This window comes from Pituophis catenifer, unplaced genomic scaffold (assembly GCF_029215685.1).
Source record: "Pituophis catenifer annectens isolate HBS135680 unplaced genomic scaffold, rPitCat1.0.hap2 SCAF_7, whole genome shotgun sequence".
Classification (NCBI taxonomy): domain Eukaryota; kingdom Metazoa; phylum Chordata; class Lepidosauria; order Squamata; family Colubridae; genus Pituophis; species Pituophis catenifer.
The window spans coordinates 77,472,758-77,544,846 of record NW_027256887.1 but is presented as its reverse complement, the minus strand read 5'-3'; the positions used below and the strand labels follow the sequence as shown (position 1 = coordinate 77,544,846).

The following is a 72,089-nucleotide window of genomic DNA, read 5'->3' as shown; positions in this document are numbered from 1 at the left end:
GATTAATAAGTGTTGAAGATTGCTGAGAGCCAGAGAAACTAATATAATGGTATTTCCTAAGCTCCTCCTATTATATCCAGTCTTGAAACATGACTGATGGCCATCAATTCTCTAAGCATCTCGCTTAAGAAAATAATACTTGCAGCAATGTAGTTGGCAAGAACTTTAAGAGTTGAGGGAAAAACCTAGCCTAGACTCTTGGGATCTTTGATCTTCCAGTTTCTCTTATTTGTTTGCTGCAATTTGTGGCTTGCTTGAAGTCAATCCAGGAGCTACAACTAGTACAGAATATGGCTGCCTAATTTTGAACTGAGGCTATATATAATTATGGGCCTGAAAGCACTATAATCTTAGCACCTATGAACTGGCAGGCTCAACTTAAGGGGTTGATGTTTGTTTATAAAGTCATTATAGTTTAGGATTCTAGTATTGAAAATATCACTTTCCTTTATATCGTTCAACTTGTCGGATTCCGAAAGATTTTCTGTATGGAGAATTAGTGCAGGGAAAGCGCCTCAGAGGGAGACCACAGCTGCAATATAAGGATATCTGCAAGAGGGACCTAAAGGCCCTGGGAATGGACATTAACAACTGGGAAAAGTTGACCTTCGATCGTTCAGCTTGGAGGCTAAAGACACAGCATGGCCTTCTCCAATTCGAAGAGACACTTGTTCGGCAGGCTGAGGCAAAGAGGCAGTCCCAGAACCAGCGAAATCTGGGGGCTGGGCAGGGGACAGAATGTATCTGCCCTCAGGGTGGAAGGGATTGCCACTCTCGAATTGGCTTTTTTAGTCACACTAGATGCTGTTTTAGGACCTCTTTCCAGAGCACGATACCATAGTCTCTTGAGACTGAAGGTTGCCAATGATAGCCAACGATGATGTGCAGTCAGATTGCTCGGTGGGCCTTGCTTATGGACATAACCAATAATGGCTCACAGTGTGGTAGCCAGGAGTTGGAATTTTGGAGTAATAGCCCCATTATGATGCCTTTATGTCCAGGCATTTATGAATTAACAAATTGTTGGAAACTTTCTCCTTCCTCTGGAGAAATCCAGGTATTTTTTTCTATCTATTAGGGGAGAGTTCTGAGAGAACATTTTTGTTGTAGTCTAATGGTAACAGAGCAAACCACTAACAAGGGAGCAGCAGCAAATACTGAATTTTGCAAGAGCAAATATCACTGTCAGGTGAACATCCTGGTGTATGTCACTTGATAAGTAAAAACAAAAACACTCTGAAGCTTGCCAGCAGCATCTAAGCCATCTTCTAGGCCAGGCGTATCAAACTCTATTTCACTGAGGGCCGCATCAGGGTTGTGTATTGACGGTGGGAAGTGGAGGTGTGGCCAGAGGGCATGGCCAGATCGACATCACTTGTGTCGCGACAATCTCTTACAGCTCTCTGCCAGCGAAAATGGAGCTCGGGGGGGGCGCGTACAGCCCCCCCCACTCTGTTTTCAGTCACGACGGCCTCCTGCAGCCTCTGCGAGCGAAAGCAGAGTTCACACGGGTGGAGTGGGGTGCACGGAGCCTCCCCGAGCTCTGTTTTCGCTAGTAGAGGCACTGCAGGCCAATCCTTCGCTGCTTCCAGGGTGGCCCCATGGGCCAGATCTAAACACCCCATGGGGCATATCTGGCCCACAGGCCTTGAGTTTGACACCCCTGTTCTAGGCAGTGTGATGGAAGTAGTTTGCTGTGGCCTTTTTTAGTTCTTTTTAGCCAATAGTTCTGGGATTCTTAGGTGATTCTCCCTGGAAGTACTAATTAGGCCTGATCCTGCCTCCACTCTAGTTGCTGTGGCCAGTGCTTGGACATTGAAATATGGTATATTTAATCCAGAATACATATAAGGCAGTGGTGAAATGTAAAATTTGTTACTACCGGTTGTGTGGGCGTGGCTTGGTGGGGTGGTGGTAACGTGACTGGGTGGGCGTGACCAACTTTTTTTTTTTTTTTACTTTTAAAAGCATTTTTTCTACAACCTCTTCAACCGAAGAGGTTGTAAAAAAATGCTTTTAAAAGCCTCTGATGATCAGGCAACTCAGCTGGGATCGTCAGAGGCTTTTAAAAGCATTTTTTTCCCTACAACCTCTTCAGCCAAAGGAAGGATAAATTAATTCCTCCAGAGGTAATACTAATAAACAAAATTCTAGAATGCACAGAAATAGCAAAATTAACAAGTGATCTTAATAATGATGTGAACTCAAAATTCAATGCAGTACGGGAAAGGTGGTACAAATGGTGGAATAATAGAATGAGATCGTAAGGTTACGTTTATTTTCAATAATGGTAGATTCGAATGTACTCGATATGTATATAATGTACAAATGTAATTACATGACACCTCAGATGTTAATAGAGATTTGATGTTTTGTTTTTTTTAAATTTTAAAATCAATAAAGTATATTATAAAAAAAGAAAGAAAGAAAGAAAAAATGCTTTCAAAATTTTAAAAAACAGCCTCTGATGATCGCGCGGTTCAGCTGGGCATGGGGGGGGGCACAGGGATTTTTGCTACCGGTTCTCCGAGCCACCCACCGCCATCACGCTACCGAATCAGGCGATCCGGTCTGAACCAGGAGCATTTCACCCCTGATATAAGGCAAACTGTTGTACTCCAGTCAGTCAATCAGCATCTTTGTTGACTTCCTTTCTCCCTGCCCCACTGTCTTTTCCATTGGCAAGGTTTGGCCATGGCACCTTTCTTGTCTGCTTGGAGAACATCTACAAGAAAATGACTGGGAAAGAATTGAAGTACGAGGCCCTGTTAGGCAAGCCCAGCACTGTTACTTACCGCTATGCTGAACACGTCCTTAAGCAGCAGATGGAGAGTTGTGGCTGGTCATCCCCTCTTCACCAACTCTATGCTATTGGGTAAGCAGTCCTCCTGTTTTAGTTTGGAAAGAGGAAGGTTTTGCCATAGTGCAAAGACCAGTGAGACATATTGTGTTGCTCACTGTTGGATTGGGTTGAGAAAACTATATACATCCAGCCACTGTGTGTAAACCATGGTTTGTGGCTAAGCACAAGGCACAACCTGTCAGGGTGAGAACCTGGTCTCTGTTCCTGCTGCTGATCTTGAACGGCGTATCTGTTTATAAGCAGTAAAGTGCATGGTTAGGGTATGGAGAATTGTCTCAGGTGGAGACAAGTCTACTAATGAGGTTTTTCCCTCATTATTGGCTGTTATTGGCTGTTATTGGAATTGGGGAGTTCTGGTCACAACACAACTGGAAGATAATATGTTGGAGAAGAATGATTTAATGGTTGGCCAAAATCATATATTAACTACTATTTGTCCCGTCCCCACCCTACTGTGTTCTTATATCTTAACTCTACTTATAGGGATAATCCAATGGCTGATATTTATGGTGCCAACCTCTACCACCGCTACCTCCAGAGTCAGGCTGAAGTCAATGTAACTGCTATGGCAGCCGAGAGGGAGAAACATCTGGAGACCCAGAGAGACTGCAGTATCTCAATCAGCTCTGCAAAGAACTGCCACTCTATACTAGTTTGCACCGGGGTCTACAACCCTCATGGAGGCATCCCTACTGGCCCTGAGGACATCCTGAAGATTCTATCCCACGGGCATCGTGATTTCCATTTTGATCCATCCTTGGTGGAAGCTTCTTACGTTGTTCATGATGTGAATGATGCTGTGGAACTTGTATTTCAAAAAGAGAATTGGAAACAAGAATGACCAATCTATTGCCAACAGCATCTGATGTGGGGATGCAAGAAAACGTGGTCTTTTCTTGTTTAACACGTGCCCAAATGAAAGAAAATTCTCCAATCCCCCCCCCTTTTTTTTGGTAGGGATGGTACTAAACAATTTTTCAAAAACCTGAAATTGTCAACCATGTAGTTTAAAATTAATCCCCTTTGCTAACGTTGACTTGGCCAGAGAGGTATAAGGACTTCTTAATTGAATGGATCACTTGGGGATCCCATAGGATTGCACACATCTGTGAGATTTCTTTTTGCCTGAAATACAATCAGCCATTGAATAATCTCACTTTGTGACTTTGTTTCATCCGTTTTATTATTGGGATGGGGAATCCTGTCTAATTACTGTAATCCAGTATCATGAGTGCTGCTACAGGAAGTCCTTGGATTATAACAGTGATTGAGACTGGAATTCCATTGCTAAACATTGCTAAACATATGGTCCCAGCTGCTGTTCTTAAGTGAGGACCACATGGGTTGTTTAGTGAGGAAGTCACATGATTGCGACTTCTGACTTCCTGCCAGTTTCCCCATTGATTTTTCCTGTGGGAAGCCATCAGGGAAGGTTTATAAATCGCAATCACATGACCGCAGGACTCTATTGGTCAGAACCCTGAGGACCTGTCATATGTCCCCCTGATTCAGTGCCACTGCAAGTTTGAACAGTTGTTGACCAGCAGTCATAACCCGATAACCGCCTGTACACTTTTTGGGTTTGCCTTTTTTCCACACAGTTTAATATGACTGCCATATTAAATGTGCATCGTAAGTTCATTTATAATAAATGGGCTGCTTGGAAGCTATGGAACCTCTTGTCCCAGTCGGAATGCTACTTTATGCCCTACAAATTAGAGGATCATAATAGGTAGGTACCATAGTAATTAATTCAGACTTTCTTCATCACTACCTCATTTTACTAGTCCTTAAATATTTATCTCTACTTGCCATAAGGGGACTAAGCCCTCCAAATTGCACTTTTGAAGGTCTTACATGTGTGCTCTTACAGACCTATCATTTCTTACAAAAGGTAAAGTACAAAAATGTGAGAAGTGCATCTTTTATTTAAAAAAAAATAAAATTTATTTAAATAAGTTGGAAAGGAAATTTATCCAGGATCATTTTTTTAAGAGTAGTTTACCTTTTTAAAGAGTATTTTCTATGGACAGATTATTCTATATATAATGACTGCATATAAAACTAATAAAATTGTATGTATATGTACAAAAGTTTATATACATATAATAAGAATAAGAATAAGAATTTTATTTCTATACCGCCCTTCTCCCAAAGGACTCAGGGCGGTGTACAGCCTATTTAAAAACACAAGACAAAACAACGATTAAAAATTTAAAATGATTAAATAGATTTGGCTCAATTTAAAACCCCAGAAATTTAAAATACCCCAATTTAAAATTATTATGTTGATAGCCCGGCCTGGCGGAACAACAGGGTCTTCAGTGCGCAGCGAAACACCCGGAGGTCGGAGATCTTACGTATTTCCGGGGGCAGTTCATTCCACAGGGCTGGGGCTCCCACAGAGAAGGCCCTCCCCCTGGGTGTCGCCAGCCGACATAACTTGGCCGATGGCACCATACCTATGACACCATATATATACATATAGAACACCATATATATACATATATATGTATATACCCCCAATATTAAAAAACACAAACACACACACACAATTAATGTGTATAAGATTTCAGGGTTTTTTTGAATAATGAATGCAAAAGAACCTACCTTTATTATTTTTACAAAAACACTCAATATCCAACACACTTTATAATAGTTATGAGGATAATAATAGCCATGGGAGCATGTTGCTGGTGGAAGATCTGGATATTTTCAGAGTTTGCTTTTACCATCCTTTCTCCATATAGCGTTGATCAGAAATTGGTCATTTAGTTTAAAAAATATTCAAATTTGGGCATGTACACCAATACTTTATTTGCAATAGAAGGAATAAGAAAATAAGAGAAAGTTACACTGCGGAATTCAAGATGACTGCACCAAGTTTTTTTTTTCCGTACTGTGCCTGGCAGTGGTGGGTGTCAAAATTTTTTACTACCGATTCTCTTGGTGTGGCTTGGTGGGCGTGGCATGGCTTGGTGGGCGTGGCTTGGTCATTTGGCAGGGGAAAGATACTGTAAAATCTCCATTCCGACCCCACTCCAGGGGAAGGATACTGCAAAATCCCCATTTCCTCCCGATCAGCTGGGACTTGGGAGGCAGAGAATAGATGGGGGCAGGGCCAGTCAGAATTTTTACTACCGGTTCTCCGAACCATTCAAAATTTCCGCTACCGGTTCTCCAGAACTGGTCAGAACCTGCTGAAACCCACCTCTGGTGCCTGGGACAAAGGAAGTTTGGTGTTCTCTTTTAGTACAGGCCTCCTGTCTGCTCCTGAGACCCCTCACTTGTGTCTTCATCCTCCATTTCCAATTGTTCAGGTATATTGGTATCACTGATTGACTCATCAAACTGGAATCTGATTTACTTCATTGGCAAATCCTGTCATTCACAAGCCTCTACCCCAAAGCAAGTGGGGGATGGAAAGATCACAACGATCTCTTTTAACGAAAATTGAAATTATGAGGTAATAGAGAAAAATACCTTAAGAGGTAGATGCTCTTACCCAATATTAAGGGCTAATGTATAATTTATGGGGTTAATTGTCTCCCAAATAGATCTTCACTTTCTGAGCTTGTGGTAATATTTGTATAAAGAGTCAAGCACCCTTTTAAATCAGGGCTGTGTGCTTACCTCAATCTTCCCTCTAAGCCTCTTGCATCCTGTTAGAAATTTTCTAGATCTAGTCGTGTATGTACCTAGATCACCCTACAAGGAAGGGTATGTAATCTACAAGGAAGGGTATGCAAGTAGTCCTTGAACTACAACCATTCGTTTAGTGACCATTCAAAATTACAAAGGCACTGGAAAAAGTAACAAATAGTCTCACATTTATGATTGGCATGCCAAATTTTGTAACCAGCATGTATTTAAAACAGTTGCAGCATCTCAGGTCATGTGATAACCATTTGCAACCTTCCCCCGTTGCTTCCAACAAGCAAAATAAATGGGGGAAACTGGATTCATTTAATAACTATGATTCCCTGAATTGCAGTGATTCGCTTAATCAAAAAATGAATCAAAAAAGTGTAGGATTGGTCACAATTTATTTAAGAATCACCTTGCTTAGCAACAAAAATTCTGGTCACAATTGAGGTGGTAAGTCAAGGACTACCTGTCTTGTTTTAGAGTAAGGACTTGAAATTATGGGTTTAAACTAGCTGAACACCTGTGCTCTGCTATGAAGCTATGTGATCGGACTTGATAAATCGACACAGCTTGAAAATTAATGAGTAGTTACAATTGGCTTCTCCTCTCCCCTTCTTTCCCTCAGCCTTGCCCCACAGAAACGCCTCCTATCCCCTTTCCTCCCTCAGGCTTGCCCCACAGAAGGCTCCCCTATCCTATCCCCTTCTCCCTCAGCCTTACCCCACAGAAACATGTCCTATCCTATCCCCTTCTCTCCCTCAGGCTTGCTCCACAGAAGGCTCCCCTATCCTATCCCCTTCTCTCCCTCAGGCTTGCCCCACAGAAACATGTCCTATCCTATCCCCTTCTCTCCCTCAGGCTTGCCCCACAGAAACATGTCCTATCCTATCCTCTTATCTCCCTCAGGCTTACCCCACAGAAGCCTATCCTATCCTATCCCCCTTCTCTCCCTCAGCCTTACCCCACAGAAACATCTCCTATCCTACCCCCTTCTCTCCCTCAGGCTTGCCCCACAGAAGCCTCTCCTGTCCTATCCCCTTCTCTCCCTCAGGCTTGCCCCACAGAAGCCTATCCTATCCTATCCCCCTTCTCTCCCTCAGGCTTACCCCACAGAAGGCTCCCCTATCCTATCCCCTTCTCTCCCTCAGGCTTGCCCTACAGAAGCATCCCCTATCCTATCCCCTTCTCTCCCTCAGGCTTGCCCCACAGAAGCCTCTCCTGTCCTATCCCCTTCTCTCCCTCAGGCTTGCCCCACAGAAGCCTATCCTATCCTATCCCCCTTCTCTCCCTCAGCCTTACCCTACAGAAACATCTCCTATCCTATCCCCTTCTCTCCCTCAGCCTTGCCCCACAGAAGCCTCTCCTGTCCTATCCCCTTCTCTCCCTCAGGCTTGCCCCACAGAAGCCTCCCCTATCCTATCCCCTTCTCTCCCTCAGCCTTGCCCCACAGAAGCCTCTCCTGTCCTATCCCCTTCTCTCCCTCAGGCTTGCCCCACAGAAGCCTCCCCTGTCCTATAGCAATAGCAATAGCACTTATATACCGCTTCACAGTGCTTTTACAGCCTTCTCTAAGTGGTTTACAGAATCAGCATATTGCCCCCAACAATCTGGGTCCTCATTTTACTGGCTTCAGAAGGATGGAAGGCTGAGTCAACCTTGAGCCTGGTGAGATTTGATCTCCCAAAGTCCTGGCAGCTGATGATCAGGAGAAGTAGCCTGCAGTACTGCACTCTAACCACTGCGCCACCAAGGCTCCTATCCCCTTCTCTCCCTCAGGCTTGCCCCACAGAAACCTCTCCTGTCCTATCCCGTTCTCTCCAGAGTTATTTTCAGGTTGGGAGGGGGAGTAGAACATCTAACTAATTAGCATCAGAGTATGTTAATAATAATATAAGAAATACTAATGATCTGATGGTCCTTTCTTAGTAAGCACTTAGAAGCCAAGAGGAACATATGTGCCAAATTTCAAGTTTCTAGGCCTTACGGTTCTAGAGATTTCGTGATCGTGGCGTGAGTGGTTTTTGCTTTTATATATCTAGAGTACAGAACAGTAGATTCCAACCCAAATTTCTCAGAATGCAATCCGGGGACAAGATTTCCAGACAAGGTGACCAAAACCTCTCTCTCTGGTCCTGCAATTCTGGGGAGCTGCATCAAGTCCTTTGAGCATAGAAGGTCTGTAAAACATGGCCGGGTGTTGTGTTCGGGTGTTGAACAAAAGGAACCAGTGAAAAGGCAGAAGAGGGGAAAAGAGATGCAAGCTGAACAGAATGGGAAATGGGAATTAGCGATTGGAGAGCAGTGCTTGGGAAGTCAGCGAGATGGGAGCCATTGAGTGTTCAGCAACCATCTTGGCATGTTAATTCTGGCTTGCAAAGCCGCTTAATTTGTCTCAGGAGTGTCATCCATCCACACCCCCTGAAACAGCTATTTGCACTTTTAAAGAGGAATCCAATTGTCTTACTCTCTTTGTCTCCCTCCTGCACCTGCTACCTCCTGACAGATTTTGTGAGGCATAATTGTGGGCTTCGGAGTGTTTTATTTTAAACACTCCCCCTTCTTCAGTCTCTCTCCTCTAAAGAAAGATGGCTTTTGATCATCTGGAGAATAAAATTTTCACCCGCTGCTCTTTCATACACTATTTGGAGAGAGAGAGAGAGAGAGAGAGAGAGAGTGAGTCTGTTTTTACTATCTTTTAACAACATTTTGGCTTAGGATTTCTGTTCTGCTGTCCAGCAGTCCCAATTTTTTTTAAAGTGCGACTGGTATTAGAAGAATAATTATGGATGCATTGTACCAAATAATTTAGTCATAAAAAACCTTCTCATCTTACTGTCCTTTAACATATTATCTATTGGCCAAAAAGTAAGAATCTAGGCCTTGTTTTTTTTCTTTTTAGTTTGCATTAGTTTTTACTGTTATGCATTGTAATATTTAATAAAATGACTATTAAAAGACTGGTAGAAAAGCCCACATATGGGCCATGACATGGTGATGTAAGTTTTTTTTAACCTTGTTTTTTTTGGCAGGTAGCCCTGCCTGATGTCACTTTGCAGCAGATTCTTTCCAGATAAGAATTTTGTACTGAAGCATTTGAACACGCTGCAAATCCACATTGCATTTTGGGGTGTTAGTCTAGCAATACAAAACTGGATTTCTTCGCAGGCCGGATCAGCATTGTAGTTCTCCTCCACAGGCCAGCCAAGGGAGGGAGACGGGGAGATGGGACCGATGCCTCCTGGAGCACATTGCTAGCCAAAACAGGGCACAGGGTTCCAGGCGTGCCCCCCTGGTCGGCCCCCCTGTGCCCTATTATGGCTGGCAAAGTGTTGCAGGAGGCAGTCCAGGCCAAAAAAGAGGAACAGGGGGCCGCATCGGGGGGCCGCACACAGCCCCCCCATGCCGTTTTGGCTGCCAGAGGCACTGTGGGCCGGTCCTTTGCTACTTCCAGGCCAGCCCCGTAGGCCAGATTTAAGCACCCCAGATGCAGCCTGTGGGCCTTGAGTTTGACACCCCTGTTCTACAGAGTCCTGTTAGATCCAAACACAATTGATCTGTAGACTTTTTCTTTCTGCGTCTATTAAGGGGTTACCTAGCCCAATCCCAGAGCAAGAATAATTCTCCTCTCTTTGAAGCTAAACAATCAGAAAGAAGTTTGCTGGAAGCTTTTGTTCTGTTGAAGAGAATTGGCTGTCTGTGGGGAAGAAAATAGAAGCCCCACCTCAGATTGTAGGATGCCAAACTTCTAACTACAGAATCTAATTATATAGCCTGGTATTAAAGTTTGGTTTTATTCTCTTGTGCTCCGGGACAAGTATTTGATTTCTGTCCTCCCTATTAGAAGGGAATTATCTATTGGTCCTTCGTTCATACTTCTAAATCCAGGTTCTTTAATTCTAACACCCATTCATGTTTTTCTTTACCATGGTATCTTCTTAATATACTCTGAATATACTTTAAACATTTCGGATTCCTCTTTTGTGTCTTGCAGAATTGTAGTCCACTAACATACCATAGAATAGGGATCCCCAATCCCTGGGCCCTGGCCTGTTTGGAACCAGGCCACACAACTGGTGGGCGGGTGAGTGCATGCACGCATGAAGCTCCATTTGTGTGAGTGGTGTGGGTGCATGCACGCAGCTTGTACAAATGGAGCTGCACATGTGTGCTCATCCGCTGCTCATGAGGAACCATCGTCTCCCTAACCCCCCCTGCTGACACTGCTGCAGGTTCACAAAGCTAGAAAGGTTGAGGACTGGTGCCACAGAAAGCCTAAATTTCTTCCTGGCTGATTTCCAGATGCTGGGCTTAAGTTTTCTCAAAGGGCCAAGAGGATGCTGCAAAGAATACCAGCTCAGGATCATTGATATGGCATCATACCAGACTGCCCTGGCTAGGTGAGGACAGGGTGAGAAAGACGTCTGCCGAAAGTCACAGGCAGGAGTAAATGTCCTTCTCAGAGAACGCGAGAAGGTGGAAGAAGCCCCTTTTGGACCCTTGGGCTTAAAGTGCGTAAAGTAGAAGGCATCTAATGCAAAAGTCACCCTTCTCCATCTGACACCCCCCACACACACACACACTTTCTCTGGAGATGACATAGGAACTGTAGTCCAATCTTGGAGAGGCAGGTGCAGTGGTGAAATCCAATTTTTTTTTACTACCGGTTCTGTGGGCATGGCTTGGTGGGGGTTATGCAGCTTGGTGGGCGTGGCTTGGTGGGTGTGTTAGGGGAAGGATACTGCAAAATCTCCATTCCCACCCCACTCCTGGGGGAAGGATATTGCAAAACCCCCATTCCCTCCCCACTCCAAGGGGAAGGATATTGCAAAATCTCCATTCCCATCCCACTCTGGAGCCAGCCAGAGGTGGCATTTGCCGGTTCTCCGAACTGCTCATAATTTCCGCTACGGGTTCTCCAGAACCTGTCAGAACCTGCTGGATTTCACCCCTGGGCAGGTGTAGTGGTTTAAGTCATCAGGCTAGCAACCTGGAAGCCCGTGAGTTCTAGTCCTGCCTTAGGCACAAGGCCAGGTGGAAGACCTTGGACCAACCACTCTAGGAAACTCCCTTGTTAAGAAAACTGCAGGGACAAGTTCAGGTAGTCGCCAGGAGTCACAGACTGACCCGAAAGGATGTGTGCGTGCACACATGCGCCCAAAAACCAATACATGGGTGAGGGGGGTGGGGGTGGAATCCATGTTGGACAAAAGTCTGTTCCAACAACCCCTCCTTAATTCCCAAAGTCATGAGAGGGGGGGGCATACTCAGGGTCTCAGACTTCCTTTCCAGCTAGGCAACGTTTTCCTGCCCCCTCCAACAAGTGACTCATGTGCTGCTGTCACAGGCCGCCCACCCAGTTGTTGCCAAGATGAGAGCTAGAAGGGGGGGGGGGCTTTGCTCCCAAGTGTCCTCCTACCTGGCGCCCGCCCCTGCCCGCGTCCCTGGGCGGCTCGGCAGCGGTTTCCTCAGAGCAGAGCCAGCCCTCGCCTCGCTCGCCCAGCCAGGACCCCTCTCTCTCCAGCGGCTCTGCCCCCCCCCCTTTTTTTTCCCTGCCTTCTCTTCCTCCTCCGCGCGGATCCGCTCCGGGTTTCCCCGGATCCCGACGATCCAGGCCGGGTCTCCGCGTTCGCTCAGCCTCGCCCGCCCAGCGCTCGTGCTCCCCGAGACTCGACTGCGCCGGGCAGGGTCGCTGGGTTTTTTGTGTTTTGTTTTTTTTTTTTTGGCGGGAGGGCTGTGGCCCCGTCGGCCGGCCCGTTCGCCTTGGGCAGCGGGGTCAGGCTGACCATGCACCGGGTGGTCTCCAACCAGCGCTCGGTCTCCTCCTCCTCCGGCTCCTTCCAGGCTCCCCCGCCGCCTCCCCCCGCCGCTGCCGGGGATCTGCAGCCGCTCTTTCTGGGCGGCGGCGGCGGCGGCGTTAGCAGCACCAGCAGCTCCAGCGGCGGCACCCGGAGGGGCAGGCGGGGCTCGGTTTCCAATTCGGCCTCGACCCGGACCCGGAGCAGCAGCAGCAGCAGCCGCGGCACCAGCACCAGCAGCAGCGACCGCAGCAGCGAGGAGGACGAGGACGGCGAAGGGGAAGAAGCCAAGCCGCTGGTGCCGGCTCAGGAGCCCGCCTCGCCGGCGGCCGTCGTTGCCATTCCCGCCGCCGCCTCAGCCTCAGTTTGCGCCTCGTCAGGCTTCAGCAGCTCCTCGTCGTCGGGCTGCACCATGACCGCCGGCGAGCTGTACGGGGCTCCTCTGGCCGGGCCGGGGGCGGCGGCGGGCCCGGCGGCCGGGCTGCTGTGGGCGGGGGGCTTCGGCGCCGGCCCGGCGGGGCCGCGTTGGGGCTACCAGGCGCTGTCCTTGGTGCTGCTGCTGGGCCAGGGGGCGCTGCTGGACATCTACCTCATCGCCGTCACCGACTTGTACTGGTGCAGCTGGATCGCCACCGACCTGGTGCTGGCGGCCGGTTGGAGCATCTTCTTCTGCCGCAACAGCCGCGCCCGTCGGCGGGAGCGCCCGTTGGGGGCCGGAGGAGGCCACCCGCCGCCGCCCTTGCACCCGCTGCTGGGTCACGGGCCCTACGGCGGCAGAGGCTGCGGGGCGGGCTCGGGGGCCAAGACGGGGGCCGCTCCGCGAAGCGGCGACTTCGCCTACGCTCACTTGGCCTGGCTGATCTACGCCATCGCCTTCACGCCCAAAGCGGCCCTGATCCTGGGCACGTCCATCCTGGAGCTGGTCGAGCTGCGCCTGCCGCTGGGCGCCACGGGCTTCCGCATCACGCTGGCGCTCTCGGCCCCGCTGCTCTATTGCCTCCTGCGCGCCATCAGCACCGATCCCGGCGGCGGCCAGCTGCTCCTGCCGCCCCAGCCGCCGCCCCAGCACCGCGCCTCCGCCGCCTTCCTGGCCACGTGCTTGGACCTGCTGGACAGCTTCACCCTCCTGGAGCTGCTCCTCCTGCAGCCGGGCCGGCCCGCCTTGCCCCTGCCACCGCCCGTCCGCTACGTGCTGATCGCCGTCTATTTCTTGTGCCTGGCCTCGCCCGTGCTCTGGCTGTACGAGCTGAGCGCGCCGCGGGCCCCCGGCGCCGCCCGCCTGGCCTTGCACTGGCTGCTCCCCGCCGGACTCCTGGACGCGCCTCTGCTGGCCCTGCGCTGCCTCCTGCTGGTGCGCTACCAGCAGCCGCTCTCCATCTTCATGCTCAAGAACCTCTTCTTCCTGGCCTGCCGGGGCTTGGAGGCCATGGAGACCTGCTACCTTCTCCACTCTGCCAGCGGCCAGGGCGGCAAGGGCAAGAGCGTGCCCGTCCTTTCCACGGGCGTTGGGGCTGGCCAGCTCAGTCACTGCATCTCAGAGAACGACATGGGGCCCCATGGCTACGTCAACACATTGGCCGTCACTGCCCAGAGCTGAGGACAAAGGGAAGGGGTTTCAAAGTCAGACTGGGGGAAGAGGGGCTTCTTTCATCCTGCCCATCCATCCTCTGTAAACTGTATTCCTTCTTAATCCAGTTTAGGTGCCCAGCCCTCTCTGGTTATTTTGTGTTTATAGCTGTCCAAGTTATTTAGGCTTCCTTCAGGAGATGGCATCCATTCAGTTGTCCCACCAAATTTACTCCTTCTCCATGACTGTGTTGGTCACTTACTGAATGCAACTGGAAAGCGGGGGTTCTGCTAACCTGTATTTACTTTGTAGTCTTTATACCTTTCTTCCCCCAGATATTTGTGAAGTTTCCTTTTGGTCAAGTCTTAATTATGAGCTCTCCCATACTACCCTTGTCATTGTTCACAAATCCACTCCCTATCTCAGTTGGCTTTCTGAAGACTTGCCACACAAGGACTTCCCTGTAGATACTTGGCTGAAAATGTGAACATTGGCTTATGGTGATTCCCATCAGGGCAAGGATGTCCATGCAGCAGTAGTCAAGATGGGTAGAATGCTTTATGAAACGGATGCCTGGACGGAGAGAACCCATGTAATTTGGATCTCTTGTTGCATTCTTCATGCTATTCTTGCTTCACTCTCTTCTCTACCCAACCATTTATAATCATAGGCATATGTAACTTTTGGAAATGTATGCAGATATCTCTTCTCCAAGGGAATAGGTGCATTCCCATCCCATTCCCAATTAATCCCAGTATTGAATCCACTAGGCCTAATGATGGCAGCAATAAGCTTTTTCATCAAAAACAAAATCATCCCCACATTTAGAGTCCTGAGTTCTAAATATTTTCTTTCTACACCTGACCCCAGGGCCGGATTTTCCTATAGGCTAACTAGGCTTCAGCCTAGGGCCTCAAGATCAAGAGGGGCCTACATTCAAATTGTTAGCAAAATTAAAATTACACTTTCACTATAGGTGAAAGGGCCTCATAAGTGGAATAGCCTAGGGCCTCTTTTCATCTAAATCCGGCCCTGCCTGACCCTATTTATTCTATAGATTCTAACAGATGCTTTATGTGCTGTGCTGTGCTACGGACTCCTTTTTGCTCATCTCCTATGATTTCAATGAGAAGGCGGCAGCTTCTTAGTCTTTATCCTCCAAAGAAAGGGGGAAATGTACATTATTTTCATTTCTTCACCTTGTCAGGTTTCCCACTCACCTGTCCTTGCTGAGGTGCCTCCTGCCATCAATGCCTACAATGAAGGGAGAACTGGGGACAAGCCAACCACTTGTGGCATGCTGTGGAAAGATCATGAAGCTTTGTCTGATATATTCTTCTAAACTGTTCAGATTGTCCATACGTACAGTATCTCAGAGTGTCCCTCCTGCAGCAGTGGCTAAAATCTATTTTGGGTTGAGTCAGACTCTTGGTAACATCATGAATATATCTACGTAGTTCTCTTGGCAACCAAACAAATGCAGCTTCCACATTGCTGCCTTCCTGGTTTTTTTAAACAATTCTCAAGCTAGCCTACCTGCCTGGATTTCCTAATGGACTTAAGTATTGATGGCAATGCTGACTAATGAAAGAAAATGATTATTTTTTTGCTGATGCTATGTTGGAATAGTTCGATGAATAAGGATATGGAGGGGATTTATCCAACTGAAAAAATGGAGGATCCTGATCAGATGGTCCTCTGATATAAACATTATTTCTATGTCAAAATGACATGTCAAGGCATGTGAATTTTAGCTTCTTCTCTACCAAATTTCTACCCATAGATTCTAGGTTTGTGGGGGCGGGGGTGGGAGACTTATGGATGTGAGTTATCACCTGCAGACTGAACAACCTGGGCACGAAAATACCGTCTTGAGAGTTAAGCCATTTTTCTTTTTAAATGTGCCTCTCCTCAGCATTGCTGCTCTAAGGTGCTCTAGTTGTACCAGCTGCTTTGACCAAGGGCAAATCAAGGAGACTTTTTTTTTTTAACAATTGTTTCCTTTTCTACATTCCCTTGGCTAACAGTGTGGAGGAAAAATTCAGCATAAAGATCCCAAACATCTATAAGAATAAATCAGTTAAGATTCACCTCTCCGGAATCTACTGCAGGTTTCTTTTCTTCTTAAGGTGTCCAAGGATTCAGCCACATATGTACTGTAGGCTGATTTTTTTATCTTTTACACAATCATAGTGCCCTTTATTGCTTTAATCTTGTCCTCTCCTCTTGAATGCCAAGGCTCCAAAGTACTCCATAGAGTATCATGATACTCCTGATCATTGTAACCGACTGTCCTGGACCTTGCCTTCCTCAGCATGCCTGCCTTTTAAACCCCTGTCTCTCTCTTGTACCTCCTTTTTAAAAAGTTTTTTTTTTTAAATCACCAACACCTGCTGTTCTCCTTCCTCACAGAGATAGAGTGTCCATTTGGGGAAAGTTCCTGGAATTAGGGTGCTGCCTACACTCTTGTAAGAAGAAAGGTGTTCCCCTTTCCTTTGCTGATGTCTACCTCTGTGCTTGAAACTTATTGCATCTGGAGAGGGGTCTGAATGTCCATCTCTCTTGATTAACAGCTAACTCACCGGTGATAACAGGGTCTCTTAACAACCTCCAACTGAGGCTTTCATGTCTCTTGGGATAAGCCTTGTATGATTTCAATAAATTGGTGCTCTGTTTTGAGGACAGCCTTCATTCAGGTCTATTAAGTTCTACTTGCTAAAAATGTCCATTGAGGCAGGCCAAATGAATTGGGATTAGCCTTTTTGTACCTGATAATCCATGAGTGTGACATAGCTTCTTCATACATTCAAACTAATTTGATAAGGGATTAACTTGCAAAGATCACTAGTGAGAACTTGGATGTCTTGGCAAGAGTCCTAACGTTTCATAATGCAGCCAGGCTTCAACAGGGCTAGATAAAGCTCCAAATTTGGATGAGGCTCCAAAGTGGATTTAGAGTAACCTGTTTTCAGTCACTCATGCTTTTTAAACATTTTCTTGCACACGAAAGGCTTAGAAATGATGGTAGGTGCAGTGATTGGCAAGTAAGAAAATATTCACCTACTCGCTTTTTCTCAATACCTACTTTTTCAGAGAATCAAATTATTGGACATAAGATGGAAGAAATGTAAAGTTACATCTTTCTCCCTATAAACTGGCTTGATCAAGACGACTATTCCACAAAAAGATGTAAAATGCCTATGATGGCGTGTGGGGGAAGCACTGCTTTCTCCTTAATTCAGTAATATTCTTTGCAATTAAGTTATCAATTATGAAAAAATGAATAAAGGACCTGATCCTCCAATGTAGTTTTAAAACTACACTTTACTCTTTTTTCCTCTATAATTTATGAATAAAGGTTTCCATTGGGTGCTTCATTATGTAATCCTATACAACAACTCTTGGGATGTTTGCTAAACCTGTTATTACAGGAATGAAAATGGTTTAACTCTCTCACTAGTGCTTTATTCTGGTCTCAAAGCAGAGCTTTTGAAGAACAGTAGTGTAAAATTTTGGCCAGAGGCCTCCCCTTTAGTATTTCCTTTCTATTTGTCTGGACAATCTTGGTGCTGTGATTGTGATTGTGAAGCTTAAGTACTGTGCACTCTTCCCCCTGCCCTTTCCTAAACTCTCTGATATTTTAAATGGGGATGCTAGTTGCCTACTAAAGAAATACCATGTTTTATCTGCTCTCCCGAATATCATTAGAATACATGCAACTGTTGCCTTTTGAAACAGTTGGGCTAATCTTTTGTAGCATCAATCACTTCATATTTCATAGCACTGGAAATAAGTATTAAACCTTGGCCCATATTGAACCTTTTACAATGATACACACTTATTAACTGAAATAACAATGACTGCAAGTTGTTATGCATTAGTTTAAGTAGGCATTATTGAAATGATAGCTGACTGCAAGCTAGCATTCAAATTTGAACTACAGTTACCTGTAGGAAGTTATGTCCCATACCCTTAGCTTTAAGCAGCAAATTTCCAGTGTATGACAAGGGCAGCTATACAAGCAACAATATCATGGAAAATAAAACAGTTATATAGCCCAGGAAACCTAGCATCCCCATGCACTTAACAGAGTGTTAAGAAAAATAAAATAAAAATTTTGTTCTTAAAATAAAAAGAACGTATTTTGGCTGATATCTGGTTAAATATTTGCAATTCAGGTATGATAAAAATGTATCACTTATCCTCCCAATTTTAAATTAGCAAAACCACAGAATTCAGGCAATTCCAATTCATGTATCAAAATACAATACAATATAGAGACAAGATGCTGACTTATAGTTGGCAATAGGCTGGATATTTATTGGCTCTATTGGTTTTCCTTTTTGCTGGAAGATTTAAAAAACATCTCTTATGGTCTGGATACTTATCAAAACATGCATTGGGAATTTTCAGTTCTTCAAAATTTGAGGAAGTAGCTGGTATGCAGTTTTCCATATGTATATTTCTTCACTATCCACCTGCCATGAAGACTTTGGGCTATGAGAAATCATCTGCATTACTTCTACAACTTGACAAGATAAAATGTTTGCTTTGTGGCATAAGATAACATAGGTACACTTCATGTAGACTTAGCCATTTTGACTGCAATGGATGCATACCTCTCAAAGTCTATCATTTTTCAATGGTACAAATCTTAATTAGAGCTTGTGCTAATCTCCACTGCAGGGAGTAGAAGTTAAAGTTTCATTTGAATCATTTGATCCTAGTTTGAAGGCCACAAAAGAGTTTCAAGTTCTTAACTTTTTATATAGCTACAGAAAAGGTAGATAGGTATTGAGGATGGATGCATTTTAGAAAACTCAGAGGCAGTCAAGTTTAGCTGTTGCAACAGATACACAAGATATTTATAACATTCCACTGGTTGTTTCAGATTTTAACTATGTATAATTACAGGTAGTCCTTGATTTACGACCACAATTGAGCCCAGAATTTCTGTTGCTAAGTAAGACAGTTGTTAAGTGATTTTTGCCTCATTTTACAACCTTTCATGCCACCGTTAAGTGAATCACTGCAGTTGTTAAGTTAGTATTACGGTTATTAAGCGAACCTGGCTTCCCCATTGATTTTGCCTGTCAGGTGGTCACAAAAGGGGATTACATGACCTTGGGAGACAACAACATAAAGTTGAACCAGTTGCTAAGCTTCTGAATTTTGAACGCATGATCATGGGGATGCTGCAAAGGTCGTAACTGTGAAAAACGGTCATGTCACTTTTGTCAATGCTGTCGTAGCTTTGAACGGTCACTAAATGAACCATTGTAAATCGAGAACAACCTGTAGTTTCTGGGCAATGATCATCGGAGCAGATTACATTAAATCAGTAGATCCCAAAGTGGGTGGTATTGCCCCCTGGGGGGCGGTGGGATGACTTAGGGGGGCACTAAGAGGCAAGGGGGGCGACAGAGAAGTGCTGGAGGTGGGCTCGCACAGCGTCGGCCATTCCTCTTCTGGGTTTGCAACCCGAAGCTCAGATTATGACTAGCCGGCCAGTGTGCATGCGTGCACCAGAAACTAAGTTTGTTTCCCGCCGCGCGCATGCCCACTGGGCAGCTCCTCTTACCACACGTGAACTGTTGGATGCTTTCTTATTGCTCTCCTTGCTTGCTATTGGTCGCTGCTTGCCCGAACCACCCGGCCCAGGCCCAGCTGCTTTGCTCCTCGCCTACTTGACTGCCGTCACCTTCCTAATTTTTGGTAAGTTGCAGGTGGGCTGCCATGGGGGGTGAGGGCCTGTGGGGGTGGCATGGCTGGCTGGCTGGCTGCTGCTGGTGGTGCCGTGCCGCTCAGGAAGGAGGAGGGCTGCGGTGGGGGGAGGCCTGGGGAGGGTGGCAGGCCTGGCTGGCCGCTGCTGGTGCTGTGCTGCCCAGAATCAAGGTAGGCTGCCATGGGGGGGGCAGGCCTGGCTGGCTGGCTGGACACGTACTAGCCATCCCAGGAAGGCCTCTGGTGACATCAGGGTTGGCGGCAAAGGTCCTGATTTCACCGAATCCCTCTTTCTTACCGTGGTAAGGGGACGGGCTGTGGTGCAAAACATCAGCGGCTGTTGCGCTGCCGCCTGCACTGCTTGTTTGGAGCTGGTTTGGAAAGGGAAAAAACACAGCCGAATTAGGTGGGACACGCCCCACCAGATCCCTCGAAACGGGTCTCCCTATAGTAGCCTCCCCGCTGAAAAGTGCTTCCTGCTTTTCCTCTATCTGCATGCTGTTACAGGCTCTGCACCCAGGTAGTGGCCGGTGGCCCTGGGTAGTGGCGTCTTGTTGGTCTTGGAGGGTGCAACAGCATACAGGTAGAGAAGCGGGAAGTGCTTTTCACACCCCCAGTTCATTCGCTGCAAGAAAGAGCGGGCTCCGTTTGGGTGGGGTCCTTTTGGGTCACATAGTTCAGCGGGGAGGCTACCGAAGGGAGACCTGTTTGGAGGGATCTGGGTGGGGCATGTCCCGCCTAATTCGGCTGTGTTTTTTCCCTTTCCAAACCAGCTCCAAGCAAGCGGTGCAGGTGGCAGCGGAACAGCTTTTGAAGTTTGTGCACCGCAGCCCGTCCCCTTACAACGGTAAGAGGCATTTGGAGAAATTGGGAGCTTTGCTACAGACCCCGATGTCACCAGAGGCCTTCCCAGGATGGCTAGTATGCAGCCAGTTAGGCCTGCTGCCCCCCTGCTGAGGATCCAGGTGGGCTGCCATGTGTGTGGGGGAGTTGTTGCCACCGTCGTTGCCGCTGCCACCGTCATTGCCGCCACTGTTCCGCCAGGAAAGCCAGGGCCAGTAAGAGTTGGAAGGGACCTTGGAGGTCATCTTACAACCCCCTTCTCACGCAGGACTATACTAGGGATTCGAGCCACCTTTTAATTCTAGACACCTGCAGCCCATTCCTGCCTCCTCAGGTGTTGGAGCGTGTGCTTTTCAAGGAGTCACAAAGGGGGCTGAGAGCAGTCATTCTGACAAGTGTCTTTTAAAATTGCTTGGAAGAGCAATTTTTTCCCCTAACAATAATAGTTTGTATACTGTAGAATAAAACATACACTTGGAAAAAGTACTTGCAAAACTTGGACAGAAGGAAAAGAAAGGCAGGACTGGACTCATTATCAGTAGCTTGTAGTTCATTGTTATCAGTGACTCCCACTGATTCTAAACTCATTTTAAGACTGGGATTAGTGACTACTGAAATTTAAATATTCAACACTGGTCTCAGAAATCTTTGAGAACCTGCAGAGGTGAAGACATTAGGTGGCCATCAGTCATTACCTTAGTGATGAACTCAAAGAGATCAGGAATGACATTGCTTATTTATCAGAAAGTTCAATGAAGTGAATTTGCAGTTGCAAGGAAATGAGATCAATCTTATTAAGGCCAAATTTGTCATCTCTACGTTTATTTCAAAGTTAACTCTATTCAAGCGCAATATAGGCCGTCGCGAGCTATACCAATTTCCAAGCTTGTCCGAGCTAGAAGAGAAAGGTAGGATATAAGATGATGATCTGCAAGGTTTTTGTGACCATTTGGACATGCTACATAAAGATATGTCTGAGCGATATCAGGGTCTTCTTTTGATGGAAATTACAGATGGGTGATAAATCCATTTTCAGATACTGAGGAAGATGGGGTAATGGAGGAACAACTAATAGAGCTGTAAAATGACATTGAGCTGAAGCCAAAGTTTAAGAAATCGTACCAAGAGTTTTGGTTACAGAAGGAAATTTCTGATTGCTATCCTGCACTATGGACAGTGGTTAAAAAGCTCCTTGTTGCATTTGCAACATCATATTTGGTGGAACATGGTTTCAGTGTGGTCACCCAACTTCTCTCCAAGCAAAGTAATCAACTCCAGATTACTGAATGTGGTGATTTAAGACTCCTGCTAAGTGACTTAAAACCAGACATTGGGAAACTGGTATCATTTCATCAAGCCCATCCATCACATTAAGAATTTACTGAACAGTAGTTACTAAATTTTACTGAGTTTACTAAGTTAGTAGTTACTAAGGTTCTTGATAAATGACTATCAGACTTTGAAAACCTGGTATCACTGGATCGTGTTCAACAATTTTGTTGAATTAATAAAAGATTTTTAAATTGGATTTTGAATAAATGTGCAATTAATTGTTAGTTTTGAATTTTACTGTTACTATCTTCCTTAGTGGGTCGTGCAAACCCCTATTCCGAACAATGCTATTTATAGGGGTGGGGGTGGAGGGCACTGAGGATGAATTTGTAGCACCAAGGGGGTGGTGGACTGAAAAAGTTAGGGAACCACTGCATTAAATATATAACAAAGTTTAATGTTTCAAGATAAATTTTGCATCTTTTAACAGCTATTTAAATTTGATATGAAACTTGCTAACAACTACAACTATGTAAAAACTGGTTATGAAATACTGCCCTTACAAAGAAAATGAAGAATACTCTTGTATTCCATCATTTCAGGGCCATTGTAAGAAAAGAATTGTTATATAAAATATTCTAAACTTTGATTAGAATAACATTCTGTTGGTGTGAACTGTCCATTGATATACAGTGTCTCTGAAACACAAAGTACTTGGAGTGTTAATCATTCCATTCATTCTTCCTATTTCTGATATATAGATAATTCAGCCACAATGGTATGTCGATTCATGAGCAACTATGAGTTACCCACAGTTTTTTGGACTTAGCTAACTGACACTTGCTCTTTAAATATTTAGGTAAAAAATGAAACAGGTTTAGCATCTGTTCAGCATTCTGTAACTGCTCATTTCCAAACTTGGTCAAAAGTAGCAAACATGCAAATGCAAAACAAAACAATCTGATTAATACATGACTAAAAATATGGTTACATTTATTTGCAAATTTAAATTAAGCTAGCAACGCTGAAAAATATAGTACACAATTTAATTGTATAATAGAAGCTACACCGGAAAAGACAGAGTGTAAAATTAAAATAACCAGCTTGAACATCAGTGATAAACACTGAAAGATACTGCAGAGTAATTTCCACTAGGCTAGAAGGTCATTAATCGAGAAAAACAACAGTCCTGCTCATTTGCCTTAATATATTGATGTAATTAGCAAGAAAGCAGGTTTCACAATGTATGAAAAGCATAAGGTAATCAAGTTGGGAAATTACTTTTCCTAAATCCTCCACAGTGGCTGCTGTTTAACTTGAGTTTGAACTGAATTAACCCAATGTACTTGGATCTTTTAATAGCTTTTTCAATTCCTATATAGGCAGTTGGGTATTAAAGTTGCAATGTAAGGGTATTCAACAGTATATAGGTAGTCCTCAATTTACAACCATTCGTTTAGTGACTGTTCAAAGCTGCAATAGCACTGAAAAAAGTGACTTACAACCAGGCCCCACACTTAAAATGGTTGCAGCATCCCCCGTCACATGATCAAAATTTGGGCACTTGGCAACTGGCATGTATTTACCATGGTTGCAGCATCCCAAGTCACGTGATTGCCACCTGCACGCGACCTTCCCAGTCAACTTTCATACCAAAGTCAATGGGGGGGGGGGGGAGAGATCTGGATTCACTTAATGGCTGAGATTCCCTTAACAACTGCAGTGATTTGCTTAACCAAAAACAAGGCTGTAAAATAGGGCATGACTCACTTAACAATTGCCCTGCTTGGCAGTGGAAATTCTGATCCCAATTGTGTTGCAAGTCAAGAACCACCTGTATCTAATTCGGAAGAACCTACTGTATGCAAAAGCAAAGAGTTTATCTGGATTCTTGAAGCTAATTTTAAAAACAAGTCTAAATTTTGAATCAAGTGATAGATGTGTACCCTAAATAATTTCTGGCAGAGAAGCCTCCAACTCCCTCTCTCATCTACGCGCTTGTACACTCACACACATACATACACCCTTTTAACAACAATTATTTGCTTCAACTTGTTGTCAGGGCAACTGTCAAGTTTGGAAACCATGCACGTTTTTGTTTGTTTCAGAAGCAACAGACTTTTGCTATGAAATGCTGTCTCTGTGCTGCAAATAACATCCCATGGAGAATCCAAAGGGGTAAAATTGAAACCCACAGCATCCGCACAATTGCGGCTGTTTCTTATATCTAACTTTTTTTTTTTTTTTTTAAATTAAAATTAAATTTATATGCTACCCATCTCCCTGAGTAGGGCAACTCTGGATGGTGTATAGAACATAAAAAGATAAATAGAAAAGCAATTAAAGATTTAAAACTCTGCAAAAAACTGGAACCAAGGAGGTGGATGACATGGGGCTGAGGTCTTCTTACCAGGTCAACCACCTCCAGCAGAAGCACCCCCAGCTGGGGCCCCAGGCCAACCAGTAAAGCCAAGTTTTAATGCCCTTCTGGAAGGCCAAAAGGCCGGGAGTAGTTTTCACCTTCAGTGGTAGAGTACAGGTAGTCCTCAATTTACAAGCACAATTGAGCCCAAAATTTATGAGACATTTGTTAAGTGAGTTTTGCCCCATTTTATGACCTTTCTTGCCATGGTTGTTAAGTGAATCACTGCAGTTGATTAGTTAGTTACCCGGTTACGTGAATCTGGTTTCCCCATCGATTTTGCTTGTCAGAGGGTCGCAGGGCCTGGTGGCTCAGCAGACTGATAGCATTGTGATTAACACCAGCTGTCTGCAATTACTGTAAGTTCGAATCTCACCAGGCTCAAGGTTGACTCAGCCTTCCATCCTTTCTAAGGTAGGTAAATTGAGGACCCAGTTTGTGGGGGCAATAAGCTGACTTTGTATAAATATACAAAATTATGAAGGCCATTGCTTAATGCATTGTAAGCCGCCCTGAGTCTCCGAAGAAGGGAGGCATATAAATCAAATTTTTTTTTTTAAAAAAAGGGGGAATCGCATGACCTTGGGACGCAGCAACGGTCATAAATATGAACCAGATGCCAAGCGTCTGAATTTTGATCACATGATCATGGAGATGTTGCAAAGGTTGTAACTGTGAAAAACGGTCATGTCACTACAACAGTGCTGTTGTAACTTTGAATGGTCACTAAATGAATTGTTGTAAGTTGAGGACTACCTGTATTGCACAGGATCGGGATCACAGTGGAAAAAAGCTCTTCTTTAGCCCACCTGCTCAAATTCCTTAGCAGATGGAGTCTGTAGCAGGTCTCTTCCGCTGGCACAAGTGGGGTGGGCTAGTCACACTGGGCTGAGACAGCTTCTCAGATACCCTGGATCCATGCCATATAAGGCTTTGGTAATAACCCAACACCATGAACTGGACCTGGAAGCAAACAGGTAACAAATGCAGCTTGCCCAAATAGCAGTGTTATACATGCCACCCTACAGGCCCTGAGAACTATTTGTGTCACTGCCTTCTGCATTGGCTGTAGCATCTAAATACTCCTCAAAGTTAGCCCCATGTAGAGAGCACTGTAGTAATCCAACTGAGAGATGACTAGGGCATGACTGACTGTGGCCTCATGATCCAAATAAAGGGGCAACTGGCGTCCAACTTAACGTTGTGTAGAGGCTCTCCTAGACACGTCTGTCACCTGCTGTTCGAGCACAAGTTGCGATTCCAGGAGAACTTCCAGGTTGCGCACCAGGTCTGTCTGGAGTAGTATAACCACATACAGAACTAAAGATGATAAATAACCAGATCCTGCCTTCACAGCCACTCTGTCTTGATAGGATTCAGTGAAGTCTGTTGTCCCCCATCCAAGTCCCTACAGTCTCCAGGCACTAAGGACAGCTACAGCATCACTTGGAGCACCAGGGACATAAGGTACCGTAAGTAGAGCTTTTCTTCCTTGCTAAGTAATAAGATAAATGCAGATAATACTATGAAATTAAATGGCAGAGGTGACAGAAAACCTTTGTATAGGGCAAAACTGGCTAACAAAAATCACTGCTACAAATTGTGACTAGAGTTACAAAAGTGAATACTTATAAAAAGAGACTGGCGATTCTTGCCGATTTGCCTTACAAAACTACAAAATTCAGAGATAATCTGCTATCAGCCACAATGGAGAAAATGGTGCTGGACTAGACAGTCTTTTTCATGTCACCTAAAGTTTTTTTTTTCTATTTTAATACTTGTTACTTTCAGAAGAGCTTTCAGAATATTTGGTAAATTCTCCTGATCTTCTATGGCTATGCCTGTATTCTTAAGAGGCAGTTTATAGCATTATAGCACACTGCTATTTAGCTTAGGTTAGGCGCTGCACACTCCAACAAACAGCCATTAACTTATATACAGTACTACAGTAAAACTCTTGTGTCTGTTTGATACTTTGTGGCCTTCAATTGGGCAAAATGATGCATCATAGAGCAACAATTTTTGAATCAAAGTACTTTAAATGGACCAATTTACAGAATGCGTCCAAAATCTGGGATCTATGACCCCCATGGGAGTTTGACGATTTAGTGCCATACTTTCCTGACTGTACTTTCCAGGAAGCTATGGGTTGCATGGCACAAGGGAAGATGGGAGGGGCACATACTTACCCTATTTCCAGCCTCCCTCTGGCCCCTACGCCCAATTGGCTGGTAGCAAGACCTGAGAGACAAGTGACCACTGGCAGCTTTGAAACCATGGTCAAAATTTTAAACCTCTTAATGGCAGTGGCTAGTAAGGGAAGAATGAGGGAGTAAGTTGGATGCCTGCTGGTAAGGTAGGGTTGGTTGAGGTGAGCCTTCTTCCTCCCTGGAGAGAGGGATCCCTTGGGGACATGCCAGAATGAGAAGGAGGGTGCAGTTTTCTTTGTGGTCCATGACTCCCATAGTTCTCCCTCTCCACAATGAAGTGGCAGGCAGTTCCACATGTCAGCTGAGGGCAGGAGGAGAGGTTCTTTTGAGGGTTGTGAACGGAAGGGAAAGGGGAAAGGCTATATTATATTTGGAATCAGAAAAGACAAAGAAGAGACTGGGATGCCTGGGTAGGACTGGCTCTGGTGTGCCAGTGATAGCTGAGCCCTTGAGCCCCCTTCCTCTCTTTGTTCTCTCTCCCTCTAGCAAAGTGACAGGTTCATGAATCAGCCAAGGAAGAGGAGGGAGGGGTTTCACCAGGGTTCTCAAAGGTCACAAGGGGTGGGGAAACAATGAGGGTCTATATTACATACTGAAAGAAGAATGACCCCATCAGTCATGGGTTGTCTAGTTGTTTCAAAAACAAAACCAATTCTCCCGACCCTCTCCCAAGTGACCTTAGCTGCAGTTTTTCTGGATATCCTGGAAAAGCAACTGCTGCTGAAGACTTTTTAGACTACTTAAGACATCTGCAGTGAGATGCTCAGCAGACCAATATCCTTCCTGTTCTTGGTTCTCTTCTTCCTCTGGTTCAACAGTGCTATTAGAAGGGAAAGAAGGACATCTGGAGATATAACCCTGATCTGACTGTACCGACTGTCTCTGAACTTTGGAAGCCTCATCAAACAACAGCTGTTGCTGCTCATTAACATCTTCTTGGCAAAGGGGCATATCAGAGGGGATGACACTTTGTTGATAGAGGGAATACATCAATCCCTCCAGTTGTTGCCTCACATCAGCTGGCAAGGCCTGGGGATCTGAGGATAAATGCTCTTGAAGAATGACATGATTTCTTCTTGGGATGCTAGCTTCTATCATAGGTACGCTTTCTAGCCAATCTTCATTGGTCAACAGTTTATGACTGAGTATCTCATTTTCTTCTGCAAGGGCAGTTGGCTTGACCACCTGAACAGAAGGTGTCTCAGCGGGAGTGACCAGAGTGTGGAATGCTAGATCTTCTTGTGACAGATGCTGAGGTGTCAATTTATATGCTCCCAAGTCATCTTCATTAACTAGAAGATTGACTAAGCAACAGCTATTGGAGCCAGGTTCCTTTGGAAGCAGCTGCTGCTTAAGAATTCCTTTTCCAGGGAATACTAATTCTTCAATGAGTTCCCCACTCAGAGGTTGTAGATCATCTTCATCTTCATCCTCAGCGCAGACACATTCAGTTTTAAACCAATCTGGATGCTCAGCCTGCCATGTCTGGAATTTCTGCAAAGCTTCCTTCAGCTGTTTGCCACAGGGGCTCTCAGTGTACTTTTCAGGTGAGATGGCTGGAATCTGATGCATTCGCCCTGGCTCAAATTTTTCAAGATCCTGGATTAGGAAGTAAATTTCCTCAAATTTATCCATCAGCTGATATTTGGAGATGACGTGGAAAGGGTCTGGAATGTCACTCTCATTGCTTATGCCCTCAAAGTAACAGATTAAATACAGTCCAAAGCAAGCTGGCTGCTTAAAGTCTGGTAAAATCAGATTCAGTGCTGGAGTGAACATGTCTCCTGTTGGCAGCAGATTATCTTGCTTCAGATGTACACTGGATTCCTCGTGCCCAAGCATAGCCTGCCACTTGGCTCGAGTACCCCGGGAACACAAGATGATGATCTTTGAAGACAGCGCTTCCATTTTCTGTTTCTGCCGAGTAAGCCAGCACACTGCTCCCATCTCAGATATCTGGTGTTCATCTAGCAGGTCTAGGATGACCTCCGTACCACACACGGTGATCATGAACTGAGCAAATTTCAACACAATGTCTACATAGAGCTTGTGATCAGCAGAATACACAATCCAAACTGTACGTGGCTTGAGGGGTGGAGGAGGTTGTAACATAGGGGTGACATCTAGAAAGTCAAAAAGTTAAATATATAAAAAGTGTAATATTATGGTTATTGCCCCCCCCCAATACATGGAAAACAAAAGAGTACAAGAAATAGGATTGTTTCATGTATACATTACTGCACTTAATGTTAAAACAATGTTCAAGATCACTAGCTTCAGTTTAGCCAACTGAATTTTATCTCCAGTACCAGTGATATAGATAGAAGATATTTTATTTCAGAAAATTGCAATCCTTGATGTAGAAATTTATTTCTCCCGGAAAAGAAGTTGTGTCAGAAAGTAGTAGTCCTTGACATTAATATAAACACTGCCCAGCCGATATTCAGCCACAGAAATAAATGAACAGTTAATAACTCTGTAAGAATTGACTTTGTCTCTGTTTGTGTTCATGTGACCAAAAGCACACACGAAACTTTTAAGAAAATAAAAAGTCAATGCTGTCCCCTCTAAGAGCTGAATCTAATCCATGTACCTAGATTATAAATCAATGCTGAGTAATAAAAAAATAAAAGTTCTCTTACCTTGGAGTTCAAAATCACCGTTTTTAGCTGCAGAATTTAATTCTAGGAGGGATAGAAGAACATAGACAATTTAAAAGAACATAATTTTGATCAAAAAAAGTTCAGATACTTTTGAAAAAGAAGGGCTAACAATTCAATGGCCTTCATCTGAGACTCAAGTGCAAGCAAAAAAAAGCAGAATCTTGAATAAGAATTTAAGCTTTCCTTGACAGAACTGGAGGAAAGGTAAATGAAATGCTGAAAAAATGGTGTCAGGTTGACCATGAAATTAAGATGATTGGCTATAATTAACAATGGGTAGGATAAAACATTCCAACTGAATCACTTTATATCAATAGGCTATCTAAATTTCTCCAAAAGGGCTGAAATTGAACTTGAATTTAAGACAACACAGGTGTAACAGAGCTGCTAATTTTTTCTTTCCTCTTCTTCCTTGGCAGTTTTCCCAGTCTCTATCCCAGAAGTCTTCAAACTTGGCAGCTTTAAGACTTGTGGACTTCAACTCCCAGAATTCTCCAGCCAGCATAGCTGGCAATAAACATATCCACAAGTCTTAAAGCTGCCAAGTTTGAAGACCTCTGCTCTATCCTGTTCCTCCCCTATGGAATAGCATGGGTTAACAGGAGGAGACAAAGGACAAAGAAAGGTATACCTGAAAATTAAGCAGAAAATTAAAACTCTGACCTGATTTTTTTCAGAGGTTAGTCTCTTCCCAGCCTGCAGTGCTCGACAAGATTCAGCTTGTCTGCCAAACTGTGAAGGTTTTTTTGGGGAGGGTGAGAAATTTAATGTCTGCTGCCCCTCTGCACAAATTTGGTCCAACTCTACACCATTCCAAGAAAGTTATTCTGAAGACAAAACACCATTAAGTCCCATTTGTAGAATCCATCTTACCTTTTTGTCTTCGAGTAAGGCAGATTGCGGAACCAATAGCTGAACCAATTAACAAAATGCAGATCATGGTGTGGATCCAAGGTAGGCCCACTGAAAATGTATCTGAAAAATAATCATCATAATAAATGATAGTTAGAATCATCAAAGCAGGTAATGCTGTGAAGAACGTCTTGATGTGTAGGAAAGGCCCCATTTTTAACAGTAATGGACCAGGAAATAGTAGAATAATTTATTTCATGGTTCTGCACAGAAGCTATTGTGATATTTAATATTTCAAATTCCAATCTTCAGCTTAGTGCATTCTCAATGTGATATAACAGAGGGCACATGTAAGTGTGGTCAGGCATCACACAACCTGTTACTGTATCCACCAAAACATTAACTTTCAAAAGAAAGTTCCTTTTGATAGGGCTAAAGTAGGGCAAGTTTATGCAAACAAATTTTTCTTGATTCTGCTCAGGGCACTCAACCCTAAATCCACATTTTCTAGTACAAAAGCAACAACAGAATCATGTTTACTCTTTCTAGGAGAAAGTGCAATCTGTACCCCACTATCCTCATAGGGATTTTTCTAAAGGTAAATGTTTTAGGAAAAAAGGGGAGGGGATTTGCTAAATCATCCAGATATTTTATTTCCTTCATGCTCTGAAGTTTAGATATATTTCCATACATGAATTAGGGGAGGATCTCCAGTTCTTAAACTCCTAATCTGTACAAAAATCGACTCTTTTCGAACTACATCAGATCACTTTAAGAGTATATATATGCACCATTCATTCTGGATTGATCAGGAAGACTTAAGGTATCATCAGAAGAACATGGGATTAAAAATGAATGCCTCTCACAGTCTGTAGCACAGCCAGGAAAGAAGGGTTGGATCTGGTGAAAAAAGAAGAGAGAGGATAATTACAGCAACTACTTCAATGCACTATCAGCCACCAGACTTAAAAAGTAAAAACAAAACCTTATGCAGGACTACTTTCTCTTGGCTACATTATATAAATAAAATGTAATATACATTATTAGACAATACAATGTACAATAATAAATATAATGTAATTATATTACTATACAGTATAATGCACTATATTATAATATTCTATTAATATAGTATATTAATATATTGTATAACAATATAAGTAAACTTTTACTTTTTTATTTTTTGTCCCATCAAGTCAGTTTTGAATGCTGGTGATTGCTTGGGATGGGTCTCTGCAGTTTTCTTGGCAAGATTTTGATAGTAGTCTGCCAATGCCTGCTTCTTTCTAGGACTCAGGGAGAGGGACTGGCCAAGGTCACCCAGCTGGCTTTGTGCCCAAGGCAGGACTAGAACTCACAGTCTTCTGATTTCTATCCTGGTGCCTTAACTGCTACATCAAATATGTTCTCAATATCAATAATACAGTATTTATTATTATTATTATTACTATTATTATTGATGATTTATGAATACAAACTGATAAACACACCAAATATAATGGTAGTTGAAAAAAAATGTGGATAATTGATGTGACAATATCAGGGAATTGTAGAACAGAAAGAACTGGAGAAGATCACAAATATCAAGGTCTGAAAAACTGAAATTGAAGGATTATGGTATGAAGTGGCTGTGGTTGTCGCAGAGGTTATTGGCACAACGGATGGCATGCCAAAAAAATCTTAAGATAGCACTTAGAAAATCTGTACACTGACATAACTTTGATTTGTCAATTACAAAAGGCCATCCTGCTTGGATCTGTACATCTACTATGCTGATACATTATGATTATCCTAGGTTCTTGGAAAGGATTTGAGCCTTATGAAAGCCAAGCATAATCTGAAGAACTGGCAAATGTAACTGTAAAAATTCCCAGACTAGTCCTCAGTCCTCACTGAGGTCCAATCCTACTTAGCATCTGGATGCAGACAAAGTCCCGTAGAGTTAATGCTAGATTAACATCTGTCAGTCTGCTTTTAATTAAAAAAAAAGTAAAAAAAAACATTAAAATTGAGTGGGACAGTGATCTGGCAGATGCCAGGAGAAACATCCACAGGCACCCTGATGTTCATGAGCTCTATATTGCTACTCCTAGCTAAGAATCAAGCAGATGTTGTCTGAAGCAAAGAGGAGCATGCAGCTGATTTCCCCTTAATTCAGTTCTGAAATGAAAGGACTCTTTCTCCTTTTGATGTTTCTTCTCCAGTTTTTAGCATTTCAAAGGAACATTTCTTACTTTAAAAGACTACAGATGCCTAAAGAGCTAAAAGGAGGGAGATCTTTAAAATAAGTGAACCAACACTGTCATCTCTGTTGCCGCTTGTTAACAACTCAGGATTCTATCCAGTGGTGAAATCCATTTTTTTTTACTACCGGTTCTGTGGGCGTGGCTTGGTGGGCATGGTGTAGCTTGGTGGGCGTGGCTTGATGGGCCAGGCAGGGGAAGGATACTACAAAATCTCCATTCCCTCCCCACTCCTGGGGGAAGGATATTACAAAATCTCCATTCCCACCCCATTCTGGGGCCAGCCAGAGGTGGTATTTGCCGGTTCTCCGAACTACTCAAAATTTCTGCTACTGGTTCTCCAGAACCTGTCAGAACCTGCTGGATTTCACCCCTGATTCTATCGACTAAGTCACAAGCACCCATATCCTGACGTTTTAGCAGGTGGATTAAAAAGCTAAACAGTGCAGGGCCTACTCAGTATTTGGAAGGGAGGTTATTAGGAAATCCCAACACTGGAGATAAAATGGGCATTGGTCTTACCTTAAATGCCAGATTTCTTGAGGGGGGTGACATTGTCCAGATGAGGGTTGTATCAGTCGGATCTGATGCTGGCTGAGTCATAATTTTTGACCACTCCCCTTGCTCCGCCCCTTTCATGCTCAGTTTTGACGAAGGAAGGCCACCAGAAGTATCTCCAACAGGAACCACCGTTATCAGGAGGAAGTAAATCGGTCCAACGGGACAACTGGAAAAAAACTACTGAACAAGAACAATAAACTGTACAGGCACTGAGACAGAGGGAGGGGCTGGACAATGTCACCCCCCTCAAGAAATCTGGCATTTAAGGTAAGACCAATGCCCAATTTCCTTGATGAGGGTGTGACATTGTCCAGATGAGGGACATACCAAAGATTTGGCTGTCTCAAGGGCGGGATGTCGAAGGGCCTGGAGAGACCCTCGCACGATGCACCTGCTGCAAAACCCTCCTGCCAAATGCCGCTTCAGCAGAAGCAAAGGTATCTATCTTGTAATGACGAATAAATGGCGAGGGGGTAGACCAGGTGGCTGCCCTACATACCTCCTCAAGGGAGGCCTGAGTCGCCCAAGCTGCTGAGGTAGCAGCACTCCTAGTGGAGTGGGCAGTAATGCTATTGGGAACAGGAATCGCCTGGGCCTGATATGCCGAGGCGATGCAAGCCCTGATCCATCTACCAATTGTGGCAGAAGAGACTTTGAGCCCTAGGGAGCCTGGCAAAAAGGAAACAAACAAAGCCTCTGACTTCCTGAAGGGAGCAGTCCTTTTGATATAAATCTTTAGGGCCCTCCGTACATCTAAGGTATGCCACCTTCGTTCCAAGGCATGAGAGGGCCGGGGACAGAAATTGGGCAAAATAACCTCTTGGGCCCTGTGAAAGGGGGAATTAACCTTGGGAATAAAGGAAGGGTCCAATCTCAAAATAACTGTGTCCGGCCGGAAAACACAGAGATCCTCCCTAACTGAGAGGGCTGCCAGCTCCGAAATGCGACGGGCTGAAGTTATGGCTATAAGGAAAACCACCTTAAGGGTGAGAAAGCGAAGGTGAACCGTACGGAGGGGTTCAAAGGGAGTCTCAGTTAAAGCGTTAAGGACCTTGGGCAAATCCCAAGTAGGGTATCTATGAATCGAGGAGGGCCGCAAGAGCCTGGCTCCTCGCAGGAACTTTTTTATCACAGGGTGCTGAGTGAGTGGTCGGCCGGATGGACTGGACAAGGCCGTAGACAGAGCCGCCACATGTCTCCGAAGGGTACTATGGGCCAGACCACGGTCAAACCCATCTCTGAGGAACTCCAAGATCTGGGCAGGTGAGGCTGAAACAGGATCTATCTGCCGGGAGCGGCACCACCTATAAAAGGCGAGCCAGGAGATATTGTAGAGTCTGACTGTGGATTTACGTCTGCAGGCTTGAACAATGTGAATCACCCTATCTGAATAATTGTCCTGCCTTAGACGGGCCCCTTCAAGCGCCATGCAGTCAGTTGGAGCCACTGAGGGTCCGGATGAAGAAGGTTCCCCTGACGCAGGACAATCTCGTCTGGTGGAATTCTCCAAGGGTGAAATGTGGAGAGACTGACCAGGTCTGCGAACCACGGACGGCGTGGCCAGTGGGGAGCCACGAGGATAATTTCTGCTCTGTCGTCGATGACCTTCCGAATCAGGGCCGGAATCAGAGGCAGCGGTGGAAAGGCATAGTGAAGACCCGGCGGCCAGGTGAGACGGAGAGCGTTGACCCCTTCCGCCCCTGGCGTCGGGAACCTCGAGAAGAAGCGAGGAAGCTGATTGTTCAGGTGTGTGGCGAAGAGATCTATGGCTGGGATGCCGAACCTGTTGCAAATCTGATGAAATATGTCGGGATGAATCTGCCACTCGCTGTTGTCCACCTCTGTCCTGCTCAGGAAATCCGCCTGTGTGTTTTCCGACCCCGCAATGTGGTCCGCTCTGATGGAGAGGAGGTGTTGTTCTGCCCACTTGCCCAGGCGAAATGATTCCTCCATGAGGCGCTTTGAGTGGGTGCCCCCTTGACGGTTGACATGTGCCTTCGCCGCTATATTGTCTGTCAACACCAGAACATGACGGTGTTGCACGAACCGGTGAAAGTGCGTGAGAGCGAGACGAATGGCCTTCAGCTCCAGCCAGTTGATAGAGTTGGCGAGGTCTGATGCAGACCAACGGCCCTGAGCCACGTGTGATGCAAGATGAGCCCCCCATCCGTGAAGGCTGGCGTCTGTAGTGAGTACAAGTCGGTCGTGATTCATGAAAAGACACCCCTTGTCGAGAGAAGGCGATGTCCACCAACCTAGCGATCGCCTGACTGAGAGTGGAACTTTGACTGTTGACATGGTGTGAGCTTGGCGTTTCTTTTGAAAAGGAAGCAGGAACCACTGCAAGTGGCGAGCGTGAAGGTGTGCCCATGGGACGATCTGGACGCAGGAGACCATCTTGCCTAAGAGCTTGGATAGAGTGGCCAATGGAACTGATGGAGTTCTGCGAATGAGAGCTACTAGGTCCCTGATGTCTGACCGTCGTTCCAAGGTTAGGTAGACGGTCCCCTGGGCTGCGTCTATGATGGCGCCAAGATGTGTGATCCTGGTGACTGGCACTAACTGACTTTTTTTGTAGTTGACCAAGAACCCATGGTCGTTCAGGGTTTGAATCGTGAGGTGTAGGTCGTGTAAGGCTTGCTCTTGAGAGTGAGCCTGAATCAGAATATCGTCCAGGTAAGCCTGGATCCTTACCGGTTGTTGTCTCAGGTGAGCCGCCACCACCGCCAGGACCTTTGTGAAGACCCTTGGTGCAGATGCCAGTCCGAAGGGAAGAGCCCGGTATTGAAAATGCTTTCCTGCATAGCTGAATCGGAGATACTGTCGATGCTTTGGCAGGATGGGAATGTGAAGATAAGCCTCCATGAGGTCTATGGAAACTAGAAAATCGTTGGGACGAATCCCTTGAAGAATAGAGGTTAGTGAACACATTTTGAATCTGCGATACACTATGTATGAGTTGAGATTTTTTAAGTCCAGAATGGCTCTCCACCCCCCTGACCGCTTTGGAACTACGAACAGGATGGAATAATACCCCTGTTTCCATTGATCGTGGGGGACCTCCTCTATGGCGTGAATCTGTAGTAGGTGCTGAACTGCTTGGTTCATTAATTGACGTCTGGATTCGCTTTTGGAAGTTGGACATTGAAGAAAGCGGGTTGGAGGCCTGGAGAGAAATTCCAGGGGGAGGCCGAATTTCACAACTGAAAGAACCCAAAGGTCTGAAGATGACCTTTCCCACCTGTCCGCAAAGAGGGACAGGCGACCCCCTACTGGAGGATTTGGTAGTGAGTCACTTACGACTGCGGGACTGGCGGAAACCAGAACCCCGAAAGGACCGTTTGGGCTGGAATTGTCTGCTCCTGTCCCGAAAATATTGACGGTCCGAGGATCGATAGGATCCCTGAAGATATTCCTGCCTGGAGGGGCCTCCCTGGGGGTAGGAACGAAAGGAAGGCCTTCTGTAATATGGAGAGGGTCTTCCTTCAGCCCGTTTGTATGTTGAGGGCAAAATTTTTCGCTTGTCCCGTGTCTCTACAAGAAGAGGGTCAAGTGATTCCCCAAATAGTTTGTTTGCAGAATATGGAGCTGCAGCCAAGCGCCATTTGGCCTTAAGGTCAGCAGGCCATTGGCGAAGCCAGAGCATCCTGTGGGCTGAAACTGTAGAGGCTAAGGCTCTGGATGCAAATTTGGCTGAATTCAAGGTTGCATCAGCCGAAAATTGAGTGGCAGCAATGATTTTATTAATATCCTGATGAAGGCGAACCTCACTGGGGGGTACCCTTGCCTGTAACTGTTGAAGCCAAAGGATGGTAGTTCTATTAAAAAATGAGGCTGATGAAGCTGATTGAATTGCCCATGCCGAGGCCTGATGGTTCTTTTTAAACAGAAATTCTAACTTTTTGTCTTCTGGCCTTAGACCTTCAGAAGTATCCCCAGTTACGTATGAAGAAGAAGAGGAAAGGGCCGCTACAGGACTGTCTACAGGTGGAACTTGCAAGAGTTGAGCAAACTTTGGAGCAACAGCATAATATTTCTTATCTGAACCATGTGCAGATGCCATGGTTGCAGGCCCAGCCCACTGTTTCTTTACCACATCTATGAACAGTTGTGGAGTTGGTACATAACAAAGTTCAGGGGGGGGCTCAGAAAAAAGTCCCTGTAGTCCACCCTTTTGAGCCTCCTGCATCTCTTGAAAGTATTCATCTTCCTTTAAGGCGGCTGTTAAGCGAGCCTTATGCAATAAAGACTTGAATTTATTGGGGGGAAATAATCCTGTAAAGGCAGGTTGATCTTGGATTATCCCCTCATCATCTGATAGATCAGAATGTCTCTCTTCCTCAAACACAAAGGCTTCACTAACTCTGGAGGCTGCAGGAGAATGAGAGCCAGTAAGACTGACTGCAGGAGAAATTCTAATACAGGCAGATCGCTCTGAAATAGCAGAGCCAGAGTGGTGACCATGAATATTGGCTGCCATTCTAGAAGCAATGGCCTGTTCAATCAGAATTCTCAATCCTTCTGGCACATTTTTTAAAGGATCTTCGGGGGTTAGCACAGGCATAGAGGATTCACCTGTTGAAGCAGCTGCAGCTGCATGGCCACCAAATACAGGAGTTGCAGGGGTCATTAATTGACTTGCAAAGGGGTTTTGCAAATTGCTTTGGTCTTGTTGAAGAACATTACCCTCTCCCTCCGAAGACCAGGCCTGGCTAACAGTTGAAATGGGAGGAGGGGGGGTAGATGGGGGGGGGGTCCCCTTACCAGGCTCAGTTGCAGGCACCTCACTAACTTGCTTTTCTAGAGATTTATGCCTCTTTGTTAAATCCTTCTCCTCAGGTTTAGAAAGGTGCTTACGTTTGGAAGTTGATTTCTTCCCAGTGTACATAGTATTTTCCTCCCCATGGGAAGAGCGATCTGCCATCTTTAGTATACTCACTGCGACCACGATGTCGACTGGAGAAATAGCTTTTGGTTTCAGTTTCGCCACGTGGTTGAAATTTGAGATGGCAACGACTCTGGCGTTAAGCACGATGGCTGCCAGGTCACACGTGAGCAGGAGGAAACTCTGCTCCGGAGGTATCTGTCTAGGCAAGCCTAGAAACGGACCTCCTCAGCGCCCCCACAGCCACGATGAGAAAAATACTGGCTGGAAATGCCACAGGGGGAGGCAAGAAGAAGCTTGCTGCCCCCCCCCAAACTTGCAGACTCGTTGGTGGCAAAGCGGCAAAAATTTTTCTTTTTAAAATTGCCGCGGCGCTTCAATTAACCGCTCTACAGCTGATCAGCGGTTTTGGGATCGCTGTAGCGTGGGCGGCGGCCCGATTTGGTGATTTCCCTTAAAATTAGGGAATCGCTATTATTGTTGGTGGTATTGTGGTCTAGGGCCCCTTAAACAATCGTTGGTGGGATAGATCAAAAAAATCCCCCCCAAAAAAGACAGGAAAAAGAAAAAGGAAAAAAGTTCCCTTTTAAAATGGGGCTTTCAAAATGGCCGCCGCCAGGAGCGAAGCAAAGCCTGCAGCTTAGGACGCTCTAGTAAGGCAAAACCGGCAGGCTACAATAGAAGGGGGGGAAAAAAATTTAAAGGGGAAGTAACAATTTTAAACTAGAGAAAATAAAAGGTGGTCAAAAAGACTTACAATTCTGTGAAATTGAACAGACCTGGGCTGTATAGCCAGATCTGTAGGAGATGTTTCTCTCAGGCCGACTGAGTCTAAACTGGGCATGAAAGGGGCGGAGCAAGGGGAGTGGTCAAAAATTATGACTCAGCCAGCATCAGATCCGACTGATACAACCCTCATCTGGACAATGTCACACCCTCATCAAGGAAATTTGGGTACTCAAAAAAAAAAAAAAAAAACAAAAACAAAAAAAAAAAAACACCACACACACAGAAGAAAGCAAACCAGTTTTTATTTTACTGTTGTTTCAATGGATGTGTCTATTTGATCACCAGGGAACTGAGCTTGTCTTCTGGAGAACATCCTTATCTCTACTTTTCTTCCCTAACCACCACTTTGACTTAGGAGCACAATTGAGCATAAAATTTCTGTTGTTAAGCAACATGGTTGCTAAGTGAGTTTTTGCCCCATTTTAGATCTTTTGTGCCATAGGGCTCCTGGACAGTGCAACTGTCATAAATACATACCAGTTGCCAAGCACCCAAATTGTGATCATGTGACCATGCAGATGCTGCAACGGTCATAAATGTGAAAAATGGTCATTAGGTCACTTTTTCCAACTTCGAATGGTCACTGAACAAATGTCTGTAAATCACCTGTAACTGAATGTGACTATTAACATGGAAAGAAATTATTCTTTTGTCAGAAGCCAATAAAGCTAAACCTACCTCCACTTTGTATTTGCAGCAAATCTTCAAGTTCCTTTCCAGCTTGACCATTACATTAAGGCGCTGCTGCAGACCCTTCTGCAGAAATCAAGAGGCACAGTTGAGACAGGACCAGCAACAGCAGTGTGATCAATCTAAATATATTGTATCTTTGGGGTAAATAAGCGGGCTCAAAAATAGAAATCAAGGAGCCAATTGCGTGTTATCATAAAGCACTGAATGGATTCAGGACAGCTCCTGCATGGATGCGAGGGGCAGCTGTTGCAGTTGTGATGCACTGGTGCATTTTTCAATAGCTATGGTAACATGAAATCAAGTAGCATAGCATAATCTGGAGTGATCACATACAACTATGCAGCTACTTGATTACCATTCTGCTGCTTCTTTCACATGACTAGGAAGAAAAGGCAAGAAATTGCAGTTTCTTCTATTCAATTATTCTGAAGTGGTTTCTTCTTTTCCAATAAACAGCAACACAATTTCCTTGTTTGCTTGGAAGCAGTTCTGGTTTAAGGGCATATTAAGAAAGCAGATTTTTGCCCAGCCCACCTTTCAAACCACTTTTTTTTTTGCTTAAAAAAAATCCCTTAAAGGAAATAAAAGTAGTATAAAATTCTAGATACTGACATGGTAGAAATGCAAAAGCTGTCTCAATCTTGTAAATAAGCAGGTGACTAACTCTCATAATTTGCTATTTATGTAGAATTCACATTTTGTGGTAAACCATGTTTTTTAAAAAGGCTCAAATTCCACACATGCTAGCTGTTGGGTTTTTGTTACTGGGAAGACAAGGGTTCTGATGGATTGGTAAGTAATGGTAATGAGGAATTGCTAAAATACAAAAGTATGAAGGCTATTGCTTAATGTATTGTAAGCCGCCCTGAGTTTCTGGAGAAGGGCGGCATATAAATCGAACCAATAAATAAATAAATAAATAAATAAATAAATAAATAAATAAATAAATAAATAAATAAATAAAATAATAAAATAAAATAAAATAATAAAATAAAATAAAATAAAATAAAATAATAAAATAAAATAATAAAATAAAATAAAATAAAATAAAGCCTGGAGGAGAAAACAGATTGGAGCAAAACTGATTACCTCTGAAATACTTTCCGTGGCCTTCTTGCACTCCTTTCCATCTTCCCGAACACTGATTACATGGATAAAATAGGTGGTTGGTATCTCTGCAGGGTCAAAGCTCACCAACACAGAATGGTCATCTAGACTTGTTCCATTAATTCTGGATTCCCACAAACTCCCTAAATGCAGAAAACTCATCAATGACATCAAATGGCACTGCTCATGGATGCACCCAAACACCTGAAAAAAGCATACCTATTCGCAGACATGGTTCTGTTGTTTTCATGATAGGATGTGTGCAATCTGCAATGGAAAAAAAAATCCAGAAAGATTGCATCTGTGTGCTGAAAGACAATACTGGCTAAACTGACTACTTCAATTTGCAAGTAGTTTAAAAAGAATCATGTTCAAATGTACGTAAGCCAACTATGAAAAGATTATTGGGCTAAAACTATTACTTTACATCGTTGGGAAAAAATGCATTAAAGTTACAGAAGATGTAATGCAATTTTGAAAGAAAGCACATTTCAGATAGCTTCAAAAAGTTCATTCCACAGACTCGCATTGCATCATCCAGCAACTTCCACAAACTTCCACCAATGTAGTAGAGACTTTTTTATCCCTGCTTGGCATCCCGGGTCCCAGCCCCATTGTGGGTTCAGATAAGCCAGGCTTAGTGCAGCTGGAGGAAGTTTAAGAGCTATGGATGTGCAGAGACAAAATGGCAGTGGTGACAATATCACTCTTGCCTCTACTCCATCCCTTCATAGGCTTCCTAGCTGAGTGGCTTTAAACCACTCTAAACACTTTAAAGTGGCTTTAAACCACTTTAAACATGGAGGTGTTCTGAAAGAAGATGCAGGTTTCTTTTATCTGGTTCCACTCTGCTCAGAAAAGGTTCGTTCTCCACTCCCCTGCTTTGATTTGATTTTTTTTTTGAGGAGCAGCATTTTCCTCACTGTATTTCCTTTAAGCACTGCAGACAGCAACTTTGAATGTGCAAGTTTCATACTATGTAGGCTTTGTTTATCAGTTAAGTCTTCTTCATATCCTGGAAGTGCAGGATATCCTAGTGCCAATTGGGGCAACTAAGGATTCTTCATTTACATATCTTTTGATTCCATTTTTTTAAATTCTGTCTTTCAGATGAGCCTCAGATTGCCTGTATTCCCCCCCCCCCCAGATAGGTGCCAAGCACCTAAATTTTGATCATGTGACCACAGGGGTGCTGCAATGGCTGTAACTAGGTGGTCTGGATGTAAGGACCATTATGTCAGTGCTGCTGTAACTTTGAACAGTTGCTGAACTGAACTGGTTATTAACTGAGGACCTATATAGACATGAGGCCCCTATAACGGTTACTCATTGCTTACCACCTCCCAGATCAAGTCCTGCAATGTACTGCAGTATATAGAGCTGTCTTTAAAGACTATACAGAAGATACAGTTGGACAGAATGCAGTGATCTGCTTCTTAGCATGTTGGCCATATAACACTGGCTTCTGTTAAACTTCCTGGTAATATTCAAAGTGCTGTTTTGATATAAAAAACCCATTATGGCTTAAAAACCAGATGTTTGCATGAATGCCACCTTCAGGTAGAATCAAGCTATCTGGTGCTTTCATCTTCAGATAGGTGTTGAGAGCCATGCCCATCAAGTTGGGAATTTATGTCCATACATTTTAAAGTAGCCAAAGTTGGAAAGCACTGAACTAGAAGTTGGATTGTCAGTAAAAAAATCTGTAAATAAATATATTTATATATATCATAAAAATGTCCTTTACTTACTTGGTACTGTGAATGGCTTTGATCTCCTGTTATAGTCCCCTGGAGTACTTAATTTGGGCAAATGATAGACTGTTACTTGGTACATTTGGCCTGGTTGTACCTCAAAACGATTGAAAGAGAAATTCCACTGAAACAATAAAAGGAGAAATATTTTTAAAAACATACAGTGAGTCAATGCAGTGACTTATAACACTGACCTTGTATGAAATTCTGTACTAGGAGAAAGAAAAGAAAATTCACAAGCCAGATCTATACGAGCACTTAGGCAGAGTAATTAATTTTCTTTAGATCTCGTTATCTGGATTCGAATGATCCCTGTTTCATCACAAGCATTTTCCCTGATTTGGGGAAAGAAAAGTAATGAATTGTTTCTCCATATCCTCATAGAAATTCATTCCTTTCACCAAATGTGGAAACATAACATATTCTAACACAGGTACTTTTTCTTCTGATTTCCTATAATGAAAGGGAAAGGAGGATTCTCTTCACAATGCAGAATCTTGTAAACATGAATTCATATTATTTTATGTACAAGGTACCTAACAGAGCTCTTTCATAAACAAATGTTAGCTTTTAAAGATGGTCTAAGACAGTGGTCCCCAATCTTTCTGGCTTGGCAGCCCAGCGGGTGGGAGGAGAGGGGAAGGTTCCATGTGAGTGGTAGGTGCCTGCACATGCCTGCCGCTTGTGCAAATGGAGCTGTGAGCGTGAACACCCGCCACTCATGCAAGTGGAGCTGTGTGCCCACACGCACTCACCTGCCACTTGCACGGCCTAGTTGCAAATGAGCCGCAGCCCAGTAGTGAGCTGCGACCTTGGAGTTGGGGACTCCGGTCTAGGAAGTAAATTCAGACATCACACTCTCCTTCCCCTATTTCTGATAAAACACAATGAACAGTGACAAAACTGTGATGTTAAACAATGGATTAAAAAATTTATAGGCTGGCAACAGGAGTCATTGGAGAGAAAAGCATTCTGGGGTAATCAATTATATTTGCTTCCCGTGAATGTTTTTTGGTTCGTGACCTCTTATTCCAGGACATCCAGAAATATTTAGTCAATGCTGTTAAAAGAGAAGTTGCAGCACTGTGTTCTAATACCTCCTTAAGTTGAGGAATGTAACATAGTTGGTGCTTTTACATCAAGCAGAAATGGAAGTAACAATAACCAAATGTATAAATTTAATTGTTTCCCTGCTTGAAGCCCGGCCTTTTCTCGTCCCTTCTCCTGGAATAAGTCATATTTATTTTTTCTGCACTGCAGCATAAAGTTATTCATATATTTATTCCAACACTAGCATTTTACACATAGTAGAGGCCATACCAAGTCATCTATGCTTGCTGTATGTAACAGACAATGTTCTTAATTACAAGGCTTTTCTTAAGCACCATGTTATTCTTTGGCTAGCAACTGTTATACTTTCTTTAGTCAATATACTGTTATTTATTTACTTAACTAAATGCACCAGGCATTAATGTAACTCCATTACAATTCTATTGGATTCTAAGAAGGCAAAGTATAAATTTGTAAAACTTTCACGATCGCTTACCCGGCCTCCATTGTCTGGACGGACTTGGAATGTCAAGTTATTTTGAAAGTCAAATTGAGCGCAAATCTGGCGGTTATCGCTTAATTGTACTACAGCCAATTCTGCTCCTCTGAGATATATGATGCTTGCTAGAGAATGAGAGACATAAAAACATTGGTAGAGATCTCTCTTTGTATTCTTTGATTATGCTGCAAGCTAAATCATAACATGGTTTATAATTTAGAAGCAGCGTGCCAGGACAAACTTTTCAAAAAGAATTCCTCCCCCCCAAACTGTGCAAAATTATGTTAGAGTGTTCAGTCCAGGAGATGGAGAATCATGGGTTAGAAAGACTGATATCACAATCAGCATTCAAACATTTTGATTTTATTCTATGAAAAGAAAACAATACATACTGACATGCTATACTGGCATTTTAATATTCATCCCCAAATTACTCTAAATTGTTTACATTTTTATTCTGAACTGTTGTTATTTGAAAGGAAAATTAATTCCTCCCCCAATAATTTACCTTTAAAATTGGAAAGTACCATGGATTCACCACAAACAAATGTGTTTCCCTGAAAATAAGACCGGGTCTTATATATTTGGGGGGACGGGGGGGGGGGGGGGGACCAAAATACCTATTAGGTCTTATTTTTTGGGATGTCTTATTTTGCGCCTGCCCGCCCACCTGCTTCCTCCCACCATTTGCTTGCCTGTGGCCACAACGACTTACAGGGCTTCCCAGGACAGTTTTTGCCGGATGGAGAAATGATGAAGAATGGAAGCTTCATCTGCTTGCAAATGGGGCATTTTGAAATGGAGCAATTAGCTCTATTTCAAAGCGCCCCATTTGCAAGCAGACTAAGTTTCATCTTCCTATGGGCGAAAAGTGGATGTCAGAGCCAGGGGCATGGTGGGGGGAGGCAGCCAATCCCACTCTGTCCCATTGTCTCTTGGCTTGCCCATGGACACGCCAGGGCAGGCACCAATGCAGGGCATCGGGATCACCTGCCTCTGCTGCTGCCTTCTGCTGGGCAAATCTCCCATGAGCCAGGCAGCTACACAGCACGTCCAGATCACCTGTCTTCCCCCCGCCTCTGTCTCTGTGCTCAAACTTATCTGCACTGTGCCAAGGGGCTGGTGGGCTGCAGCTGCTGCTGGATACCTCTTGTGCTGGCCACGTCCATCCCCCCAGGCTTATTTTTGGGGTAAGGTTTATATTAGGCCCAGCCCAAAAAATCAGGCTAGGGCTTATTTTCGGGGAAACACGGTACATTTTTTTCTTGTTTTATAAGGAAATATCTTAAAATCAGGATTATTTTTCTTTTGAGTAACTGAATACATTTTAAAAAACATTACCAGTTCATATTATTACTATACTCCCAAACCAGCCTCTAAAACATGATGGAGATAGTTTTGGCTACTATAATTTGTCTAATAGATAATGCTACATTTTTTACATGCTGTAAACAATGCAATTCTATATTGATTTCTTCCTCACTTACCATCAGTAGCCACTTTCCACTCTATCTTCAGCACAGGGACCAATTTCCCATCTTCAGCAAAAAATGTATCAATAAATACGTCAACAGAACTTGGGGCTGAAGGAGTCCATTTCCAAGAAAGGAGCCAGCTCTCATCCACACAGTAACCTACAAGTTTGATGGAAATTAATTCAGTCCCACATTTGAGATAAAAACTGACTTTCCTTTAGACTATAACATTCTAGCTGTGATGCCTCCTCGCAAACTTTCAGTGCAGCACAAGCTATCAAATACTATCTGCTGCATTACAACACTCTTTAGAAAAGCTAAGAGAAATAAAATTAAAGGGTGAACCAAAGTGAGTTTACACATTATTAGTGTCCACATTGAATAATCAATACTCCACATAAGTTTCTATGCTTCTTAGCAAAATGTGTCTTCTAATATTGACTAAACTTTTAACCTTCTACCAGGCTTCCCTAAATTATCTCCAGATGCTTATTTCTTAGAATTTCTAGCCAGTTCTGATAACTCTGAAAGATACCAGGTTGACAAAGCCTACTCTAAAAGATACAGATAAAAAATATTTAAGATGTAGCTGGATACATGCTATTTAGATTAAGAATTCCACAGTAGGGTATAAATATGGATCATTTAGAATATTGTTACATTTTATTCCAGACAAAAAGATACATTTTGGGTTAATTTTTGGAAAAACAAGCTTATTGATTTAGAGAAAGCATATGATAAATAGAATAGGATTAAGTTATGGTACATTTTATGTGACTATGGAGTTGGCTCCATACAGTAAAAGTAATGTATGAGATAAATAAAGCATAAATGTAAATAAATAGAATGCCTAGTGAATGGTTAACATTAAGCAGGAAGTCACAGATGTGAGATATTCCCGTGTTTGTTTAATATATTTGTAGATGTATGTATAACAAATGCTTGTGGTGATATTAGAGGTGGTTGGGAATGTGAATGTATGTGTATTTTCATATGTAAATTATATTGATCCTGAACTCATTTGAACTAAACATGAGAAATAGCTACCTCACACTAACATTCCTCCTACTGAAATATCAATCAATTATAAAATGTTGCACAGAACAGAGTTAGTATTACAGTTCTAAAATAAGCAAAATTAATTAAGGGGGAAAAAAAGTGCACCTACTGTTTCGCACAAGGCAGCGTAAACCCTACAGGAGAGAACATAAATATGTTATTAAAAAAAGTCTTAAGAGTAAAATGGATCATGAATGTTGCTTCACCTGAAAATGGTATTAAATTTTATCTGTAGTTTTTTTTACATATATTTTCAACTCAAAAAATCCCACCCCATCATTTAACAGATGCTAAGTTTAACAGACACTTATTTATTTATTAGTCTACTAAGCTGGGTATTTATTAAATGAATTTTCACCTGCAATCATTTCAGCATATTTAAAAAGAATGTATTTCTTCTTTGTCATACATGTGATGATAAATGTATTCTAATTTAATATGAGAAACAAATGTAACAAGCTATGTTGCTGAATCATTATATACAAGGCAAGTATTATCTTGTTTATATGCAAATACTCCTATAAAAATAGGCAGAATAGTTAACATAGATCACAAAGATAAAAATGGTTGACATTTATTTTCCTGTTAATTCTATTTCTGTATGATTCAACGTTATATTGAAAGTCTCTTTTTTTCCAAACAGATTAGGGTAACAGCTTCCCCTTTTAAATTCTAATAGTTCAAATAAGTAGCAGAAAAGTAATCAGAATGCCTTATTGTAGGAACAAAGAATGACAAGCATAAGAAATATAGGTACTTTTAAAAGGAGTGGGGTTTTGATTGCTTGGTTGCAATCACCATTTTGATGTTGTTGATCCCCTCCCTTTATGGTGCCCAAATTCCTAGGGTAATTTTATGCAAAACACTAAAATCTTTAGCTTTTCTAGGAAATATTGAGAGTGGCTGAAATGATTATTTAGTCAATCTGTGCATAGCCCTCTAACCTTTAAAAAAAAAAAAACAAAGTTACCAGGACACCATATTTTAATATGTCAGTAAGATCCTATTTTGATCCTAGTTTATGTAGAGAATGTTTGCTTCCTTGCCAAAATTTCCCAATTGTCATTTCATGAAAAATTCTATACTGTAAAAATCATTCACAGATACATGGAGGGTCAACCTAAAATACCGCATATCTCCAATAACATTCTGTCACTACTTCTACTATGGTGGTGTTCAAAATAAACATACAGTTATGAATATGATTTTGAGAGCTTATACTGTAAAAGAGGTCCTATTGCTGTTACTGTTCTGTATTGACACATACTTCCGGTATGTTGCCCCAGCTTTTCAAAACTGTGGTTAGGGTTGTTTGCATATCTAGCTTTAGTCAGTCACATCATTGCTGTGTGATTTCAGCCAGAGTAAGAAGAAAGAAAGAAAGAAAGAAAGAAAGAAAGAAAGAAAGAAAGAAAGAAAGAAGAGAGAGAGAGAGAGAGAGAGAGAGAGAGAGAGAGAGAAAGAAAGAGAGAGAGGGGGGGGGATGATGATGGAAGGAAGGGAAGGCGAGAGAAAGAGAGGGAAGGAAGGAAGGAAGGAAGGGAAAAGAATTGTATAAGCTTCTGTATGTGGTTGAGAAAAGCGTCAATGCATCTTCTTCACAATCTGTTTTAGGACAGGCTTGGCAGATAAATAATAAAAGAACAGTAAGTTAGAGTTTATATACACCAAGTACATAGGTGTTCTTATATGCTTTTATCTACATTCTGAAGTTCCTAGTGATTTATGCTTGTGCTAGATTCCTCCTAGAATTCTCACACTAGTATATAAAATGCTGAAAGTTAGAATCAAATTATAGAATTTTAGAATCAAATATTTGGGCTATTATTTCAAAGCTAAAAAACTACCCGACCATTAAATGGAGGTGTAGTCTACTGTAGTTTGTATCTCTTGAATTCCTGTCCAGTGGTTCTCTGCCTTCCTATAGCTCTAAAAGGCAGTAATATTTCTTTAAAAAGGAACGCAAAACAATGTAGTTACGTGTGTGTGTGTGTGTGTGTATATGTATGTATGTATGTTTTCCTGGCTAGAGGAAAAAAAAACATATGTATGTATGTATGTATGTATGTATGTATGTACGTACGTAGGTCTTTGGTTATTCGGGTTTTCTGCTGCGTAAAATTGGAAGTGTCTTGGCAATGTTTCAACGAAGTCTCATTCGTCATCTTCAGGCTGGTGTTTTCGGCTTCGTGCTTCTAGGAGCAATGTGTGATCGCAGCTGTTTCTTCCTTTTAACTGCCAGTGGGGGTGTGAACTGATTGGGTGGGAGCTTGGCTATGTTCTGATTGGGTGGAGTTGTGTTCTGATTGGTTGGGGGCTTGGCTGTGCTCCGATTGGATGGAGGGTTGGCTGTGCTCTGATTGGTTGGGGGTGTGTTCTGTTTAGGTGGGGGCTTGGTTGTGCTCAGGTTAGTCTGAGTTTCAGGGGGATTTGAGCTGGTGAGCTGCGCTGCTGTTGTTTGGCTTTGCGTTCGTGGTCGTCCCACATCTTCATGGTGGGTGTCAGTTTGCTTCATGTATGGATTGGAGGGGTTTAAAGTGGCTAATGATGCAGCTGTGGTCTGGCTTCTGGTTTGTGATCATGCCTCATCGGTGTGGATTTGGGTTTGTTTTTTGCGTGGATGTGTGGTGGTAACATCCTGTGTGGTTTTCGTGAGTGTGGGTCTGGTGTCATTCTTAGTGTTGGGGACTCGTTTGTCAATAAGGGCAGGCTTCCAAATGGCTGGTAGGCGGGAGGTATCATCTTGTTTATTCATGCTGTGTGGGCGTTTTTCTATCTCAATGGCTTCTCTGATTATTCTGTTGTTAAAAGTGTTCAGTTTTGGCGATAGTTCTGGTCTTTTTAAAGTCAATTTCGTGTCCTGTGGCTCTAAGGTGCTGGACCAGGGAAGAAGTTGGTTCCTCTTTTCTGACTGAGTTCTTGTGTTCTTCAATGCGTGCACTTATTCTTTTGTTGGTTTGTCCGATGTATGTGGTGGGGCAGTCGGTGCATGGGATTTCATATACTCCTTGATTTTCTAACTCAATTTTGTCTTTGGGGTTTCTTAGGATGGTGGATATTTTTCGGTTTGTGCAGAATGCTGTCTTGATGTTGTGTTTGTGGAGGATCTTGCTGATTCTATCTGTGGTGCCTTTTATGTATGGGAGGAGGGCTTTGCCGTTTTCTTGTTCTCTGTCTTGGATTTTAGTGGGGGTTTCTTTTTGGATTAGGTTGGTAATCTTATTTCTTTGGAATCCGTTGGATGTTAGTACGTTAGTGAGAGTGTGTAGTTTGGTTTTTAGGTGTTGTTCGTCAGCTAAGCGTTTTGTTCTGGAGATAATATATATATATTATACTGCATGCAAGTTATTTTGTGGAGTTTTGATTTTTATGTTTGTAGAGAACACCTTTGATAATAAATATAATAATACAGACTCAGGCATGCAATGTTATCTTTTGGTGTAGTATTAAGAACCTTATTATGAAATGCAAACACATATGGAGAAGTCACACAGTTGCAGGCCAGTTAAATATGTTACTTTGGGAGGGGTCATTTCCTGGAGTGGTGGTTTATTCTGGGATCCCTCAATTCCTTTTACCACCATTATCAGCAACACAAGAAGCCAGAGAACCATTCCCATGGCACTTATCTGCTGTAAATGATTTTGTTAAATATGCAAAGATGAATTGTATTTTAAAAAGATCAAATAAAACTTGTTCAGGTTGATTAAGACTTATTCAAATAATAGAAAATGCAGCTATTGTACTGCATTAGATTGAGTCATATAAGAAAACTTTAAATCTTCCTAAAGTTTCTCAAATCTTTAAAAATTATTTAAAGAAATCTAAGACGTTTTTCTAGCAAGGAGTCCTTTAAGAAAAAAACCCCACCTGTTTTTATAGCTTATTTTTATTTTTAGAAATTTGCAGATCAAGCTATTATTTTAAAAGGTTTACTGACTAGATTTGAATTCTGGAAGATTTTAAGGAATGTTAAAATCTTAAAAATAAATTAAAGTTACTATCAATTTTAAAAAGGTAGTCCTCGAGTTATGACCATTTGTTTAATGAGTATAAAGCCTTATTAAAAAGTGACTTACGGTCTCTTTTGTGGTCATGTGATTGCAATTTGGGCAGTTGGCAACCATCTCGCATTTATGAAAGGTTGCAGCATTCTGTGATCATGATCGGCAACTGTTTTTGCAATTTTCTGGCCAAAAAAAAAAAACATTGGGAAAGCTGGATTCACTTAACAACTGTGTGATTTGTTTAACAACCTCTGATTTGCTTAACAATCTTGGGAGTCATTTAATGACTGTTGTAAAAATTTTCATAGAATCAGGTCTGATTCAACTTAATGACCATAATAAGATGGAAATTCCAGTCCCACTTGCAGTTATAAGCTGTGGTCTATCTGTACATTTCATTTGCTCTTCTAAAGAGTCAATTCAGTCTGTACTGAATCAGTTAATTCAGTCTGTATTTAAATGTAATATGGGAATAATTTAATTTAGCCATTTTCATCCTCAAAATTATAAAAGGCATTCATTGTAATAAATAAAAACAAATTATTGTTTTTATTTTTCCAATAATTCACTGGTTATGATACTCTGAATCTTATTTTGGTTAATAGGTGCTACCAATAGGACACTTATATGAGTAAACATAATCTTGGAGGAAGTAATTTACAGATGGATATTTGCAACCTTGAATTCATACTGTGAACTCATATGAATACTGAAGCCGTATTTACTAAAATATTAAATTAAATCCTTTTATTTTTATTTAAACATATTTAAATTAATTATATACATTAATTTCAATGAAACTGAGCGTAAATGCATATATTTGTCATGAAGTAATTGGAGAAACGTGGCATTAAGCAATATTACTCTAACTAGATCACTCCATTTACTGAGGGTATGAAAAAAACATTAAGGTCATAATTAATCACACAATCACTATCTCTACTTTCTATATACATTTTCTCCTGACACAATTGTTCCCTTCTCACCATGTACATTCAACATAGATGGTCATGCAAGAAAAACATGGACAAACTGCACTATCATCATTGGTTAAGAAATTTACTATGTCTGCATCCGGAAGTTAATAATCTTGGTTTCCTACTATTGTACAATTCATAACAGATGTGTTGACTGCTGTTTTGTGGAACAACTTTAACTGCTTGAATGAATTAGTCTTGTCTCATTTTAGAAGACTTACTTTTTCGGATGTACATTGCATTCTCAATATTCTAAGTACAGGTAGCCCTCAATGTACGACCAAAGTTATGACAATGCTGAAAAAAATGATTTACAACTGCTCCTTGCACTTACAACTATTGTAGATACATGACTGCAATTTGGGCACTTGGCAACCAACGTGTATTTACAATGGTTGCAGTATCCTGAGGCCACACAATCACAATTTGTGACCTTCTCAGCTGGCTTCCAACAAGCAAGGTCAGTGGGGAAAACTGGATTCACTAATGACCGCAGTGAAAAAGGACACAAAATTGGGTGTGGTCATGTGACAACTCAATAACTACACTGCTTGGTGACAGAACTTCTGATCCCAGTTGTGGTTGTAAGACGAGGACTATCTATAACTTTTTATTTGTTTCCTTCCTATTCCTAAGTCTAGGGTTGGGGCTAACTTATCATATCACAAACATTTATTTTTGCTACCAACTAATGATTATCCAGATTTTTGCTACCCAGACCTGTTAGTTAAAAGAAGAAAATTGGCTTAGTAGAGGCATCTTTCCTTCTTTCAACCTGACCCAGGCTTTGCAAGGCCTCTCTCCTCTGCCTCATAATATCTCTGCTTTTTTAAAAAAAAAATCCTTTTAGACTGAGAAAACAGACTTAATTAAAAAATGTAATTGTTGGCATCCATTCAGGAATTAAATAATAATTGATGGTAATGTTTTGTATACATGGATGGGTGCAGATTTTTTTAAAAAATAAACAAGAAGCAAACATAAATATACAAATGCTTTATTTGGTAATATTGTTACATTTTCAACATTCAAAATATCATTCCAAGAATGCTATAAAAATATGATTGTATCAGTAATGCCTTCTGTGAATTAGTGAAGAGCTGGCTTTCCCCTCAGGCACTAAAGATGGAGCCCAGGGATTGAAGAGATTAATGGGTATATTTATGGACCGGCCCCCTGGTTTTTCTCAATTTTTCTCTCTTTCTTTTCTTTGTGAATTACTGTAGTTCTAATATTTGTGTTTTTATCACTGTTGATAGCCATCCAGAATTGTGTGCTACAAGATAGGTGGCCATATAAATCTTTTAAAGAAATAAATAATGCAGAGTTAGTGAAAACATGAGGACTATACAAAGCAATAAACTGAATAGAACATCTGAAGTACATTTCAGCTGTATTATCAGAGCTTATCCTGCTCAGGACATGGCTATACAGATAGTCCTCGACTTACAACTTTGACCGTTCAAAGTTACAACAGCACTGAAAAAAGTGACTAACCATTTTTCACACTTACGACCATTACAGCATCCCCATGGTCATGTGATCAAAATTCAGCCACTTGGCAACTGATTCATATTTATGATGGCTGCAGTGTCCGGGGTCGTGTGATCACCTTTTCTGACCTTCCGACAAGCAAAATCAATGGGGAAGGCAGGTTTGCTTAACAACCATGTTACTAATTTAACATGCAGTGATTCACTGTGGCAAGAAAGGTCGTAAAATGGGGCAAAACATACTTAACAAATATATTGTTTAGCAATAGAAATTTGGGCTCAGTTGTGGTCATATGTCAACTACCTGTATGATGATCCCCAATCAAAACAAAACAAATTATATACATGGTTTGTTTCTGATGACTTTTACATAAGCTGTGTTTTATATAACTGATTAATTTTATTGGCATTTTTACAGAACACAGACATACATGTGTCCATGTGCATGGAATGTATGCTGGATACTTGTTTATATTAATTTTTTGAAATGCTATTTGCTAGTATTTTTGTATTAGAAGCTACTATGAGATAAAAATCAATATAAAATGTAGAAGAAATCCATTTTCAGTCAAAATAATTTTTTCCACAAAAAATATGAATATTTTTATATTCCTTTATGAACAAGGAATATATTTTTAATACATCTCTTTACCTAAGGAATACATAATATGCTGTTCTATTATACAGCTGCTAAAAAGGCAAACTATCCTGGGATGCAATTAACAGCAAAACAAAGTCCAGGTAATGACAAGTAATTGTTCCCTGATCAGATCCAATTGGAAATACCAGACATTAGCTCGGGATACTGTAATTTAAAAAAAACAAGTAATAATTGAAGCCAGTTCAAAGGACTGCACCTAAGGATGAGCATCTGAAAACTGCACAAATAGGAATAAAAGGATCTGTTCGTTATTTGACTGAAGAGTCACCAGATAGGAATCTTCAAATATTTAAGGGGTTATAGGGGAGGGAATAGATTTCTTTATTGCTCCAGAATAGAACTATAATAATAGATTACCAAATTAAATGTTTATTATGCTCATATAGACCAACATAAACTAATGGATTAAAACTGCAAAGGAAGCAGTTTCAAGCTAAGCATTTCAGAGAGCTTTACTTGGGAGCCCGTGCAACAGTCAACAACAGGTAGTGAGTTTTCCTTCTAGTGGGTTACTTTCATTGGAGGTCTTTAGCACCTGGATGGTCATCTGTCACAAGTATTCTAGTGAATCTTATAAAGGGTTGGACCAGATGACCTGTAATTTCCTTTCTGGCTCTATGATTCAAAACACGCATATGGCCGAAATCAGAAATAATAACATCCTCTACGTCAGGGTCTCCAACCTTGGCAACTTTAAGCCTGGAGGACTTCAACTCCCAGAATTCCCCAGGCACCAGGGGAGAGGAGACTGACTTCAAAACGATCCGTCGAAGGCTACAGCTTTCTTCGCCCTCGTTGGCACCAAATAATGCAGGAGATTACAATTCGTCCTGTCTCCACCGGCAGCCTACCTGTATATCATCATAATTGGTATCTAAACCAGGGGTCTCCAACCTTGGCAACTTTAAGCCTGGAGGACCTCAACTCCCAGAATTCCCCAGCCAGCTTTGCTTTGCTGGCTGGGGAATTCTGGCAGTTGAAGTCCTCCAGGCTTAAAGTTGCCAAGGTCGGAGACACCTGCAGTCTATGTCACAGGTGTCCAATCTTGGCAACTTTTAAGACCCGTGGACTTCAACTCCCAAAATCCCCCCGTCAGCCATGCTTAACAGTATAAATCTTAAATCTTCTATGGTATTATACCAATGAAAATAATAAAAAATCGGCATATAATGTTATTATACCAATGGGAAATAGATCGAAAAACAAAACCCAAAGAGCAAAATTTACCTCCCACAGAGAGGGACTCCTCAGGGTGCCGTAGATCAAACAATGTCGACTGACGACCCCCAGGGGGAGAGCCTTCTCTGTGGGGGCACCTGCCCTCTGGAATGAACTGCCCCCGGAGATTTGTATGATCCCTGACCTACGTACCTTTCGCAGTGCCCTTAAGACTCTACTGTTTCAACAGGCTGGGCTGGCTTAAGAATGGATTTTAATGAGTGCTTAGTTTTTAATATAGGGCCAAATCATTTAATATGAGCTGGTCTTCCGGGTGCAATTCAAGTTGTTGGTCACCACCTTTAAAGCGCTCCATGGCATGGGACCCGGGTACCTTCGAGACCGACTTCTGCCACCAATAGCTTCCCACCGGCCAGTCCGCTCCCACAGAGAGGGTCTCCTCAGGGTGCCATCGGCCAAGTTATGTCGGCTGGTGACACCCAGGGGGAGGGCCTTCTCTGTGGGAGCCCCAGCCCTGTGGAATGAACTGCCCCCGGAAATACGTAAGATCTCCGACCTCCGGGCATTTCGTTGTGCACTCAAGACCCTGTTGTTCCGCCAGGCTGGGCTATCAACATAACAATTTTAAATTGGGTTTTAAATTCCTGGGGTTTTAAATTGAGCCAAATTCATTTAATAATTTTAAACTATTTTAATTGATGTTGTCTTGTGTTTTTAATAGGCTGTACACCGCCCTGAGTCCTTCGGGAGAAGGGCGGTATAGAAATAAATAAATTATTTATTTATTTATTTATTTATTTATTTATATTTATATTTATATTTATTTATTTATTTATTTATATGTTTTAAACTGTTTTTTAAATTTTATAGATGCACATGTTTTAGTATGGTTGTGCACCGCCCTGAGTCCCTCGGGAGAAGGGCGGTATAAAAATGTATATAATAAATAAATAATAAAATTGCAAGATCCGGAACCCCCTGGGGAAAAAAACCGGTTTACCGCCTGATCCACAAAACACTTCAGAAATATAAAAACTGGCACTGTAACCTGCAGTCAAACCCCAAAAGGACCGAGACAACCTTGCCATAAAGGGAGCTCAAGGCAGGATCCGAGTTCCAGAACAGCCCCAACGTTCCCCCCACAACCGGCTGCCCGCCAAATGTTCCCCGCACCTGGCAGGCCCAAGGCTGAGAAAGGCTGCTTAAAGACACGCGTCTTTTCCCGAATACAGCGAGTTTCGCTTGGGTAGAAAAGACTGCGCGTCCCTCCCCGCCCTGCTTCCTACGCGCATCACGCTGTGCGCCCGCCCGGGCCCGACTTACCGGCTGGGAACAGTTGAAAAGTGGCGGAGCGCTGAGGAGAAGCCTCAGCCCTGAAAGCCCAGGGAGCAGCCCCGCCACCAGCACCAAGAACCACGAAGCGTCTCCCCTCATCCTCCACGCCGCCGCCGCCGCCGCCGCCTTGCTCCCGAAGCGGGACCACCGGCCTCATTGACCTGGCTCCGCCCGTCTCCGGCTTCCGGGACCAAACTCGAAACGGGACATTGAGGAGGAGTCTGAGGAAGCTCACCTGAGGCGGGGCCTTGGCGGGCGGGGCGTGGTCTCCCAGAGAAGGAGGGGCTTCGGACGTGCGTTACCTTAAGGCGAGGAGGTGTGGGGGGCGGGGCTTACAGGGGAAGGTGGGCGGGCCTCCCCCCTCCTCTGGACCGGCGGTGAGGAGACAAGCTGAGGGAAAAAGAGGGCGTGGCCGAGCGCGAGCGGCGGCCGTTAGTTAGCGCGAGTCTGCGGGTGCCGGTTAGCTATTCAAAGGGCGTCTACGGGGGGGGGAGGGGGTGGGGTTTGACAGATATTATTGACAAGATTGGTTTGTGCGCGTTGCTGCTTTGATGTTGATGTTTTTGCAGTGGAAGCTTCAGGCCGTAACTTAAGCCTTCCTTTCTTCCCGCCCAGACCCCACCGTTTCCTTCCTTTGAGGGTCCTCTTGCTAGCCCTGATGCCTGACAGAGAAGCCCCCCCCCCCCCCTTCCCAAAGTCCTGGAGTTCAAAAGTAAAATAGATAAAGAGTTAAAATCAAAAACAACTGAAATAAACCCAATCTGCTCAGAAAGAAGAAAGAAAAAGAAAGATAGTGCCTAAGAGCACCAGCGTGCCTACCGTCCCTGTCCTAATGTTTCCTCTTTGTATTTTTTATGTATTCAATTCATGCTTATACTTATTATATAAAAATATATTTATTTATTTATTTTATTTATTTATTTTTATATGCCACCCTTCTCCGGAGACTAAGGGCGGCTTACAATATATACACACACACACACTTATATATTACCTAAGATGTTCTTGACAAAATAAATAATAAAATAAATAAACTTTTAAGAAGAAGCTATAGAAGAAAGCCCTCAGAAGTACTAAAGAAAATGCATTCCGGATAGGTTAGTCCGCTACAAATGAATGCTTTGTCCTGTGAGAAGGAAAGATGTGATTTATTGCATAAATTACCAAAAACATCTTCCTAATCAGCCTGAATAATGGGCTGGAAAAGTACACAACACAGTGTACTTTCACAGTGCTATTTTGTGTACAGAGAATTAACAACAGCAGCAGGTGTCCCTTAACACACAAATGGGTGTAAAAAGAAAAAAAATGATCTGAAGCAAATTCTGACTAGAATATATATTCTTTCCTCAGAAAAAGCCCCCCGCCACCCTCCCCAAGCAGACATTCTCTGCTTTATTTGATTAGGATTTATCTTTCTTTTGGAAATTCCAGTTGTAGGCTGTGGGGAACAATATTTTTCCTATTGAAAATTTATTTCAATTCCTATTCCTATTGAATATTTGAAATTTATTTCAGCCTGTTTTCCTTCAGTGCCCTCTTCCAGTTTTGCTTTTTTCTGTAAAAGATCAGTGTGGTAAGCTATTTTATTAACAGGCATAATCTTTCATGAGCTGCAGGTCATATTTGAATTTCATGCAGGCTATAGTTATTGGTATCTAGCATTCATGATTATGTATTATCTCCAGAATCAGTTATGATGGTTATGTGCCACTTCAGGTATCAAAGTAAATTATTCAGAACAAACATAAAGGTGGTCTCTTTGCAGAGCTTTTTATAATCAGCTAGTTGTCTATACAGCGCTAGTGACTTTTACAGTTTTATGTATTGGTAACAGGAGTTTTTAAGTAAGAAAAATATTATTAAGACAAGGCACAATAGAAATATATAAAATTATGCATGATAGAAAGATGATGGAAAAGAATATTTTTTCCTCCTGATATAAAAGTACAATCCATGATTATCCAAGTAATCAATGAAGTAGAATTCTCAGATGTTGGACAAATACTTTACTTACAACATATAGTTAAATTATGATTTTCATATTGATCATTGCCAAGCTGAATGGCTTCAGAAAAGATTCCATATATTCATGGAATTTACATCTATCAGTAACTACTACATATAATGGCTCTGTATTATTTTCATTGTCTGGCATTGTGTTTCACCATACAAATTGCTAGGCAATCAAAGAAAGAGGACAGTGTTGTGTTGATATCTTACTGGTTGTGATCTTCATAGACATCTGATTGATCACTATGGAAACAGAATGCTAGTTGAAATAGGTCTTTGGTCTTGATCCAGCTAAGTTCTTCATATGTTCTTTGGCAAATTGAAAGAAGTCCAATGCTGACTGATCCTTTACTTACCTCAATGACCAACACAGAATATATACATTAATTATTTTAAATGATAAAATGTATTTGGAAACAAAACCAAGCCGCATGGGTTTCTTACAATGCTACAGATAAGAATATTAAATCCACACATTTCACTAATTTAGGACAAGAACTGATTCTGATTTACTATATAAAGTTTAAGTTTTTATTGGGTCCTCAAATTATTAGTAAAGTATTCACATACTTTAATCTAGCATTTCAGGAGTCTTAAAATATAGGAATATATAAGTAAGACTATTTCTTATGCAATAATTATATCAAAGTAATATCAAAACAAATTTCATATTTTTTATAAATATAGAGTTAGAAGCAGGCATTTTCTCTATTGTGCCCAATCCCCTTGAGAGATGACTTTCTTTTGCTTGAACATAGGTTGTGAAGGAACTCCTTAACTGGATAATTGGTTCCATTATTTGATTTTTTTGCTCTTAGGATTTTTTCCCCAATAATCAGCTGGAGTCTGGCTTCTTGTAACTTAATTCATTACATCTGTCTTCAAATTATGGGTGTATGATTCATTTGTTTAAAGATAAATGCTATTGAATTTTAATTTTTTCCTGCCCCTTTCACTTTTATATTCTTATAATAACTTGTATCTTTCACATTTTTCTTAATGCAGTGAATAGCATTTAGAACTGTAGACATCTTGATGGCCACATGATATGTTCCATGTAGAAAATTCACTGAAGTGTTTATATAAACAGGAATGTACAATTGAGCATATTTTCCTGCAGTATAGCTATTCTGAACATCGGGGAAGATTGTTGCTTAATAGAGGTTTTAGGTTCAGTTTTTAAATGTAGCCCGTAGCATTTTAAATAGAAAACTATGGGAAATAGTTTTGTTAAATCTTGAAGAGTTCTTATAAATCAAGATTCTTGATATCTGATTCTGATTTATTTCAAATTGTTCATTGCTTGTAATAATCTCCCTCCCCCCCCCCTCTCTCTCTCTGTGTGTGTGTGTGTGTGTGTGTGTATTTATATTTATATTTGGTGGTAGCCAATTAAGACTGATTCTGTTTGCATTTTGCATTGATGGGACTATTATAGATAACATTGGGGTGAGTACATTTATAAATAGATGACAATATCAGGCAAATTGGTCAGTTTGCAGTAGATTCCAAGAGGAAGGATTATATTTAGAAATAGTTAGGATAAACCAATAATGACATAGTTAAAAAATTTATTAGTAATTTTTAAAATAACATAATTCCTTAAATAAAAATGCAGTCTTACAGATATATACATTTGTCTCACACCAAGGCAATTCTCTGGCTCACTTCTGAACAATTAATTCTGTTTATTTAAAATATTTGAAAAGAGGGTGAGACTTTTTGTTTTTAACCTATGGCAGGATTGCATGGTTACAAAGTATACAGTTTTATTTTACAAGGGCAGTGCAGCCTTCTTGATTTCAGTTAAGTTCTTTAAAATTGTACGTGTGGTAAACAGTTATACCTGGGCACATCTCTAAAACAGTATGAGCATTTCAGGTTAGAGAAAAGGGAAATGTGGAATAGACGTATATCTCTTAACTGACTTACATTTTGAGAATCCAGTTAATTCACAAATCCAGACACTTAGAAAAAACTACATGCAAAAGGCTGTTTCATGTAAATAAATATAACTGATGGTCAGAAAGGCAGACCTTCAAAATTATTCTCCAGCCTACCTTATAATGAAATTAGAAAAGGTGGCTAATATTTTTTTTCCAGGATCAACTCTCTTAGTTTAATGGGGTAAGGATAAATATGGCTCTTCCTGTACTGTGCTAAGCTGAAATCAGAGACAGTGATCTATAGGTATAATACCCTACATTATGTAGTTTTTAAAGTAAAATTACATAAATTGTTATTTCAAAAATGCTTATCTTTCTAAATTACATTCATTTAGGAATAAATCTTCCCATCCTCTATACATACATATTGAAGAAAGGCACAAGGTAGCCTCATCATCCAGACACTTTGAGATAATCAAACATATCTGCAATAGAGGCATCTTTGACATAGAGATAGTATTATAAATATTAAAATATCTATTGGTAGAGACATGCAGCATGTTTATTTTATGGAAGAATGTTGATATGGAAGCTCTGGGTATGTGAGGTTATAATATGCCTTATTTATGTATGAATCTCAAATTCATAATTATAGAATCTAGAAATTTTTTCTTTTTTAGAAGTACAGGCCTTGTAAGACACCAGTAATGTTATAGGAACTAATTGGAAAAATTCAGTTATTCTAATTCTAATGTATTTGTAATATAGAAGATTAATAAAATATGTTGTTTTATCAACTTGCCCCTATTGACATAAATTTACAAAATGATAGCTTATTGATAATAATGGGTCAAGAACTTCAAATTGTCCTAAAATAGAAGACCACATTATTAGTCTAATCGTTTAATGTAATATGAGGATTTTCTTGGAATAGATCCATGGTATATACACTGAAAAGAAAGTTGAGATCTATTTTGTATTGTGCTTGTTGTTTTTAAGCCTTTGATTCTGGTTAAGCCAGTGCAAACACTAAGTCATGAACATTTTGAATTGCCCAGGTACTTATATTAGAAATATGTCCAGAGAAGAGATAGGAAATTAAGGCAAATAAGGGAATGAAAGCAACTTAATTATATTTAAGGATATGATCATGCACATCTTCTTGAGTTTCTTGGAGGAACATAATTAAACTAATGAATAAAGTCAGAAAAAATATACGTTTAATTTTGCATGCACAGGGAGAGAAGAAGCATTTCATCAATTCATAAAGAGAACATGAGCAAACTTCTTTTTGGCCACCTTTTAATCATTCAGAGAAGTTACCACTATGTTTTTTTCTACTGTTCTCCAGAGCCTGTTTGCCTTCAGCCCACTGCTCCATTTTTAGGGATCTGGAAGACAACAAACAGATCCTTTTTCTGTCCTTTTCCAAAAATTTCTGGAATGGTTATAGGCTTTGATTGCCAAGTATGCCTAACGAAGTTATGGGAGAAGAGGACCTATTTGTGTATCTTGGTCAACCGTACGCATTCAGTTACACATACAGAGGAAATGGGCAGCCTTGGGCTTTGCCTTCCCATCTAAATATTTTATGGAAGTTGTTTCTAGATGGAGTACAACAATACTAGTTGTAGTTAACTAGTTTGCCTGGGAACAATTTATAGTTCAATTTATAGTAAAAGTTCTCAGAAAATGTAATTGGAGGATTTTTTCCTCTATTTTTCATTTTGGAATTGGTCTCACCTCCATTTATCAGTCAGCAATGATGTAAGATGATAAATCTTCTCTAGTCATTGAAAAATGAAAATGTGAAATTTGTTCATCTGCAGCTTTGGTCCATAGCACATATATGCCCACTATAATTAATAAGTAAGCCAGCAAATATATATAGTCAGTTCTTCAATAGGTTTTTCTGGTTTGTAGGATTCTGTATTTAGCCCCTGCAACTGTGAAATGCCTGTCCGAAATAAATTGTCACCAGAAGCAGAGAAATAATATAGGTTTTCTGCTGTGAGCAGAAGTAAGTGGGTGGAAAAGGGAAAAGCAGTATTGGAAAGCACCTGCCAGGATCTCAAGGGGACAGAGGTTGTTTTGTCTACAATTCAGATGTTTACATGCTTCTTTCTTTTTGTCAGCTTGGTCTTTTTATTTTTATTTCATGATTAAGATCTGTGAGAATCCTATACCTAAATAGGTGTTTGGTTTTTAATAAGCTGGAATCGCTTGTCTGTGCTGAAAGTATAGATTACTGATCTAAATTTTCTAATTGGGCTAAATACATATAAAAAGCAGTTTTGTTATTTTATTAGCTTCAAAAACGTAACTGTTTTTACTTTTAAATGGGGATTTAAGTTTGTAAGCCATTTAGGAAGATTATTTTTCTGCATTTTCTGGCATAATGAATAATTTGTTTTATCTAGATTTACATGCTTCATTCAAAGAAGGAAGGGGGATTCAATAAATTAGTAAATTCATACCAATAGCATGATTTGAATGGTAATCTTGAGTATTGGTAATACAAGATGTAACAAAAAACATGCATGCCTATAGCACAAGATAGTGAAACAGCATGTTAAAATCTACACATTAATGTAAGAAGCTGAGGTGAAATAATTTACTTGATTTCAGTTTTTAATATTAAATGGAGTAACTAGCATAAATATCTAAACTATATTACTAGGCTCTTTTTCTGTACTAATCTCCATTTTCAATTTGATTTTGGCAGAAGATTATGGTAGAAAGTGCCTGGTAGCCTTAATACTCTTAGTTAAGAGTTTGGGCGAGAAAGTTATCTGATAGGACTACCAGATCTAACGAAATCTGAAATCTACCAGAAATCTGATAGCTGCTAGATGTGAGAATTTGAAAATTCTGCGTCTGCTGAATCTGGTGGTTGTCCTAGTTTCTGACAATAAAACCATTTCAAAATGGCATTAGTGATATTAGACTCCAAAACTTTCTGAACAAGTGCTGAAGAAATGGGATTTAAAAAAAAACCTAGTTTAGAAATGGTTAAAAAAACCTAGACAGTGATAAAAGTGGGGCGAGGGAGCAGCCTGAATGGTGAATATAAGAAAAGAAATAGGTTTTGTTTTTAAATAAATTCTCCACCCTTTGGTGCTTTGGGGGTGTGCTATTACACCTGATTTCCACATCTTGTCAATGTTACTGTACTCAGGAGCAGGACTGATTTTTCAGAGTTGGCTATTCATCTACCTGCGCTATTTGATATGGTACAGGATAAGCCACATGTAAAGACATACTGTGTGCTGTAGTCCCTGTAACATATGCTAAACCTGGATCCAGTTTCTCTGAAAAAATACCTGCCTTTTTGTATTATTGTGTTTAGGTTACATTATCATTCTCCCTTCCACATTTCTCTGTCTGCAGCAGTCATTTCAGAGGAAGAAGGAGATCTGATCCAATCTCATATATGTTCATGAACTCTTGATTTTTATCATATTTCATACTTGTAACATGTATCAATGCATAAAATGTGGATAAATTTCTTTTCCATTGAAAGTTAAATGTGACTATATCCAGGCAATTTTGGTATAGGAAATTGTAAGATATTCAGTAACATTATGTACTGTATTTTGAAACCCTAATTTAATCCAGAACATTGTTTTATTATAGACTTAGCAATAGCACTTAGACTTATATACTGCTTCACAGTGCTTTACAGCCCTCTCTAAGCAGTTTACAGAGTCAGCATAAAATCTGGGTCCTCATTTTACCGACCTCGGAAGAATGGAAGTCTGTGTCAACCTTGAGCCAGTGAGACTTGTGAATGCTGACAGTTGGCAGTCAGCAGTCATGATAGCACCACCAATATACTTTTGATCCCAGACCTCTCCACACCACTTGAATTTCCTGATTTCTATTGAACAAATAATAATAGAGGTATCTTTCAGAAATATAATTCTTATTATAATGTTATATCCCTTCATGCAATAAATACCTTTGGTTACCATGGCTTGCAAGGCCTATTAGATCAATAGTTAATGTTCTCTATTCTTGTAACAGTTCCCTATTTACATTTCTGTTAGCATCTCATCTTTTTCTGCAAGAGGATTTTGAAGGCCTATATAAATATTAAACTATAATCTGTTTTCTAGACATTGTAAAATATTATTTTAATTGTGAAATATAAAGTCATTCATGTATAATAGGCTCAGTTGTTCAGTTCCACAATTGTTCCATAATTTTTCTTTAATGAAAAATCTTATTCTCTGTGTGTGTGTGTCTGTGTATACACGCATATTGTAATGTTTTAACACAAATATATAGAAAACAGTGTAGAATGTGGTTCAGATACGAGGGCGTTAGAGGATAGTGTGGGTTGTTTTTTAAATAAGTATCTAAGAAACGTCGATTTATCTTAGTAACTCTGATCAGCTAGTGGAGTTTGTATTATCTAAAAGTTTCTTCTGGGTTGTCAAATTATATTTTTATATAAATATGAATTTTTCACATAAAGATCTCAAACTCTAAGTCAGAAAAAGACACAGGAGGCTGGCTGAGACCCATACAATTGTTATATTGGCATCAATTTAAAGAAAGCAATGATACATTGCTTTGAAAATTATCAAGAAATGTAAAAAAATGCATTTGCCCTTTTTTGTTGTTGTCTTCATAGTCATCAATGATATGGGGCCACGGGTAGAAAACAAACCAGAATAGATGCAATCCTGTACATAGTGCTCCTTTGGCTGCTTCCTCAGACAGTGGGAGTTTGGTTAATAAAGCAGATTGGATCCCTTGCAGTAGCAGCAGTATCTGCATCATCATAATCAGAAACTTCTTCATCATGTGTGTTCACCTGAAGAGGTAGACGATGCAGAGAAATTCTGGGGCTAAGGGAACTCCTGCTCTGGATCATTAATCCCTGTTCCCTCCCATCATTTAAATCATACAGCAGAAGGAAGAAAAAGAAAAATAGATCCAAAATAATTGATCTGGTGGAATTACCAAGATGGCTGGGGAAGATGGAAATCTTGGTATTTGCAATCAATGTCTTTAGTTGTTGCACAAGTAGACAAACTCAAGAGTGATGCTTGCATTTTCCCTTCTAAGAAACAGCCCAGTCTTTAGATTCTGTAAAGCTTCCAGCTGCAGTGCAATGATTGTATCCAGCATATAAGCTCAATATGAAGGGAAAAGAGAACATGTTATGAAATCAAATATTTTTTCTATTGTGCCCCAAACTTTGCCCCGCTTAAAGGAGGCAGTAGCTCTTTGCTCATACCCATTTGAAGTTTCTCTCTTTCTAGGTTACAGCCATGTGAGCTGAACTGCCAACTACCCACCAGCAAAATGTGCTGGCACCAGCAAACTTCCCTTTTATCCACCAATTTCTCATTTAGATACAGGATACAGTTTTGTTTTTAATGATCAACATTCGAAAGGGTGCAAATTGGGACTAATATGTTAGTGTTCATATATACGGATAGTTTTCAGAAATGAAGCAAGTGTTGCTACCAAGCTGAATATTGAATTGTTCTTCTTTAATTGGAGATGTAACTAATATCCCAAATGCATAATCATGGCAAAATAACTTACCCTAAATATTATCCCTTTTCAGATCTTTGAGCACTCATAGATCTTTTATTTTTTTACATAAGCACAAAATAAGCACCATACCTTATGTAAAGAGTTTATTAATGCTCTTCCCTAGGCTTTTGGAATGTTATCACTTATTTTGACTGTAACTTGCATAAAAAATTATTATGCATATTCATATGAGGCTTAGAGAATATACACAAATGAATAGCTCAGATAAGAGCCTTTTAGAATAACTGTTAAATATATAGTCTCAAAACATGTTAGCAAATATGCAGAAATTGGCGATATAAATAGATTACTTCATATACTACTTGATCAATACAGAAATTATTCCTTTTGATCAATTCATAAATGACATATTCTTCACTATCATCTGGTGAACATGCTTCTGTATTCTTCTTTTTGTATAGATCTGGCACTGTTCAATAGTCGTTACTTATGCCATCACTTACTGCAGCTATGTTTTACCTGAATGTGCAATGTCACAATTTAATTCTTATACCAATTAAATAAATAAAGCAATTTGGCATTTGCAAAGACTGGGCAAAAGGTGCTTATATACCACAGAAGATAAGGAAATAGCACCATATATGACCAGTTACACTGGTACTATGCTACCTGTGGATTTCAATCTTGTAAATAAAAGATCCTGGCAGCACCTAGCTGACCTTGGCTGATCTAGGAAGCTAAGGAGGAAAACCTTGGAAGTATTACTGGGAAGTTTAAAAAAATCTTGAAAGAAGGCATTGGCAAACCACTTGTTTATCTCATAAAAATATGTTTGTATCTATGTAAGTCACCAGTAGCTGAGCTTGACCTGAACACATCTTGGTGTTGGTAAACAGAACGTTATCACAAGTAATAATTTTGTAATTGCATACTTTAACCCTTTTCACAACTGATATAAAATAATTCAACTAGTTGTTTTTAATCTTATTCCTTGTTCATCAGAATTTGTAATATATATTTGTATTGGGAATGAGGGTTAGCATACGTTTTAGGACTACTGTGTATATGCATTAGTATATGTGTATATATTACAATTTCTTGCCAATTGAGTGCTTCTTATACAATGGATGAACTAAGTGTGAACTAATTCTGATGAAAAACTTTAAGCTGTTTCTGAGATATATGAGTAGTAATAGAGGTTTTTTAATATGCTATCAATGCAATATTAAAAGCCCCAGAAAATTTGGGAAAAGTTCATGATGATCTGAAATAAATTTGTACGCAAACATTAACCTTTTCTGGACTTACAGTATTCTTCTATGGGAATAAGCCGTATTGTAGATTAATAGCATTTGGTCTTGAGATTCATATTGTTCATATTCTGCACAATGTAATGTATCTCTGAACTTTAGGTAATGTGAAGTTTTACTTCTTTTACTTTGTGATGTTTCATTTACTGTAGTTGAACAATAAATTAATTCTCTCAGTTAGTGGGTGCTTGGGGAATTCTTTATTATGGCCAAAAGTCAGCAATTTAAATTAACCCACAAGAACATGTCTGCTTTGGCTCATGTGCTTTTGCAATTTCTTTACCCAAGGTCAAAATTACAACTAGCACAGTTGTACTTATCTCATTAAGTTTGAATTTACTCCAAGGCACTGCATCCCAGTAATCAAGATGCTGATATGAACTAGACCCCCATGATGATATCAAGGGGAAGACTAGATAAATAACTAGAAGGAAAAGGAATTTAATACTCTGGCAGATTTTGTATCTTTGTCTTATAGGCTCTATATTTATTGACTGATAGCAAGTTTCTAATTTCAGGGAAACTATTTTATGTTTTATGATTAACATGCACAAAGATTTTAGTGAGCAAAATTTATCAATAGTTATGAATATTTTGGCTATTTAAAAACATTTTGCAGGGCTTTTGAAACTTTCAATAGCTCAATTAATGACTATTTATTATGCTCATAGTAAAGGTAGGGTTTGTTTGGCTTTGAAGAACGGAGTATAAGTACCCTAAAGAAAAAGAATAGTTACATTGCAGAACAGAAAAGGAATGTTCAGATTCTACTACTTTAATATAGTAGAAGAAATTTAGTTTTGTACTGTGAAGATAGAAACAGATGTGTAGTATGACAAACAATGATGCTAAGTATGTAAAATTATTTATTGTAGGATATTTTTGAAAGACTGGAGTTTAAAAAAATCTCAGTAAACTGATATGCTTTCACACTTCTGAATGAACTATCACCTAGAAACAAATGGTAAAATGAATATGTCAGATTAGTGAGAATAATATATTTTGATTTCAGAATACATTTGTCAAAGTTTATATAGGCTTAAGTATAGGCTGGATGGCATATGAATGGATACAGAGCTGGCTTGAACATGATACTCAACATGTTCCTTCAGATTGGAGTAAAATATTGTATAGGGTAACTAAGATTGGTGGAGGACTATGGATGGCCTTAGGAAAAAACAACTTAATAGGGATATAATGGCACTCTTCAAATACCTGAAAGAACACCACATAAAAAAAACTCAGGATCGGTTTTCTCATTTCAGAGTGCAACAGTTGACATCATAGATTTAAGCTATAGGAAGACAGATTCAAAATAAATTTTAGTAAGAGTATCCTAACTGTTAAGAGCTGTTTGATGATGAAACCAACTACCCAGAAAGATAGTTGCTTCTTCGGATGTGTTCCAGTAGATAAATATTAGAAACCATTTTTTTGAAACAGTTTAATTTGGATGTTTGTATTAACCAAAGGTTATAATGATTTCAGTGTTCAACTTTATAATTCTGAAGAGGGCTCTAAACAGCACTCTAGAGTAGATTTTACTTGATTTGGAAGAAATCTGGATTTCAGTATTCAGAGAACCAAAGATTGGATTCGTACTGACTGACCTTTGTTTCTTGAAAATAACATTTCCTATGAGTAGCAGCTCCAAAAACTACTCATTTTATCTTCTGTGAAGGAAAGTTGCTTCTGTTAGAAACTGTATTTGAAATATTTACATCAAATTGCCTTTGGCCTGTGATTTATGTATGTTTCCCCCATCAATGAATATTCATCATGATGTATGTATTCCCTCCTCTTTTGAGACCTGTGTGTTATAGAGGATTATATTATATTGAGCATGTGGACCTGTTTCCAAATGTTGAATTGCAATCTATATCTATAGTTTTAATCCTGAGCAGCATATAATTACAATATTAATCAACTACTCAAATTATTCTACTAATTCTTAAACAAGTGGTTGATGTTGAATTATGCCAAAATGCTTTCCTTATGTTCAGGAGGTAGGTGGTAATAGATATGCTCAAACATTTCCAAGTACTACATTGCTGCATGTATGAATCCGTGAACTGAGGCTACAGAAGCAACTGCCACCTGTTTTTAAATATTTGAAAGGGATCAATATTTCTTCCTATATTTTTTTTAGTATGCTACCATATCACGTCTTTCTGTATTTGTTCTTTGTAATTTTATGAATTATCCTCATTCATTAAGGTCTTGTAAATTCAGTTCTGGAAAATGATAATTACATTCTAAGTTTTTAAATCAGTTAATATAATGTAATATAAAATTCTTGTCTTATTTATTCATTATGAGATTTTTGACTTATATCAGACTTTTAATCACAATCTCTAAATACTTTTTGGCACGTTACTGTTATTATGTTATTCTTCATTTTATAATTGTGCATCTTATTCCTTTTTCATATTGGCCATGTGTTACAATAAATGTTACATTCTTATTTATTTTCTTTAATCTGTTTCTTTCCCTTTTATTTTACCATGAAAAATATTTAACTAGTCTTCTGAAGTACACAAGTGAAGCTTCTCTACACATACAAATTTGGTTAAAGGTATATACTATGTCCTATTGAATTTATAGAAATTATTCAACAAACTGCTGACAATAATTATTTGATGTCATAACAATAATCTCTGTAATATTTGTGGCATATAATAAAAAGAAGATATTCTCGTCCCAGGTTGCTGATGCCAGCTCAGTTTACAGGATTGGATATATTTGATTATCCTAGCATATGGAATTATTCACCTTTTTAATTAGGAGAATCACTGAGAGAAACTATGCAAAAGAAGAAAGCTGGATAAGAATCCATAGCTTCAAAATGCAAGATAGTCTTCCCAATTCATGATCATGCATGTTTAAGAAAGTGCAGAGTAAGGAAAATGAACACAAGATATGCAAAATCAGTTAATGTTCAACCTGTCAGTGGGTTGCAGGATAATTACTTAGCACTAGGTACACTTTGTTCATTATACAAATTAAAAAATGAAAAAAAAAATAGTATACCCTTTCCCCCAACCACATGTAGAAAAGCACTTAAAGTTCAAAGGTAAAGCTTGGCACACTCCAAATACGAAATGATTTACTTTACATGCAGCAAAATATACAAGAATTGTTATTTTTTTTCCCTTAAACAAACTTAATTCATTATATTTGCTTGGCACAATTGCTATTCAGTTTAAAAAAATAGTTGAAAAATACTGAAACTGACCTGAATTCAAGTATTACGGTTTCTTCAACAGAAACATTTATCAATGCAATAAAACATCACACGGAATATATTGAAATATAACTCCTTCTCACTTGGTTGGTTTTGTTTGTTTTTAATCCCCTTGTTTTGTTTTTCTATACAGTTTTAATGCCAGCACAATTCACACATTTTATTCAAAATTAATATTATTGCATTGTTTTTGCATATCTTGTGGAACAGAAAATGCAAAGAGTTACTGATTCCCCTTTCAAAAGCAGAGACAGTGATTTATTTTTGCACTCAAATCACCCCAGATAAAGCTCTCCTTCAGTTATAACCAGGAAATGGAGAACTGTATCAAGTTGCACACTTTCAGGTGTGTATTCACTTGCTCACTCATTCACCCAGTCCTGCTCATTCGTTCACACATTGCAAATATACCTAGTACTATAAAGAATCCAAATCAATCATTCATATGTGCAAGATTATATCAAGTGCATTGCCTACTATCTTTAAATTATAAAACAACAACAAAAAAGGAAATTTTCATTACTTCAAATAAAATTACAAAGTCTGGTATACATTATGATTGGCAAAACTCCTAATATCATTAGCTTCTACCAAATGTCAGTGGAAGAAAACAAAAACAAAAAAATAAATCAATGTTAAACATTTGTGAAGGTGAAAAACAAAAAGGCAGGTGATTACAAACTCTGTAAACACTCCATCCCTCTCCCTTAAAAAATAAAATACAATAAAATAAAATATCCAAAAATAAAAATTGGAACATGCTTTCAAGAAAATATTAAATAGCAAGAACAAGGAGAGATCTACATAAGCCCATCACCACCTCTCTTAGAAATGGGCGGGTTGCCTGAACTCCTTTTGACAGAGCTGGCTTCATGCTCTTGGAGCCATTGGCACAGCTAACTGTCTTGAACTCAATTTGGCAGAGATGACTGCCTGAGCTCTGATTGGTTGGCAGAGAAGACTGCCTGGGAGTCTCTGCATTTCCATCAAGAAACATCTGCAATATTGCCACCTGCATCTCCTATCTTGCAACTTCTGCTTCCTTCTCCTAGCAATGTGTGGGATCTGTTGCAGAAGTCTATTCCACTTGTAGATCAGAAGGGTCTTGGCTTTATGGAGACAGTGAGGCTCATACAGAACATGTGCAAAATGATTCCTTTTTGTACAAGCAGAATTGAAAGACACCCGCTTGATACAGTGTCCTTTTGGCTACGGCCATCCATAGGAAGTTGAGGTTTTCCTTCACATTCAGGAAGCAGCTGTTGTTCCTTGTGCAGGGACTGAAAAAGGAAGGGAGCTGACACACTGCCTTTGATTTCTCCTGATTCTTCCTTCACGGACACATGCTGGGGTTCTATATTCACTCCTGAAAAGCTCCACACCACCCAACTCTGCAATTCTTCCCGACAGAAATAAATGAAGAATGCTGTTCTGGTTACTCCTGGTCACGAGAACAGTGAGGCACTTCTGAAACAAACCCATTAGGAACATTGAAACAAATTAAAAAACCAGCATCACTTTCAGCTTCAGCAACTACAGGCTGCTGATATAAATCCTGGTATCCTTAGATTCCTCTTGACTTTTCCTAGAATCTGGGTTTTGGGCTGCTTCTGCTTCTTCGCCCATACAGTCCTGCCCTGGGTCCCTGCAGTTAACAAAAGGCAAGAGGTTGCCATTGGGGCTTGGTTTGCTGTTACCATTGAGAATGTTGTCCGCAGCATTCTCCATCTCTTCTATTGTCAAGTCACAGGCATCAGCTAGTTCTTGGGTGGTAACCTCAATGAACTTTGGATCTTGAGCAAACTGCATCAGTCCTTCCGAAATCAAGACCTTTGATAATCCAGGACATCAAAAACAAGGAACAAAAGTGGATATCAGTATTAATATCACTGTTATAACAAGGATCAAAGAAATCAGTGAAAGGAAAAAAAGATACAAAACATTTGATAAATAAAATTTGGGGAGATGAATTTATATCTGCAAATTCAAAAAAGTCCCATGAGATTGTTTTATATATAAAATCACAATTGAATCAATGCCTTTAATTGACATGCTGGATCTGTGGCTGTGAAAGGGGAGATGCAAGAAATTAAATCTATTTGTATTGGGTTATATGTACCACATGATGATAAAGAGACATTTTTTAAATACTTGGTGGATCAATTGTTTTTGTTTTCATATCAGAATTGGTATACATTGGGGAATTGAAATGGGGTACCCCTTCCTCAGTTTGACAGAACATATAGTAAGGGAATTAAATCCAATCAGGGTAAGTTATCAAATAAATATATATATTTGATGGATGATTTGGCATTGATAGAGTCTCTTGGAGACAGAAAAATAAAAAATTCAACAGAATGTACTTTTTTTCAGAAAAACAAATCTTTTTCAAGAATTGATTTGATATGGATTTTTTAAAAAGTGGCTAAAATGTAGTCCAAGTAGACATGTTATCAAAGACTTTTTCTGACCACAATCCAGTTAAGTTAATACTAA

At 41.0% G+C, this 72,089-nt stretch overlaps 4 protein-coding genes across 4 annotated transcripts in view; 2 read left to right on the top strand and 2 right to left on the bottom strand.

The window, feature by feature from the left end:
* Window positions 1-4,019, top strand: part of HDHD5 (haloacid dehalogenase like hydrolase domain containing 5) — a 13,031-nt gene extending 9,012 nt beyond the window's left edge. The window contains exons 7-8 of the mRNA XM_070947178.1: window positions 2,687-2,875; window positions 3,347-4,019. Of these exons, the coding sequence (XP_070803279.1) occupies window positions 2,687-2,875; window positions 3,347-3,704 (547 nt within the window). The 3' untranslated portion in view covers window positions 3,705-4,019. The remainder of the gene's footprint in view (window positions 1-2,686; window positions 2,876-3,346) is intronic.
* An 8,276-nt stretch (window positions 4,020-12,295) lies between these two features.
* Window positions 12,296-13,903, top strand: TMEM121B (transmembrane protein 121B). Its single transcript, XM_070947749.1, has one exon. The coding sequence runs from the start codon at window positions 12,296-12,298 to the stop codon at window positions 13,901-13,903; it is 1,608 nt and encodes a 535-aa protein (XP_070803850.1).
* Window positions 13,904-23,911: 10,008 nt separating this feature from the next.
* Window positions 23,912-55,725, bottom strand: IL17RA (interleukin 17 receptor A). The gene is made up of 12 exons (XM_070947824.1): window positions 55,615-55,725; window positions 46,084-46,108; window positions 44,928-45,074; window positions 43,438-43,565; window positions 41,889-42,015; window positions 40,357-40,404; window positions 40,120-40,280; window positions 39,016-39,093; window positions 30,651-30,759; window positions 29,881-29,982; window positions 28,987-29,028; window positions 23,912-28,467 (listed from the first exon to the last, which is right to left on the bottom strand). Exons 1-12 carry the CDS (start codon window positions 55,723-55,725, stop codon window positions 27,023-27,025), a joined length of 2,523 nt encoding a protein of 840 aa, XP_070803925.1. The 3' UTR covers window positions 23,912-27,022.
* A 13,792-nt stretch (window positions 55,726-69,517) lies between these two features.
* CACNA1C (calcium voltage-gated channel subunit alpha1 C) overlaps window positions 69,518-72,089 on the bottom strand; it is a 476,362-nt gene continuing 473,790 nt past the window's right edge. Inside the window, 1 exon segment of the mRNA XM_070946686.1 lies at window positions 69,518-71,423. Coding sequence (XP_070802787.1) covers window positions 71,127-71,423 — 297 coding nt within the window. The 3' untranslated portion in view covers window positions 69,518-71,126.

Excerpts from the sequence above, each read along its gene's own strand:
- TMEM121B (XM_070947749.1), top strand. The coding sequence starts at position 12,296 with ATGCACCGGGTGGTCTCCAACCAGCGCTCGGTCTCCTCCTCCTCCGGC.
- IL17RA (XM_070947824.1), bottom strand. The coding sequence starts at position 55,725 with ATGAGGGGAGACGCTTCGTGGTTCTTGGTGCTGGTGGCGGGGCTGCTC. Across the intron at positions 39,094-40,119 it reads CCACGGAAAGTATTTCAGAG|AAGGGTCTGCAGCAGCGCCT; the intron begins GTAATCAGTTTT and ends TGATTTCTGCAG. Across the intron at positions 30,760-39,015 it reads GCTGCAAATACAAAGTGGAG|ATCCAACCCTTCTTTCCTGG; the intron begins GTAGGTTTAGCT and ends TTTTTTCACCAG.